At 37.9% G+C, this 56080-nt stretch overlaps 1 protein-coding gene across 1 annotated transcript; it reads left to right on the forward strand.

Annotated features, from left to right (window-relative positions):
* Positions 1-25993: 25993 nt before the first annotated feature.
* Positions 25994-55740, forward strand: TMEM170B (transmembrane protein 170B). Its single transcript, XM_034429137.3, has 3 exons — positions 25994-26685; positions 43313-43483; positions 47160-55740. The coding sequence occupies exons 1-3, from the start codon at positions 26415-26417 to the stop codon at positions 47288-47290; spliced, it is 573 nt and encodes a 190-aa protein (XP_034285028.1). The 5' UTR covers positions 25994-26414; the 3' UTR covers positions 47291-55740.
* The last annotated feature ends 340 nt before the right edge of the window (positions 55741-56080 follow it).

Raw genomic sequence — 56080 nt, forward strand, 5'->3', positions numbered from 1 at the left:
CCTATTACGATGGTTTTATTCCACCATAGCACAACATTTTGCATCCATGCTCTTCCTATGTCTCCCCATGGGAAAATAAAAAAGTCAGAGAGAAAGCAGGAACTTTTGCTGTAACATTTGTTCACTCTGCTTTTAAAAAACAAAGACTCACTAGATCAAAACAAGGATGATTTAATGCATCTGGTGACCTTAGTTCTCTGAATATAATATGAAACCAAACCAAACCAGTGGCATTGGTAAACAACGGACTTTGAAGAGGCCCAGTGCTTATGATGGACTAAATATTCTGAATGCCTGTATTAACAAAAATAGAAATCAACATTTGTGTGCAATGAAGTATTCTGGAAGAAAACCAGGAGATGAAAAGTATTTGTCCACAGAGGTTTGAAAGTACATGTAGTCCTTGATTTACAACAGTTCATTTAGTGACCATTTGAAGTTACAACATCACTGAAAAAGTGACTTATGACTGTTTTTCATACTTATGACCATTGCATTCCCATGATCAAAATTCAGACGGTTGGCAACTGCCTCATATTTGTGATGGTTGCAGTGTCCTGAGGTCATGTGATCACCTTTTGCAACCTTCTGACAAGCAGAGTCAATGGGGAAACCTGATTCATTTAACAACCATGTTACTAATTTAACAACTTCAGTGATTCACTTAACAACGGTGGCAGGAAAAGTCGTAAAATGGGGCAAAACTCACTTAACAAATGTCTTACTTAGTAACAGAAATGTTGGGCTCAATTATGTTTGTAAGTCAAGACTACCTGTAACCAGTGATGGGTTGCCCCCGGTTCAGACCGGTTCGCAAAAACCAGTAGTAAAACTGGCGGGAGGCCCTGCCCACCATCCCAAATGTCGTCATCGGCAATCTGCACATGCGCAGAAGCAAGGCGCGCGAGCAAAGTAAGCGCATGCGCGATCCCGTTGACAACCGGTAGTAAAGGTAAATAGAACCCACTCTTGCCTGTAACATCTCTCTCTCTCTCTCTCTCTCTCTCTCTCTCTCTATCTATCTATCTATCTATCTATCTATCTCTATTTCTGTCTATACATACATACATACATACATACATACATACATACATACATACATAGACTCTCTTGTGATAATCCTGGCTAAAAATACTGCATTTCATATATATCAGAGTTGCAGGTATATGGGCTATGTAATAAAAACAAGAAATCCATGGTCGTTCTCTTTTCTATTGCTTGTGGTCCCCGAATGCTTCAATCCAGTTTCACAATCATCAACATTTGTAATTTATAAAAACAATTAAACATTCCACCACTGGTGCAGTGGCCATTCAAAGTCACAGCGGCACTGAAAAGTGACTTACGACTGTTTTTCACACAACCATTGCAGCATCCCTGCGGTCACATGAACAAAATTCAGATGCTTGGCAACTGACTCATATTTATGACAGTTGTAGTATTCGGGAGTCATGTGATCATGTCTTGTGACCTTCTGACAAGCAAAGTCAATGGGGAAGCCAGATTCACTTAAATACCATGTTACTAACTTAACAACTGCAGTGATTCATTTAACAGTTGTGGCAAGCAAGGTCATAAAATGGGGCAAAACTCACTTAACAACTGTCTTGTTTGGCAATGGAAATTTTGGACTCAGTTGTCATAGATTGAGGACTACCTGTAGTTGCATTTTTCCCTTCACTGGATCAGAAATGAAAAAAAAAAAAAAAGAATCACAAGTTCTTTCCATCTTGATTTGGCAAATTCTTATGAAAAACAAATCAAACATGATGTTCACCAAAGCTTCATTTTCATCTGTTACCCAGTCTTTTCACTGGAAATGCTATGCTGGAATGTCATAATCTTCCTTCTAGCAGTTGGAAGATTATGACATTCCAGCCTAGCATTTCCAGTGAAAAGACTGGGTAACAGATGAAAATGAAGCTTTGGTGAACATCATGTTTCACTTCCAGCAGTTGATTTTTTTTCTTGATTTTTATTCATTTTGTATTTATTTATTAATTTAATTTATAGAGATTCAGCAGAGCTATGCCACATAAAAACACAATACAAAATAAGCATCAATAAACAACAGTATAAAAAGCCTATAATGGCAGCCGAGGGCAAAGCCCAAACAACAATGAAATGGCTTCAAGTATCCTCCCACTCTTCATCCCCAGGAATGTTTGGCTCAGGAATTCTGGGAGTTGAAGTTCACAGATTGTAAAAGGTCCATAGGTCTTCAATCCCTGCTTTGGAGGCAATAACAGTAACAGAGTTGGAAGGGACCTTGGAGGTCATCTAGTCCAACCCCCTGCTCATGCAGAAGACCTGTACTAGGGATTCGAACTGCCGACCTTTCTGCTCAACAAGCTCAGTGTCTTAGCCACCGAGCCACCTAATCAGGCACAGAACCTAAAGGCTCCTAGTTTAAGAATGATGTACATTCAATGTAGTTCAGCCATTGGTAAATAGCAACTTCCCCCCCTCCCAAAAGCTGATCTGATAAGAAAATAACATTTCAAGGTGACCTTTCTCTCATCAGCCTGTCACTTTGATAGGATGACAGACAGCACCATTGTACTTTCTAAACCATTTCATTTTGAAACAGAATTCCAATTTACCAGAATATTTTACTGTATTCTTCTTTTCCGTACTTCTCCAGCCCTTGAGTGGGGAATGGCAAAATGATAAAATATCTTGCCATTAAGACCAGTAAAATAAAACTATATTAGTAAATAAAATAGATCAAAAAACGCATAGAGACAAACCAACCCCATCTGAAATTGATCGCTTCAGCTGGCAGATGCCAAGGTGGGTAGGTAGGTACACCAGCAGCCTTCCAGCTGAGCTATTCTGCAGTCATTCCTGCAAACATCATATGAGCTATGCTGTCCACAACCCCTAAAGAAACATTCTTCTGCCATGTTTGATAGAGGGCTTTGTCTCATTGCCACTGATAATCAGTTGGCTCTTCAACTCACATATGTGGCATGTATGTAAGGGGATGGGTAATATCTTGATTTTAGCTTCTGGCAGCAAAATCTTTGGTACTCCACTTCTGTTTTAGTGATTTCTTTAGAAAATATATATGGTTGGCCATCTTAAGCAAATACCTCTGGGCAGTTAACAATAACAACAACAAAGTAATAAACACAGTATAAACAATCCAAGACCACTGATAATAGTTGAGACCAGTGGTGAAATCCAATTTTTTTTACTACCGGTTCTGTGGGTGTGGCTTGGGGGCGTGGTGTGGCTTGGTGGGCGTGGCTTGGTAGGCATGGCAGGGAACGGATATTGCAAAATCTCCATTCTCATCCCACTCTGGGGCCAGCCAGAGGTGGTATTTGCCGGTTCTCCGAACTGCTCAAAATTTCCACTACCGGTTTTCCAGAACCTGTGAGAACCTGCTGGATTTCACCCCTGGTTGAGACATCCTTAAAAATGGCACTAAAGTTAAAAGATGAAACACCCATACAGGCTCCATTAACAGTCCAGCCCATTGACTGGGAGAAGAACCTATTGAAAGTCTAATAGGACTCAGCATCTGAATCTTATTGGGTTGGGCAATGAACCCAGAGAGAAAGCCTGCTTCCTGGGTCTCACCAAGTGACATTGCTTCAGTTGAAGGCACCTGGAGCATGTCCATTTTGGTGAGACAGACCAAAACTAATGGAGTCAATATAAAATGCTTGGGTCTGTGTTTCTTCATGCACATCAAATGATTTTTCGACTTCACCAGTTTTGCACGCTGATCATTTATCCATAACTAGCTCTTTCTGTGTGGTCCTTCCATGGTGCTTGCAAAATAGCCATTCCCATCTTCTGTTTCTCTCAAACTGGATTTCTTTGGAGGGTCAGATGGTACAAACAAAAATCATCTGGTTTAGTTTATAGCTTTACTCTGAGAACGGATACATGCTTGCACTCAACAGCTTTTTTGGGGGAAAAAACTCTTGCCAACTTTTTTATATTATAATTTTCTATTGCATAAGGAAGACTTATAGACAAAGATCTAAAGCTCTAATATCTTCTGGCAGTATCCCTCAGTGTGAACATAAAAAAATAATCAGACTTTTTTTTTTCATAAGGGAATCTTTGGCATCTGCAAGACAGAAAACAGACTTATTTTTTATCAGGTGTGTGTTACCTGAAAATAGTGGAAATAATATGTTCTTGATTTAAAGATAAGCTTTGTTCAGTTATTCTTTTTTTGTGGAATAAATGTGTATATTAGAGGGGAAGAGAGAGAAGGAGACTATTTTTTGTATCATATGTCCATTCCATATGGTTTTACAGCAACATTTTTATAAAAAATGTAGCAGACAATCCACTGTGTGTCTGTCCATGTGTTTGTGTTGACTATAGATTTGATTTGGTTGCATACAATGATCTATAAAGCAATGCTTAAAAACATTTGGCAAAATCCCCTGTAATATCAAAACTGGTTGGAGTAAAAACTCTAATATATTTGCTCTCTATTTGTTGCTCCTGTTCCCTATTTCTCTGCCTTTTTTGCCTGTTCTTATTCCGCCAACCATTCATCATAAAATTTACAAATATCCGGACAATTATAAGATTAAGAATGTTTATGGAGATTCTCAGTCATCCAGGTCATGGTTGTCCCAAAGCTGCTTTGTCAAAAGGCAACTGGACTTTCTGGTTTTTCCTTGAAGATGTTTTGCTTCTTATCCAAGAAGCTTCTTCAGTTCTTGAAGAAGCTTCTTGGATGAGAAGCGAAATGTCTTCAAGGAAAAACAAAGTCCAGTTGCCTTTTGAAAAAAGCACCTTTGGCATAAAATTAAAAATACATTACGGCAGAAGGTTTTATCTCCAGGGATAAAACACCCAGACGCAAACTGAGCAACGTAGTATATGCAATGCGATGCAGGACATGTGCAGATCTGCACATTGGTGAAACAAAACAACCACTTCAAAAATGCATGGCACAGCACAGGAAAACCAACTCATCATGCAGATGGAATCTGCATCTGAAAGACAACGGTCACTCTTTTGAAGACAGCAAAGTCCATATTCTGGACAAAGAGGAACACAGATTTGAAAGAGGAGTCAAAGAGGCTCTCTATATTAAAATTGAACATCCCTCTCTCAACAGAGGGGGAGGGATATGACACCACCCAGTCTACAATGCTGTCCTTTCTGCAGTTCCAAGAAGGTTCCACACCCATTTGCACTCTGATTCAGGTGATCCTCAAGTGACCAGAATACTCTCAGAGAGCTAATGGTTGACTTTCACAGTGCTAACAATCAGATGATTGCTAAGGAATATAAATCCTTCCCATTCCCCACTATTCAGTCAGAACTAAAGAAGCTTCTTGGATAAGCAGAGAAATGTTTTCGAGGGGGAAAACCCCCCCAAGAAAGTCCAGTATCCTTTTGAAAAGCACCTTTGGGTAGAAGCAGTTCCTAAAACAGCAGGTGGGACAGAAAGAGAACCCAATTAATAATACAATGAAATTGCAAGTATATAATTTCTCCCTTCAAATACTTGAAACCCTGTGGGATGAGAGGACTGGAGAGCCCATCAGAAAGATCAATCTGCATATAGGGAAGGTCTACGCAAAAGGCTTAAAGTGTAATTGTCAAGGGGACATTCCCAGCTGCAGCCAGAAAAACATCTGTCCCAAAACCTAGCTGGTAAATGTGTACGGTTGTTTATCCCCAAGAGTGTACATAGTGTATTTAATATTTCTTCTTGGAGCTATAAGAAAGGAAGATGCATTTTTAAATATCATTTCAAAGGAAGATGAAAGTGCAAACGTTTATTAGGTTGACAGAACACGACAAAAGCTTGTATTAGCAGTTGGGCTGGGAACTTTCCATCCATTCCTCTAATTAGTGTTTGACAGGCCAAGCTGTTTTATGTGGTAAGAATTTATCAGGGATGGAAATAGTACACAGAAGTATATGGTTGTTGATATAACAACCGTTTTTCATCACGTCAGAAAAGAGAACAGGTGCTCCATTGAGGTCACAGCAAAGGTTTCTTTGAAGCAAGCAGTGATTGATGGCGCATGTTGTTCAGAAGAGCTACCCGATTGATTCTGTGTGTATTTTGATCCAGCTGATTACATACGTTTGTGGCTAGAGTGCAAGCAATCTCCCAGCTCTTGGCATTGTGGCATTGAAACCAGAATGCTAGAAGCTGATAATTTAAAAATAAACATTATAATCATGCCTTAATTCCCAATTAGATGAAACAAGCTCATGCCATGCTAAGGAACAACTTCGGACCAAAGCTCAGCTCTGTGTGGTTGATTGTGCCATCATGCTATCCCAGCGCAGGGGGTTAGGGGAAGTGCTGAATATAGTTTAGCACACTCAGCATAACCTCAAATTGGAAAATAGCATATCAATGGAAAAGAGTCATGAAGAACTGTCTAAAGTTGCAGCTTGAGACTAAGTTCTGTTGAACTTATGAAGTCTTAGCGACTCACATGATTCCATGGATGCTTTTTAAAAATAAAAAGAATTGGAGAGCTGGAGCTTCAGACTAAGCAGAGTTAGAGCAGCAGATTAAGACCCAGCAGAGGAATCAAAGTTTTAAACTTTTGCCTTTCACTACAATTCTTTTAGAATCACTTTGCTAATTACAAAGTGGTAATTGGTAAACACCTAATTACCACAATACTGTGTTATGTCTAAGGATATTTACCTATGTAGTATGGCTGTCTTACTATTATCCTTCTCATATTTTCTATTACCTTCACCTATTTGTATCTTATGATTATATTGTTTATTGTTTGTATGTACACTAAGGGCTTATGCACTGGAGACAAATTCCTTGTGTATCCAATCACTTGGCCAATAAAGTATTCCATTCCATTCCTAAATATTTCTTTTTTTACCCACCTGCTACTACTTGTATTTTGGGAAAAAGAAAGGTACAGAGAAAGTTTTTGCTAGATGGATAAGGATCTCACTTCCTAGATGTCCAGTCCTTGGGTAAATGAATATGGAATTTACATAAGATTTCATACTTCTTAGCATAGACTGTAAACAAGCATGAATTATTCAGCCACCAACAAAACACATTTTCTCCTTACTTTCTCCTCTGTACCATTCACTCCCTTTTTTGTTTTCCAACTCGGTTGCAAATATACTGTATAGTTATAGCAAAGAACATGTAGCATCATTTACAACAGCAACAATGAAATAATAGGTGTCTGAATAGGGAGGACCTCTGTTGAAGAAGTACATTAGTCACAATGGGCTACATTGGATGGTATATGCCTTCTTACACTGTTTTTTTTTATTATTATTAAACCAAGGATAGGATTGCTGAGCTCCATTTTCCTTTAATGGACTCTGTCTACCATCAATCATGACCTGCTGGCCATGCTGTTTTAAGTAATGGGTAATGGAATCCAATGCTATCTGGAAGATGAGAGATTACTGAACAGCAAAAATATGAAAAACCCAAGACTGCCTTGTCTATTGTTAAGTGTGGTTTTGATTATTTTGAAATCACAGGCAGGTTTTCTGATGATGTCACTTGAGAACAGTTGAGCTTCCTCCCTCTTTTTCCTTTACAGTATTGTAATTCAGTAAGCCTCAGTATGGTCTATAGTATTTTAAAGAAGACAAAGGCAGGAATTCAGAAAAAAAATTACTGCAACCTGAAGCTATTGACCGGAAAGGTTTACTCTTTGATGTCCCTGGAACACAATAGGTCTAGTGACACCTGCCCAGATCTTTAGTAAAACTGACCCAGGCTTTACAAAACTGCAGCTTTGTGATCTGCAGACAGCCTGTCTTTTAGTTGGGCTGCCTATAGGAAATACTATAGGCACTTCTACCATTGTACAACCTCGTTGCATTTTTAGCAAGTCCTGATCCAATTACTCAAGAGCTGACAGGAATCAGTCAAATGTCTGCCTCAAAAACCAAGCTGCTAACTTTAAAAGATTCTGAACTTCCTAGAGCAGTGATGACTAAACTTTTCCGGACCAAGTGCCCAAAGCGCGTGCCCGAAACCCCCCAAATGTAATGTGCGTGTGGCCCCCACGCATGCCCCCCACTCCCCATGCATGCACGTGTGACCCCATGCATGCCCCCTGTGCATGTGTGCCCTGCCCCCGTGCATGCCTGCATACCTTCCATGCATGCCTGCACCCTCCCACACCCCCTGCGCATGTGCAGCAGAGACCCGAAGACCAGCTGGCTGGTGAGAGGCCCGTGCGCATGCGCAGCAGAGCTGAACTGGTACGACGGCTTGTGTGCCCACAGAGAAGGTGCTGCGTGCCACCTCTGGCACCGGTGCCATAGGTTCGCCATCACAGCCCTAGAGTATATGAAGCCATATAGGACCAAAGGTATTTTGCAATCACTAGAGAAGGAACCAGGGTCTTGTTTCAGTTTTGCAGGAATGTACAGCAAGGAGAGGAAAACAAGCAAAATTAAAAGGGAAATACTTTTTTAAATTTTTTTGTGTGCAAAGGATATCAACATTCATCCTTTGCAGTCAATAAAATGTGATTGTTTACAGAATATATTCTCTGCCTCTGCATTTTCAACATAAGGATCTATTTACACAGGACTGTTTTAATTAATATGAAGCTGTTAACATTTTGCATCACAATCCCTTCCACACACCATAACTGTAAAATTATGTAGAATAAACTGATTGCAGGAAGATGATTTATAAAGAAATGCCCGAAATGCCAGTTTTATGCTTCTAATTGAGATGTAAATGTGACTCCAAACAGAGTAAGGCTGGGTATTTGTCATGCGCCAAATACCAAATACAACAGTGGATTTCCTGTGGAAACAGCACTATTTTTCTGTTTTTGTTTTTCTAAGGTATACATGCATCCTAGGAAAATGCACTGTATTCACACCTTGCTCCTCTGGTTTTGGTGGCTGTTCTCTGGTTATTTCCAGGATATTTTCTTTAAAAAGTCTGTAAAGTAAGTTTATCTTATGTGCACAATGAGACCTATTCTTTATGTTCCAAATTAAAGTTGGTAGAACTCTGATTTTGGGATGGGTGGGAGATAAAAGAGATTTGGCACATCTCAACTCCTTTATCTATTGCTTATAAACCCTTTTTTGCACCTCTGCTTGGTATTGTTTCAACAAGATGGGTCCAGGAACTATGAGAATGACAGAGTGGTAAAGAGAAAAGTCTTCATTATAAGATCAAGATTATATAGATCAAACGCCTCTTGTTACTTCCTCTAAAATAAAGAGATAATACATATGCCACTACATTTGTGGTTTACTCATTCCCTGATTAATGGATTAGTCCTCCCATGGTTAGTGGATATTACACTTTCCATGGTTAATTGAAAGGAAGAGGATTTTGCTTTATTCTTTTTGTTCTCACTTTTTCTATGAACATTACTGTACATCTCTTGTCTTTCTCTCTATAAACTGCCAAAAAGTGGGTGAAAAGTCAATTGTTCTCCATATATGACAATGAAGAGGGAGATAAATTTTAGATACTTGAAAATTTCTTAAGATATGTCATGTTCCCCAACAAATAAATAAGTACCATGTAGGAAACAAGAACATAGCTGAAGGGGAATTTGCAAGAAGTGTTGTATAAGCAAAGAGGGCTAAAACTTTCCTTAAGTTCTGGGGGGAGGGGAAGATAGTACAGGTAGTCCTCACTTACCAACTCCTAGTTCAGTGACCATCTGCAGTTCCAATGGCACTGAAAAAGGAGATTTACAACCTGTTCTTGAACCTGTAGACATCACAGCATCCTTCAGAACTGGCTTCCAACAAGCAAAGCCAACGGGGCAGCCAGCAAGAGGTTTACTCCCCAGAGAACTTTATTTGGAAGAAACATAAATACCACGTCATGAGGGCTATTTTCATTTGGCTTTTAGAAAGCAAGGTTCCCTTTTGTATACATATTAAGCACTTCCATTTACTTCTCTTTCTGATACATCTCACTAAGATGAACACAAAATGATTCCTTCAAATGTGGAAGCCCTTCAGGAAATCAGACATGATCTCGATCTCCCTCCCTCCCTCCCTCCCTCCCTCTCTTTCTCTTTCTCCTCTCTCTCCCCCCCCCCTCTGTGTACACAAAAACACACACACTTTTTGTTCTTCATTTATTTTATACTTTATTCTGACTGGTGTGCATACGTGACCAGGTATCTATTTGTCTGTATGAGGCTTTTGTATAGGGAAGCAGGGAAAGAAAAGAATAGAGGCTAGAACAGTGTTGGTGAATCTTTTTGGCACCGAGTGCGCATGCTGCATATGCCGGAAACCAGAAGAGCAGCCACCCAGTGCACATGCCAGCTGGTCTTCGCATGTGTATGCGGGCCAGAAACTGGAAGACCAAGTGGCCAGTGCACATGCGCATGCTGAAAACCGGAAGATTATCTTTCCGGCGCGCGCATGTGCACCAGACAGCTGCTCTTCCGGTTTCTGGAACTCCCACGCATGTGAAGACCAGCTGGCCGGCGTGCTGGAAACTGGAAGAGCAATGCCAACAGTTTGTGTGCCCGAGAGATGGCTCTGCGTGCCACTGCCAGTGCCATTCAGTAGGTTCGCCATCACGGGGCTAGAAGATGAGAAATTGGAATTGATGTTCTTTATGCATATATTTAAAAGTTCAGTTAAATGTTGACTCCACCCAGTTTTATCCTGCATTGCTCAAGGAGTAGTAATGAAACCGCCAATGAACAGTCCTAGCAAGATACACTGAAAACGCAATAAAAACTGTCTGACATCTCCAATCCTATATTTCAGGATTGGGGGGGGGGGGGTTAATGATAAAATAAAGTTGCTAAAGAAATAGTATTTGGGGTTGTTGAGTTCATGTATGCCAATCTTTCTCAACTAAGTACCCTCCAGATGTTTGCGGTTGATTCAAAGAATTCACTTGCTCTGCCATCAAGATCAGCAGTTTTGATTAGCAGTTTGAAAGTGATTTATAACTTGACAGCTCTCCAACTGTCAGCAAATCATTCTCTGTTGTTTCGGCTAAGGTGGTAAGTGGCACCACCTTCTCAGCTTTAGCACTTCCTCCGGAGTAATTAATACCAACACATTTCCAAACTTAATAGTTACTTCTTTTGTTCCAAGGTGTACAGAGTCTATACTACTAGTGTAGTCAAGCTTTCAGACTCTTTCACCAGGATGAACAGGAAAATAAATGTTAAAAAGTCTTGTGACTCCTTAAAGGTTAACTGATTTTATCACAGCCTGAATGAATCAGAACCTGAAGTAGCGTTTAATACGCTACAAGGCTCTTTCATGTCTGCCAATGCGGACTTAACGTTCCTGGCCCTCTGTAATTTAAAACAGCAAATTCAATATAGCTCTGGTTTTATTCAAGATAATGCTTACCTTCAGAATTTCTACTTAATTCTAAGGCTCTGCTCTGGGACATCACATCTGGAAAAGAAGAGAAATAGATCTTGCAGAGTGTCCACAACTCTGTGAAAGAAAATAGACCACTTGGCCACCATAGATATAGGTTACAGCCTTCCATCAAGCCTAATTAGCTCTTTGCCAGTGAAGGTAGAAGGTAGAAAGAACAGAACAGAACAGAACAGAAATACAGGTAGTCCTCAAGTCACACCATTAGTTTAGTGACCGTTCAAAGCTACAACAGCACTGAAAAAAGTGACTCTTCACATGACCGTCGCAGCATCCCCATGGTCATGTGATCAAAATTCGGGCACTTGGCAACTGGCATGAATTCATGATAGTTGAAGTGACCTGGGATCATGTGATCACCTTTTATGACTTTCTGACAGGCAAAGTCAATGGGGGAAGCCAGATTCCCTTAACAACCATATTACTAACTTAACAACTGCAGTGGTTCACTTAACAACTGTGGCAAGAAAGTTGTAAAAAGTTGGGACAAAATTCACTTAACAACTGTCTTGCTTAGCAATGGAAATGTTGGGTTGAATTGTGGTCGTACATCAAGGACTACCTATAATCAAGATTGCCTGTTGTTTATTAGACTAAACAGAGGACGACCAACTGCTTAATACAGTCTATGTTACAAAAACTCAATTGCGCTCTATGATCTTTTAATTATTCCCTAGGACAGTGATGGCTAACCTTTTGGCCATTGCGTGCCAAACGCGGGGGGTTGCCCTCGCGCGTGCCCACACCCATAATTCTATGCGCCCTACCCCCCGCACATGTGCGTATGACACCCCCCCCTGCTTTAGGCATGTGATGGTCCAGTAGGCCCGTTTTTTGCCCTCCCCAGGCTCCAGAGACTTTCTAGGAGCCTGAGGAGGGCGAAAATGGCCTTCCCAACCTCCTGGAGGTCCTCTGGAGGCTGGAAATGACCTGTTTCCCGACTTCCAGTGGGCCCAGAAGGCCTGAAAATCAGCTGGCGGAGCTGAGCTCGCGTGCCCAGCAATATGGCTCCACGTGCCACCTGTGGCACACGTGCCATAGGTTCGCCATCACGGCCCTAGGAACTTGATCTCTTCAAGATCAAGATGTGTGGCATGTACTACTAGAGTTCAATGATTTCCCCTCCCCCTTTGTTCTGTCAATTTAGTCTTTTTAGAGAAAGCCATAAAGATATTCCTTATCAAGAATATCTCTTATTCATTTCATATCTTATTAGCAGGACAAGCTTTGTAAGTAACTTCTGAACACCTGTTCTAAAATATGTCAACAAGTACTTTATATCTAAACTATAAACTGTGACCTGCCTGCCATAATAACGGCATTAAAATATTGGACAAAGTCATAATATGGGTCACGTGCAGTTTATAAACTATGCTTTGAGTTTTAGAACAATGTGCGGACAAAGCAAACCATAGCTTGGTCAATTCATCACAGTAAAATTTATCATAAATTAGAACAGTGCCTTTAGCTTTACTTATATTACCTCATGTTCCCCAAGTCCCTCAATGCAACCTGAGCTATTAATAAAAAGGTTGCGGATTGTATCTGGCAATTTTTTTTCTGAGTTATACTTGAAGTATTAATGACTCATATTATATTCCCACCTCACAGGATTGTTGTTTTGGGGAAAATAGGAGGAGGGAGGAATATTAGATACTTGGACTGCCTTAAATTCTACATAAAAAATAATAAAGGTGGGATATAAATTAGATATGCCATAGTAATTGGAATAGTAAATTCTCTGCACAAGCCTTTCTATATGAATTTCTAATGTAGTACATTTAATTCATTTTCCACAACAAAAACACCACGTGAATATTGAAAGCTTACACATTTATCAGATTAGGCTCTGTTCAATATACCAGTGGCAACTGTCATTAAACGCTACTGAGTGTTCACAGAGTTTTGTTATACTAAACCTCTCCACGGTAATGTAATTCATCTAAAATCCAAACATCCTTGATCTAGATTATTAAACGTGGTGTTAAAAATTCTGCTGGTCTTTTTTTTTTTTTTTAAAGGGATGTTCTTGTAATTCAGAGAAATCTAATCTCCCTGAAGCATCCCACCTGAGTTTGTGGCCGACATCACGTTTGAGTATTAACAGATTCATATGAACTAGGCATGATTAGAACTATGTAAATTTTACTAGTGCTTTTTGGAGACCAGTTAGAGGAAAGGCCACTGGAGATTAGAAGTGCAATTCTATACATGTTTATTCAGAAGTAAGACTCATTAGGCTTTGTGAGATTTACTTTCAGAGGAATGCTTTGCAGAGATGGACAGGATGAAGCCGCCAGATGTTTTGAATTATGATTTCCACAGTCCTTTTCCATTGGCCATACTTGCTGGGGCAGATGGAAGCTGAAATCCTAAGAACTTTGGGCATGGATTATAGTGTAAGCATTAACAGTCCTGTTCTTGCATCTTTATTGGTCATTGTGCATATATATATATATATATATATTATGATCCATTGTTAACATTTTTCTGGTCTTCCTATCCAAGGCTTTTATTTCTGCTTGTGTTCAGTCCACTATTCTAGCTGTGTATCTAATGACTGGAATTGCCTGTGTGTTAAGAGCTTTGATAGTATTCCTCCACCGAGTCTGAATTTTTATGATCTTTAGGGTTGCCAAGTCTTCCAAAAAATAGCAGACAACCGGGGGGAGGGGGGAGGGTTAAGTAGTAAAAAAATAAAAAAAATTTTTACAATTAAATTATATATTTTCTTACAAACATTTTAACACGTATTAAAATAATCACTTCAAAACTTTACTTAAAATTCAAAACATCAAATATATTATAATAATATGTAAAATATTAAATTACATTTTAATTTCATCATAAAACTTTTGAATAAAAAAAAGTCCACTATTTTGTGAAAAAAAATAGTGAACATAATGTGAAAAAAGCGGACTGTCTGCTCAAATAGTGGACACCTGGCAACCATAATCTTCTGTACTCTCATGATATATTCGCGCCTAAAGTCTTGATTTCAGTGCTTCATGTGGTCAGCCTGAGGATGATTTCTAGTGATCATCTTCATCCAGACCTGTTGTGGTCCGCCAGCAGCCTGCAGACCTGGCAGGGGAGTCAGACAGTGAGGAGGCTGGGGAGGACAATGGGCCAGTCCTGGAGTCAGGGAAAGGCCCGGACGAGGGCTCTGCATCAGAGGCAGAGATGGGGCCAGGGCCATCTGGGAGCGATGCGCGGACTCCAGAGCCTCCAGAGGCAGACAGCAGAGAGGCAGAGGAATAGGAGGAGCCTGTTCCTAGTGCACGCATGCGAAGAGCTGCCAGAAGGCAAGAGCAGCTGAAGCAAAAAAGGATGACTCGGGAGTAAGGCCAGAAGATGATTGGCCACTCCCATAAGGCTTTAAAAAGCAGCAACGAGCCGTTGGGTTCTTTGTAGAAAAGCATCGTTGATTCCAGTGCTTCTTGTCAACGTCTCTTGAACTTTGTGGGTTTTTTGCCAAGAAAAGCCTTTGGCAGGTTGCCAAAGACATCAAAGGTTGGTGATAAGGCTGACAGACTGGTTATAAAGAATTTGTTTTGGACTAAGCTGAGAATGAATTAATTCTCAGCTGTTTTAATAAAATAAGTTTGTTCAGGACTGAATTGTGCTTGGTAATCACTACGTGGGCCTAGGTCACAACAAGACCCTTGATGTTATTTCCATACAGCATCTTAATTCCTTCAGTTCTCATTATTTTCCCCCTGTTGATGATGGAGCACATTTGTCCAGTCCAAACTCTTGGCCATGTTGAGCAACTATTCTATTTCAGATGGCGTTTTTCCATACAATTTCAAATTGTCCACATAAAGGAAGTGGGATAGCCTGGAAGATGTTTTTGGATGTTTGATAGCCATGGCCTGATTTGTTCAGTATCGTTGACAGAGGAATCAATGCACTAACAAACAGTACAACACACTAACAAACTTGTTATTAACCTCTCCCAGTTTATCCCCATTGACCAGTAACTGTGGTCTTCCATGGTGCCATTGCTCTTTCCACAAAGTTTCTGATGTTTCTACTGATTAAAACTTGTATGCTCCATCTGCTGTCCACTGTCTACCCAGAATTCTACTTTACTTTGACCCTTCGCATGACATACATTAAAAATGGGGGGGGAGTGCAGTGGTGAAATCCAAATTTGTTTACTACCGGTTCTGTGGGCATGGCTTGGTGGGTGTGGTGTGGCTTGGTAGGCATGGCTTGGTGGGCGTGGCAGGGGAAGTATACTGCAAAATCTCCATTCCCACCCCACTCTGGGGCCAGCCAGAGGTGGTATTTGCCGGTTCTCCAAACTACTCAAAATTTCCGCTACTGGTTCTCCAGAACCTGTCAGAACCTGCTGGATTTCACCCCTGGGTGGGTGAATTTTTGATTGCACAGCTATGACTGCTCCCTTAACTTTTTTGCTCCCCTTCCTCAGTCACTCCAATTTTGTGGTGAAATAGTGCCAATTAGTCTTGCAGGCTTATTTGGAGGGAACCTTTTAGACTAAGTGAGTTTTCATAACTGCGACAGTTGTTATATTATTTCCATCAAACTCTATAGAGTCTCAGCTAGTGGATCTCAAAATGAAACGACACATTCAAAATAATGTTGGAAAAATCAGCTTTGTTGCCCAACAAACAGTACTGGGCAAAATTCTTATCCTCTGATGGTAATGATTGGGAAGGGAAATCCAAATAGCCAAATAAGGACATTGGTTTCTACTTCATGAATGGGGCCTGTGGAAAATCAGTAATTTCCTTCTCAGCTGCTGGGAGCATTTAGTGCCAAGGTGCTTGTCAGTGGCTTACATCAACAACATAAACAAACATTTTAACAAGGGCTGCCAAATTAGGCCTCATCCCCACGTCCCCTTCAATCACTTAATGGAAGAAGACAAAGGTCGGGAAGATTAGATCACACCTTCAAGGAAGGACAGAAATTGTAAGGAAGGAAAGGAATTTGAGAGCATGTTAAGGCTGCTTTAAAAATGCCAGGAATGCAAATTAAAACCATACAGAGGTCTGCAATCAATAAAATAAGTTAAGCACAGTTCCAAAAGGTTTTGTCCTATCAGTAAATTAAACCCCAGGCAAGAGCAGCAAAAACTGTGAGGCATTCAGCAAGAAGGAAACGATGGGGCAGCAACAATGGGAGAATTAAACTTTAATATTTCCCTTATCAAGGAATGGAAATAGCAAGATACAATGTGATCTCAAAAGCTGAGGAGCTACTGATGGTCTATTGATCCTTGGAGTGAAAATAGCCACAAAAGCTGTATAAAAAAAATCTGCTGTGGTAAATAAATTCAAAACCAGAATAAAATAAGATCGTTCATGTCACATTGTGTGAATTCAGTAGAAAGATCTCTGTGGAAATCCAGCCTAATGTGAGATTGCTCATTTTTAAAATATTTTTTTTTAAATTTGATTTATATGCCGCCCTTCTCTGGAGACTCAGGGCGGCTTACAATGCGCTAAGCAATATTGAAATTAATGAGACTTATCTCATTAATAAAACACAACAGCAATCAGATAAAGGGGCTACTAGATCTGGACTACAAAACTCTGCTTGGCCACAAGATGGCAGCAAAGATGGATGGAAAAAGCTTTGTTCAGATCCTACAGATTTTGCAGTCCCAATCTAGTAAGCCTGAAAAGCTATCAGAGTTTGTGTTCATCCTCCTAGGTGCCACCTTGCACATAGCTCATTCAGCTGGAAGCTGAGCGCCGGTTTCTCAGAACAGAGATGTCCGTTCTGTTAATAACAATCAATCATTTAATTCAGTGGCCCCCAACTTTTGGGCACCAGGGATCAGTTCTGTGGAGAGAGGGTTTTCCACGGACCGGAGGGGGTGTGGCTTTGCCTGCTGCCTGCATCCCATAAATGAGGTTTCACTTGTTTGCACGGCCCGGTTTCTGGCATACCCTGGCTTGGTGCTGGTCCATGGCCTAGGGGTTGGGGACCCCTGATCTAACTCCAACATTGAGAAGTACAAGACAAAAAGTCTGATAAGGCATGGGAAAAATGAAAAAGGCACTGGTGGAATAAAATTACAAGCGATATAAGGGGAGACCACACTGTAATACTGTCACATATTGATAGAGGATAAGTTGCTTTTTATGGTGGAAACATCCATCTAGGCAATAAAGCAATAAAAATTGAGTGGCAAGACTGGAAAGCTAAACCTAGAGAAGTCTGACATTAAAGTCTTCGCAAAAAAGCCCCCCCCCCACCAAAAAAACCCCATTGGCCATAATGAATTTTAAAACAAACTTTAGGCCACAGAATGGAGTCAAAAATTTTGAAACTATTGTTTTACCACCAACTTCTAGTGGTGCAATTACAGGTAGTCCTTGACAATTGAGCCCAAACTTTCTGTTGCTAAATGAAAAGAGTTTTGCCTCATTTTACAACCTTTCTTTCCACAGTTGTTAAGTGAATCACTGCAGATGTTAAGTCAGTAACATGGTTGTTAAGTGAATCTGGCTTCTCCCTTGACTTTGCTTGTCAGATGGTCGCAAAAGTTGATCACATGACCCCAAGACACTGCAACCATCTTAAATCTGAATCAGTTGCCAAGCGTCCAAATTTTGATCACCTATGGGGATGCTGCATCGGTCATAAGTGTGTAAACGGGTCATAAGTCACTTTTTTTGAGTGCAGTCCAATGAACTGTTGTAAGTCGAGGACCTACCAGTATTGATCCTGAGTTGTATGCAAATCACACCCCGTGTTTTCCATTCATCTTTGTTTGCACTAAGAGGTCTGTGAGTTTTAATCTAATAGTACGTGAAAGCTCCAAATCTGTCGGTGCAAATCTTGCATCAACTTGATGTCTGCATATTGCCATCACAATCTAGCACCTCCAGATGTGTGGAAGCTGAGGTTGCAGCTCCCAGAATGTTTCTGGAGGGACTACACTTGCCCACCTCAAAAAAAAAAAAAAGGGGAGATTGGGCTCCTCAGATATTGAGTGGCAAAGACTGGAGCATTTCAGCAGAATTTGTAGCTACTCTGATCCTTGACTTTTGGAGGGAAGGAAAGTTTTCCATTCATCACCCGGCATATTCAGAACACAGCTATGTAGCAGCAGGGAATGGGAAAAGAATTCCTTGTGCAAATAACTCTGAGCACATTTTGCCTCCCTCCTTTATCTCTGGGTCTTGACCCCACAGCCTGTCAAAGGTTAGACTTGGGTAAAAGATTTTTCTCCCTTGTTCCATTTCTTAAGTTTCAATCTCAGGACCCTTCTTTTAGCTAAAGTCAAGGTTTAACCGCATCCTTATATAGAATTAATATTACTATATTAAGATGCTTAGCACAATTATAAAAACAAAAAAACAAAAAAAAAAAGAGTCCCAATCCTTGGAGCAAAGCCTTGCCTGATTGAAAAATGGAAGGAAAAAGTGTTTTCTCGCTTAGATTTTCAATATAATGGTTACCAGAAGAAGGATTCTGACTGGGAGTCATAAAAGTGAGCTGTACAGTATTTACAAGAAAAATGCCCAGCACAAATTAGATGCATTGGTATGTAACTTTCATAGGATGTAAAATTCTGCCATCTGCTGGTATGTTTTGGCATTGCTCATCATAGTCGGAAACCTATTCAGCATGTTCCAATTCCTTCCTCATTTTATATGGCTTAAATAGCTTGTGTGCATGCGTGTGTAATATAATAAATATGTAATATAACTATGTTCCTTATTTTCTTGTTGATAATTATTTTGAACATTGGTGTTCAAAACCAAAGGAGTGCAGTCATCTTAATTCCATATATAGTCATATAATGAAACTGGACCTTAAACTGGAATTCCTTTAGGAAAGCAAATCAGAGTTAAAACAAATCCAAACAATATCTCAGCACTAACCAGGTAAAACCACATAAATTACAAATAATTTGAATTTGGATCACTACAATGATTTGAAACCAGCCTATAGTTTTCTCCCCAATTTGATACCCTACCAATTATTTGTTCTAAAATGCCCATTGTTCTTATTCAGCATGCCCACTCACCATGGTTTAAAACAGGGGTGTCAAACTTAAGGCCCATGGGCCAGATCCAGCCTGCGGGGTGCTTAAATCTGGCCCATGGGGTTGGCCTGGAAATATCAAAGGACCAGCACCTGGTGCTTCTGCCAGCTAAAACGGGCCACGTGGAGACCCCATGCAACCTCCACACGGCCCATTTTCAGCCTCCCCAGCCTCCAGCAGCAGTCTGCTGACCAAAAATAGGCTGCACAGGGCTTTTGCATTGCCCATTTTTAGCCCTCCGAGGTCAAACACAACCCTGATGCATCCTTCAATGAAATCAAGTTTGACACCCCTGGTTTAAAATGTCATGGGAGCTTGAAATACACACACACACCAATAGTGGGTTTCAATTTCGTTTGCTAACAGTTCGCTCACGGGCGAACCAGTAGCAATCCACCACTGACACACACAAACAATAATCACAGATGCTTCCTTCGCTGTGAATGCAATAGAAGTTGGAGATTGAATTAGGAGAAACACTGAAGGCACTGGATTAGCTGAATAGGACTCTCATTGAGAACGGATATGTTGATATGTGACCAATGGCTGTTTCTGCCTTGGTGTTTCCAATTTGATATATTTATATATAGGTAGTCCTTGGCCTGCAGCCAAAACTGAGTCTGGAATTTGGTTGTAAGCCATGCTGGTTCTTAAGCAGGTTTCCCGATGACCATGCCTGATTATATGACCTTATTTACAATGGTTGTTAAACAAATCCATTCTCCTCAATGGGCATTTTCTGCCTGAAAACAGAAGTAAATGCCAGTTTCCAGCAAAAAGAGAAAAGTCATAAATTGGCATAAATTGCCAATCAGATAACACTACAAATGGACATAAATGTGGGCCAATTGTCAAGCGACCAAGATGGGATCACATGACTGAGGTAGGGTGGCCATGAGAACTTTGAATTTGAGCTTTAAGTAGTCCTGGGGAGGTCTGTTGTAAGTTCCAACAGTCACTGAGCAACCAGTTGTAAGATGAGGACTACTGTATCTGAAAATAAATAGCCATAGTTATGCTGATACCAATACTTGCTAGTTAATCAAAGACCTGGTTGAAAAACTCAAGCAAAAAATGGGTTTATTCAGCAATCTAGTCAAGCATATTAGAAAATTTATATCAGGTGTGTCCAATCTTGCAGCCTGTGGGCTGCATGCAATCCTGGACAGCTAGTAATGCAGCCCCACAAGATCATAAAATTTTAACATGATTTGATTTATATAATTAACTGTATTATATATATGGAATTGTCTCATCTAAAGGAGAACCTTTGTCCCATCTGGGCAGGTCATTTGAGATGAGAGCTTTGATACTTTGAAAGTAAAAATAATAGTTTAGGGAATTACTTTTGCTATTGTGATTGCAGTGTAGAATAGAATAGAATAGAATTCTTTATTGGTCAAGTGTGATTGGATACACAAGAAATTTGTCTTGGTGCATATGCTCTCAGTGTACATAAAAGAAAAGATACATTTGTCAAGAATCATAAGGTACAACACTTAATGATAATCATAGGGTACAAATAAGCAATCAAATCATATTAGGAAACAATCAATATAAATCATAAGAATACAAGTAACAAGGTTACAGTCATAGAGTCATAAGTGGGAGGAGATGGATGATAGGAACAATGAGAAGATTAATATGTAATGCAAACTTAGTAAATAGTTTGAATGGCTGTTGAGTGTTGAGGGAATTATTTGTTTAGCAGAGTGATGGCGTTCGGGAAAAAACTGTTCTTGTGTCTAATTGTTCTGGTGTGCAGTGCTCTATAGCGTTGTTTTGAGGGTAGGAGTTGAAACAGTTTGTCCAGGATGTGAGGGGTCAGTAAATATTTTCACAACCCTCTTTTTGACTCATGCAGTATAGAGTTCCTCAATGGAAGGCAGGTTGGTAGTAATTGTTTTTTCTGCAGTTTTAATTATCCTCTGAAGTCTGTGTCTGTCTTGTTGGGTTGCAGAACCAAACCAGACAGTTATAGAGGTGCAGATGACAGGCTCAATAATTCCTCTGTAGAACTGCCTCAGTAGCTCCTTGGGCAGTTTGAGCTTTCTGAGTTGGCTCAGAAAGAATATTCTTTGTTGTGCTTTTTTGATGACATTTTTGATGTTAGGTGTCCGTATTAGATATGGTAGAACCTAGAAATTTGAAGGTCTCTACTGTTGATACTGTGTTGTCTAGTATTGTAAGAAGTGATAGTGTACCATGCAGTTGTGTGAAATTTACATGCATTTTTAAAGTAACAAGAAGCCAAGGAACGCATGGAACTAGAATCTTTTTACAATAATCAGAAAACATACTTTGTGTAAACAAATTCTGAACAGTGTTCATGTTATAGTTTCCAAATGCCATTAGCATATGTGTAGAGCACTAGAGTATGAAAATGTGTAAGAACAATCTTTCCTCTAACATTAGGTACAATTCTGTTCTGGGATGGGTTGTACTTACCTTTACTACCAGTTTGCAATGGGGCCGCACACACATGTTCGCTTCACTTGCGCAGAAGCGTTTTGGTGACATTGGGGTCGGTGGGCAGAGCCTCCTGCTGGTTTTACTACCGGTTCTATAGAACCGATGCGAACCGGGGGCAACCCACCACTGTTCTGTTCCCTATGGCAATAGTCAAAGTATTTGTGAAACTGAGCAGCTTTGTTCATAGGACTCCTTGAGCCATACCGATTTTATGAATATTTTAGTAAGTTCTGTTTCAGAACAGAAATCTTTTTAAAGGAATCTTTTTTTTAACTGAGTATATAATGTACCTTCAAAAAAAAAAAAAACAAAAAAAAAAACCCCAAAGTGTGATGCAACAGTTTTGTTACAGTCAAAACATTTTAACAACCTATTCCCAATTCTAATAATTAATGCAATTTACTTTCTCCCTGCTTTTGGTTTGGGAATTCTTTGTTTATTATTTGTGTCTCACTGGGACCATTAGCTACACAGCGCTGTCTTTCACAAACTCCTGATTACAGACCATCTTCAACTTACACAGACTGGTATTGCTATCAGAAGTTGGTATAGTTGTAAAGCGAGATGTGATGTGACTGCCTGAATTTATAATGGGAATTCTGGCCCTCACAATTTTAGTCTTTAACCAAGAATCATCATTAAGTAGCTATCCACCCCAATCTAAGCCATTCTGGGCTTGGTCTTTCCCAAGTCAGGTAAGGCATGGCCTACAACTCCCCCCCTCTGCCTATTGCCTCCCAATCTTTGTCCTTTGGCTACTCTACATCCTGCCTTGTGAGGCAACAAGCAACCTCAGAACCACACCCCAGAATACCTCACCCACCCCTTTAAGTATCAATCCACCCCAGCATGCATCAATAAGCATTCATTCACCCGTCTTCTCTCTCAGTTCCCCATATCAACCTTTCATGTTTTACACCCAACTGCCACAACCAGAGCAGAAGTGCTCTGATGCCTTTACTCTCTCCTTTTCGAACCCTTTGACACTATGTTACCCCAGGCACTTCAACTTCTCCAAGCCACAGTACCCATGAAGCCCCAGAAAGTGCCAGAAAACATTCCTTTGCTCAGCTACCTTCTCTCCCAAGTTGGTTGCCCACACCAACCTTTCACTTTTTGCATTTAGCCACCATGGCCAAAGCAGAAGCACCGCACTGCTTTGCTTTGCTTCAACCCAGCTGCTTCATTGAACATTTACTACAGTTGCCTCCCTGACCCGTGCTACTTTGGGAATGCTGTGCTGTGTTCAAAATGCTGAGCTATCTTGTAATACACAAGAGAGTGACCTAATTTCCCTAGCAACACAGCCATCTCACAGGCTTCAACTCTATGTCGCCAGATCTCCAGGCCAGACGGCAGAGCCACGTTTTCAGACCTTTCCAGAAGGCCAGCAGGATTGGATCCAGTCTGATCTCAGTGCAAATGATGTTCCAAAAGGTGGGTGCCACAGCAGAAAAGCTGACCTCATGCATCCCATCAGATAGCATTGCTTTGGGGGTGGGAAGTACAACACAGCCTTCTTGCTGTATCTGGAAGCAACATGCTGATTGTGAAATCATAGCTACCCATCCCATTGGCAGTCTCTCAAATAACCTAGCTCCATGCCATGTAAAACTTTATAGTCCATTTTACCAGCACCATCAGTCAGACTTAGAAGCAAACTGGTAGATTGGGAAGTAGAAGCGTAATGTGTGTTGATCTAGATGCACACATCACTGTCTGTGCTACTGAATTTTGTACCAGCTGAAGCTTCCAGACATTTTTCAGGAACAATTTCCTGAAAGCATGTTACAGTAATCCATACAGGTCATAATCAGGCCATAAATAACTGAATGTAGGTCTATGAATCAACACAAGTTTATTAATTTAGTAAACAAATTTATATAGCCATCCAGCTCACACCTAGGTGACTCCAGGCATCTTAAATTGCATAAAGATCCTCTATTCACACCTGCTACCTGCTCATTGCTCTCTAGGCTTCCCAGAATGACTATAAAAATGAATTTTGTAGTAACCTGCTTTACATTCCCTAGAATGTTAAAAGAATTTTGGACACTTTTGATATGTAAGAGTTTCAGTGCTATGCATTGTAAGACACTGAGCTGATACAAACCCAGCCTGGTACATGTTTTGTAACCATGGTTTATTTTGTTCAACTTTCATACTAAGCCATAATACAGTTTGGTTCAGCATGTTAGTATTCAGTCACTTCTTTGAATCAAAGGGGAAAACTTTTCTTGTCTAGCTAATCTACACATCACTGGGGAGAGCAACATACTTACATATAGATTTTCCAAATATTACCAATACTGACTATACACATGCAATGTACTGAAGAAAGTTAGCACCTACCCCCCCCCCCCAGAAGAATGAAATATTTTAGGAAATGTTGGAAAGGCAGCATATTATATTTCTCTGGCTGAGAAAGGGAGAAACATGTTTTAAAGACAAAGCAGCTCCCTGCCCCCCACTTCAGCTCCAGGGTGATGGGATTAAGACATGGCCCTTAAGACATGATATAATTAGCCCTCTACCCATTTAGCAACAGAACTCACTGCATGGCACCTGGGAAGATTACATCACGCAGCAAGATTCAACCAAGTTTGGGACTCAAGACACTACAAAGTTACCCCTGCTTGGCCCCATGGGAGTCTGACAACCAATCAGAATACATTTATTTCACAGGAACAGGAAGCTCCAAGGCGGGGCCCAAGAGAGGGTATAAATCTCTCTCTCCCATGTGTTCATTTTGCCCAGGACCTCAAACCACGTGGTCCTGTCCACCATTAAATCATCTTTCCAAGCAGTCTCCATGTTTCCGATGTCTTTCTTCCCACATGGAACTGAACCCAGATGGACATTTCTTCCAACGGTACTTATCTGCATTCAGGTTCCCCATACACAAGGTATTGGATATGAAGTGTGGCATAATTCTAGTTTTCAAATTTGGGCACAATCATAACTCCATAAAATGATAAACCTCACCCCACCTCTATTAATAAAACAACAGAGTTAACTGGAGTTAGGATTGAACAAGGAATAAACATGCCACGTAATCTGCACAATGTAGGACCTCTTAACTTTTCCAGTGCCACAATTCCCTATTTAAAATTTGATCTGGAAGCTGAGGAGTAAAGCCCAGAGTGAATTCAACATCACTCCTGCTTTGCCTGGACAATATAGTTATGACTTCTGTCAAAACTTACTCTTACTTTGCCTGGTATCTCTGCAGCTAGCCTGAATAGGCTTAGTGGAAAACAAAAATTTACAGTCCTTCTACTTTGCCTACATAGGCCTGTTATTTTTTTTAAAAAAACACCAATATTGTGGCCTTCCTCTAAGATGCTTGCAATCTACCAGTACCTGGAGAGGGCAAGACTACTAAGAGTTTGAAATCCTCTGCATAAGGCATAAGATAATGTGACCTTGTTGTCACATTATCCATGGTTTCCCCAAGCATCAACTGGCCTGCCTGCCTATATCTATTAATGTTTCCATTTCCCTCAGTTTGTTAAATTCTCTATGGGTGGACTAAAGTATTTTTGCTATTTGTTTTCAAGCACCCTCGGCCCCCCACGAACCAAAGAGCCATATCAGAGGAAACGGAAACAAAGCCGTACTGGGTGGGGGGGTCCTTGATGGTCTCTGAGCTCGGCAGTTTTCTTGCAGACGTTTCCTTACCCAAACTAGGTAACATCATCAGTGCTAGCGACATTACCTAGTTTGGGTAAGGAAACACCTGCAAGAAAACAACCAAGCTCAGGTAGCATTAAGCTTCCCCAATTTCAGCTCTGAGCCAGAAATACTCTTCTTTATATTAAAGCAATATTGGCAATTGTATAAGAGACGAACATGGCCTTTTCCCTGAAGTGGGAAAAACAAGACGCCGCATCAGAGCTCCGTCGCCTCATAACTGAAGTCTGAGGAAAAGCTTGGGTAAACGATTCTGTGCCCTACCGAACCCCCCACCACGCTGTCACCTCACGCTCCAGCTTTGCCTCGCGAACGAGCATCGACCTCCACGCGCCTTGTCGCCCCCCCAACTCCCTTACATAGAAAGAACCGCTGCAGGAGCGTCGCCTGTTTTATGGGTCGGGAGCGCGTGAGAGCTCCCCCGCCCGCCTCGTGTAGGGAGGTGACTGATTGGAGGTTGGGCCACGCGCGCAATCTTGCCAGGAGCAGCGGTTGGTCCGGCGGCTAGCCGGCCATAGCGGAGGGAAGGCGGTTGCTCGCCGGCCGCGTCTCGTGGGCGACTCCTCCTCTTCCTCCTGCTTTCCCCCCCCTCCACTTTCTTCGTTGTCGGCGCGAGCTGCTGAGTGGGGGGGCCATGAGGAGGCGGCGGCTTCGAAAGGGGGCGGTGATGGCCATAGCTGCCGCCGCGGCTGCCCGGCACCTACCTCCGCCTCCTTTCCCCTCCTCAGCCCCAGACCGCGGGGCTCTGTGCGCCGGCCAGCCTTAGGAGGGCCGCGGCGTCCATCCACCACCAGCAGCGGTGGGAGGCGGAGAGCGAGCTAGCGCCCCCGCCGCCGCCACCTTGTTTGTCCAGCTGCCGTCCTCGATGTCTCCCCCGCCGGGGGGAGCTCACCCCACCCGCGCCCCTTCGGCCCTTAGAGGCCTCGTGGGAGCCCGGCCTCAGCCTCCCGTTTCCCGAGGCTGCTGCCCAAACCAGACACGACTCCCGAGGCGGCGGCCCAGCAACGACAGAACCGGCCTGGTCGTCTCCCCCGCGGCGACCATGAAGGCGGAGGCGGGAGACCACATGATAAACCTGTCGGTCCAGCAGGTGCTGAGCCTATGGGCTCACGGCACATCGCTTCGGCATCTCACGGGTAAAGGACGGGGACGGCGGGTGCTCGGTGGCTTTAGCGGGACTGGGAGGGGGGTGGGCGGGAGGTGATAGAGGGTGATCGGTGGGCAGCCTTTGGAAAGGGAGAGGGGCTTCTTCTCAACTGTAGACAATGTGGCGCTGCCCAGATGTTTAGGATAAGTCCCTAGGGTGCCAGTGCCAGGGGATGATGGGATATGCGACCTAAAAAATGGGAGGAGAGAAGCAGTCACCCACCCGTGCCTACCCATATTCTCAATCTATATCTTCAATATAAATTGAATAAATAATAATAATAATCTGGCATGTAGCAGGTTTCAGGTTCCCTGGTGAAAAGGTGAGTAGAAGTGGCAGGTTGTGATTTAATAGCTGATACTAATTTCATTATGGTTGGTATAGAAGCATTTGTGTGGGTTGAGGTGGGATGATTTTTCTCCCTGCCTTCGGCTTCAGTCAGTCAATCTTCCGGAAATTAGAAGGACTAGGTGAAAATTTTCAGGACTGATGTACCATTGCATTCTTCCTTGAGTAAGAGAGTGACTGGTCCAAGGTCACCCAATTGTTTTCCACGCCTAGAGTAAAACTGGAAGTTAGATTCCTGTTCCTAGCCCACCACCTTAGCCACTAGACCAAACCTGGACTTAGTTGGGATGAAATGATACGATTCTTTATAGATCATCATATTCTGTAGGAATATAGACAGAAAATAAGATGCTTTTTTAAGCCAATGTATGTTCAAGAAAAGGAATTTTAAAGCTTAGATCTGTAAAATGTTTCTGATGCCTTTTTTTATGTAGACATAACATTTTGACAATGAATTTTGATTGTATTTTGGTTTTACAATGTGTCCTGTTTACTAAAATATCAAGAGGAAATTATCATATATGTCTTTTGTACATTGGGATGTGAGATCTAATTTTCTGTTTCTTTTAAGGCTAGTTAGTTAATAGTGCCTGTGGTATTCATAGCTGATCAGCAAATAGTTAGGAGAAAATAATGAGAAAAATAGCTAAAGTTATGTGAGAGTTCCTAAAAAGGAAGACCAGAAAATATCAATACAAATAATTTCAGTAAAAGAAAAAAAAATGAAAAACATAAAAAACCAGTGTGGTTACACAAAAAGAAAAAAGTGTAACAATGTGAGAAGGAAGAATGATGAAAGAAAAGCATGTGCAGGTAGTCTAGAACGATAAATTTAATATCAGGAAGCTAAAGCTCAGAATTAAATAAGATCATTAAAGGATACTAAGAGCAATGTCTAAGAGAAATACGTTCAAATACATTCAGATTACTAGTTGCTGAGTAAAAGTGGCGAAATTCTAACAAGTAACAAAGAAAAGACAAAGTTTCCCAGTTCTTTAATCCTCTCCACAAAGAATATATGTATGTATTGTATCCCATTAGGAAGTGGCGAAAAGCAAAACAATGGACAGAGTTAAAGCTTAGAGATTGATAGAATAATGGTCAGGAGCTATGTACTTTGAATGAGTTTAAATCTCCAGAGCTACTTAAATCGCATGCATGTTGGAAAATCATTGAATTGACATGACTGGTGATTGGCAAGTATTGTCTCTTATCTCCCAAATTGGGAAAGAGGCTAATCCAGGGAATTATCATTCATTCTCTTGTTGATATCTGAAAACATTTCTAGAGTTCTTTATTCTTTGCATACAGTTAAAACAAAAATACGTACCCTAGAAGCACAAAGATACGTGGAAAGCTTGAACGATATATTGCATCAAGTGATACAGTTTCATAATACAATATCAGGTTGCAGAGCTATACTAAGAGCCTCTGTTTTATAGTAATTGTATTAAATATTATAGTTAAAAATCTAAGAACCAGTACAAATTAAAAGAATAAAAATAACAAAAAGTATATGAAAGAAAAAGAAAGTACTTATCCTTTATAACAAGTATAAGTAACAGTGACAAATCACTTTCTCTTAAAATTCATCAAATAATCTGTTCTCTCATCTCTTTTCTAATGTCCTAAAATGTGGTGACTTCTCATTTTTTCCTTGTCCCTTCTCACAATATTCAAAACTGTAACAACTCTCTTATAAATCCAGTATAAGAAAGTTATGCAGGTCAGTCTTTTGATTTAGCAAGACATCAACCATTTGAATATCCTGTGTAGTATCTCCTTCCACAGCATTCCCATAACCCATCATCTTTAAATCCACTTTTAAATCAGACTCAGTCTCATAAAGTTTGCTCTTTTTCCATATAATCTTCCAAACACAATCTGTATATAATGGCAGACATTTTTAAAATTAACTTCCGGTTCCATTGTTCATTAAAGAAAGTATTTGCTTTGTTCTGTACTAATAAGTCAAATTTAGATGTTTTTCTCATTTAATTGTAATCTTTAATTCCTACTGGTTCCCTCTAGTGTCCAGTCTTCAAAATCCCATTTATATATATATTATTAAGTATTCAAAACAAACAGCATTTTCCCATGAGAAGGATTCTGATAATTAATTCCAGAATATTATTTCAAATCCATTTGGGCCCTTAGCTCCAATGCTCTAGAAACAGCAGAAGAGAAGAGAAAGAACTGGAGAAAATCACAAAATACAAAGACCTACAGATGGAATTAGGATGACTATGACAAAAAAAAAGCACAGATAATACGAATCATAATAGGCACCTTGGATGCCATCCCAAAACATCTGGAGCACCTCGTAAACACCATAGATATTGATAAAATCACCATCAGTCAATTGCAAAAGGCAGCTTTACTTGGAACAGCTTACATTGTGCAATGATACCTTTAGCACCGTTGAATAACAACATCTGCCTTTCCCAGGTCCTTGGAAAGAACTTAATAGAAAGATAAGAATGCCAAATCCAGTCTAATCATCTGGATGATTGTGGGACAAACCATATTTTTAAGTCCTTAAACTTGTATGAAACTTCTTTCATTAAAGATTGAAGATAACTCATGCAGTGTAGTAATACTTGCTTTCATTAAAGTACCTAATATTCAAAAAGTGGTTTACAAGCAATTTCTACTTTTTGAAGCTATTGAACCATGGTTTGGGTTAGGCTGCTTTATTGTTTTATTTATTACTATCCAAAGCAACTCTGAGTAGCAACTGTCTGAAGCACTTGGTCCTCTTCGTCCAGAGAGGAATAACAGAGTCTGTCCATTCACTGGCTTTTTATTCCACTACAATTGTCAGATCCACTCTCATGGAACTATCTTTAGTTTGCCATTTCTTCCTCAGAAGAGATGAACTATATGGTAAGAGCTTCTCAATAGTAATGACAGTGGAACAGAATTTGGTCTTAGGCACTGAATTTGACTAACTTAACAGCTGCCTGACATAGGATTTAGAAAATATTGGTCAGATAATGTAAACAGACCACTATTACAGGGATCTCTCGAAGCATCAAAATCAAAACGTTTTGTTTCAGCTTTGCTTTTCAACATTTTGCCTATTGAAAAAGCAGAAAACAATATAATATTTACCATTTGTCAGGCTGGAATGGTGAAGAACAAGTATGGCTAAACTAATCTCTATTGGGGAGAGGGAATAGGTTCCTTAATAGAATATGAGAATGCCATAAATATAAAATAACATGATTTTAGCAAAGCATTTGATAAATTCATTCCATTAGGCTTGACATTCTGATTACCAAATTGTTAATTGTGAGCTGGATGACAAATAGATATATACCTGGTTCAAAAATTATATTCAAAAAGTGCTCTTTTATAATTCACCATTAAACTGCAAAGAAATATCGGTCTGGGGCATTGTGCCCTTCGGGATTTTTTTTTTCTTGTAATGCTCTCGGTTATTTTGAAGAGGCAGAAGAGATGCTGATCAGATTTTCAGATCAGACAAAATTGAGAAGAATAGCTAAAAATTGAGAAGAGCGAACACAGAAATCAAAATCAAAATCAAAATGTGGTGATCCATTGGAGAAATAGGCTAAGAATACCCAAATAAAATGTTTATAGTGCTAAGTACAAAAAAAATTCTTGAGAAATTAAAATCAAATGCATATGCATAAAATTGGCTTGATAATCATACTTTAGGGGGAAAAATCTTGAAATAGTTGTTGATTACCCTTTCCCAGTGGTGGGATTTAGCCAGTTCACACCACTTTGGGAGAACCAGTTGTTAACTTTCTGAGCAGTTTGGCAAAGTGGTTGTTGGAAGAAATCATTAGGGCAGAGAACCGGTTGTTAGATTACTTGAATCCAACCACTGCCATTTCCTTTTGTTAATTCAACTTGCAATGTGGCAGATAGGCAAATGCAATTTTAGATGCATGAACTGAGATGTGTATCAGCTGTATTAAAAATATAGTTTTCAAATCATGGGAAGTAATATACCTTGCACTGGCTAACTGGTCAGGCCCCTGTTAGAGTACAGTTCTGTGCACCACTTAAGAAATATTAAGATAAATTGGAACATGTTCAGAGAAGAGCAAAAGTATGATTAGAAGACCAGAAATGATGTCTTGTGAAGAGACATTGAAAATGCTAGACATATTTAGCCTTTGTGATAGCAGTACCTGAAAGGATATCACACAAAAAAAAGATCAGAACCTGTTCTTTATTGCTCCAAAGTGCAAGAAAGATAACAATGGATTTTAATGGAAGTCAAATTCCAATCGATGTCAGAAAACATCTTAGACAAAAAGAGTAGTTTGAAATAAAACCAGTTATCCGATTGATAGTGGGCTTTCCTTCTCTGAATGTGAAAAGTTTTTGGGAGTAAATAAATAAAATAAATGTGTTCAGCAAAAAGTGGAAAACATCTATTTTTGCACTAAGCAAAAGGAGTTTCTTTTAGTGGAAGGAGCCATTTACCAACTCTATACTTTTATGACGTTTGGTATCAATTAAACATTTACCACGCCTGACAATGAGTTAGCAATCACTAATATTTTAATATAAAAACATTTTAAATTATAAAAATACATCTAAAAAGCACCATCTTAGAAAATGCATATCATTTCTATTGTTGTACAGTATGTCTGTCTGATGGATTGAAGTTTCATCAATAAAGCTGTTCTTCTCTTTAGAATGATTATTTTATACAAATAAAATGCAGAGATTTAATTTTTCAATAAGTAATTTGATGTATTAAATTTATTTAATTAAGAAGTGATTTAATAATTAAATAATAGAAATGCTATCGAAGTTTTGATTTACCTAAACAAAATTGCAAAGGAGTGTTTTGTAATGGATTCTGAAAGGGGGAAAATGTGGAAGTGGAAAGAATTTTACCTGTATTGCTTTGTCTTTCTAGCTGTTTTTGAATGAACTGTGCAGTACTAATATATTTCTTAGGATAAGTATTTCACTTGCTGCTCTGGCTCTCAGCAATAATACATTCTCAGCACTTTTCTCAGCAATATGGGTTCCGAATTTGATTGTTGCCATTAAAATCATACATGGCAAGACATAGAACTTTTCCCTTCCGTTAAATCATGTCCGATTCTCAAAGACTACATGGACAAGTCCCTGCATTTTTCTTGAGATGTGATTTGACATTGCCTTTTTCCTAGGGCTGAGAGAAAGTGAGTAGCCCAAGGTCAACCAGCTGGCTTTGTACCTAAACCAGGAGTAGAACCTAAAGTCTCCTCGTTTCTAACCTAATGGCTGCACCACTACACTAACCAAATCATACATTTCCTGATCAAATGGCCAAAGTGACATTGATGGATTTTCTTCATTGGTTTTCTAATTTGTTTTTCATTGATAATCATATTTTTGGTGGGTGAAGACAATTTAGTATACACTGGTTTTAAATAGTCATTGATTTCCTAAATTACTATTCTTTTGCTAGATGTACTGCCTCAAAAAATGGGAGAATTTTTCTGCTTTTTTTGTTTCTGGTTATTAATATTACATATTAATATGAATAAGAAGAAAGTTTGATATATGAATCTTGGTAGTTATTGTTAAGATAAATTAAGCTAACAAATTGTTTGGAAATACAATTATGTTTTTTTTATTCTAAAAATTTCATACATGAAGCCTATTTTTAAAAATTATGATCCTTGTAGAGAGGAGTGTTAAGATGACAATATGTGTCCTCTAGTTCTGATATATAATTATGTGACTATACTAAAAACAATAGGCTTTTTATTTGAGAAAATCCAGCAAATAGCATCCTGCATCCCTCACTTGAGACCACTTGGGTAGTCTCATAAATGTGTTTTTATGTCCTCCAATTAATATGTTCAAATTTGAAACTTTGAATATTTCTGACCATATAGAAACTTACTGCTTTAAAATATTGGGTGTGTATTTTTGTCTTTTTGGAAATACATTTTTGCCTAGTATTATCAGATTTTACATCTGACATAGATATAAAGTGTGCAGTCCAGGGATTGCATGGAGCCACAAATCTTCCTCATAAATGGGTGAAAAAGCTTAGCTTTTTCTTTTCTTTTCTTTAAAAAAAATACTTTGTGGAGGGCTATGAGCTGGAAGGAAGCTTGCATAAAGAGAGGCTGCAAAATGTGAAGCCTTTTTGTAAGTGTACATATCGGGAAAACTACAATTGTAATAGATTGAAAAAGTACAGGGAATTTTGCCCCCTTGTCTTCCTGGCCTAGTGTTTCATACCACCATCATTACTACTACTACTACTACTACTACTACTGTCATGTTAGGTGCACCAAAGCACTTCCAGATTGAAAGGATTAACCAGTGACATCACCATTGCTCAGGGGATGCCCAGTTAGGTGCTACTTTCATGTCCCTGTTAAGCTGCCCACCAATGTAGTACCCATCTCTCTACTCACAGTTGTCTGCTTTTGAACTGCTGGGTTGGCAGGAGCTGGAGCAAGTGACGGGAGCTCACCCCTCCTGCAGCATCAGCTGGGTCTCAAATGTGATCCTGTCAATTGCTAGCCCAGCATTCTAGCCACATGAGCCAGTGGTGTTGTAGTGTTTCATACAGAAGCCAAGCTTCTGGAGGATAGAACTTCTTCCCTCTTCTGTATATTCATAACTGTTCAAGCTCTTCACAAATGGCAGATCTCCTACAAGTGGTAAACTAAGAACATACTATGTAAAAAGAAATGGAAAGTAAAAGCAGATTACAGAAAAGGAAAAAAAAATCTACGGTATTTAATAGAGTATGAAGTAGGATGTCACATAAAAGCAGAAACCATATGTTAACAAACTATCATGAATAAATACAGTTATAAAAATTATCTGGAGCATATGCTTTATTTATTGATTGATTGATTGATTGATTGATTGATTGATTGATTGGTTCAATTTATATGCTGCCCCTTTCTGGAGACTCAGGGTGGCTAATTAAGTATTAGAGAAGCAATAAATCTTTACCTTAAGAAAATTTGAGCACTGTCATTGATTCCATGAAGCCTCAAATGGAAACCTTTATGAGTTCTGATCATCTGTTCTGCCTAGGTCAGATCCACCCAAAATGAATTTGTGACATTTCAGGTTGTAAGGCATTAACACCTAACAACCTCCTACTTAAGTTAATTTCTGGCCACTTTCACTTTTGGACTGAAGTCCTTGATATACTGTGCAAAGCCAGTGCCACTGTGGAATTGATGGGTTATGTAGTCTGAAAGGCTACAATGTTTAAAATTAAATTTTATGTATTTTACTGGGAAATAAATTCCATTTTGCACAGTAGGACTTCTTTTCCACTGTTTATAATTGTCAGCTAAAACTAATTCTAGGGGAGAAACTGGAAGCGTTGCGGCGAGACCGGCTGCAAAAATAGCAGGCTCTGACGAGCTCCATGAAAATCCAGCTGGACAAACCGCTGTCGGAGAGGTCTTTGGACCGGAACTGTCCTGTAGGGATGGTGAAGAAGGAGAGGTGCCTCAGATGACCAAGAGGAACAGGCAAGTTCCTCGAAAGATCAGAGGCTGCTCTTCTAACCAGCGGCAGGGGTGGCAGCCATTGAAAAATGACCGCTCTGGAGCTGGGGCAACCGGACTAAGTTTTTTGTGCAGGAGCGGTGTCTGAACGGAGTAATGGTACCGAGTGAGTGATTGGCCAACTCACAGGTAAAAAAGAAATTTTTTAATAACTTTAAAAGATGTCCCGGAGTGGAAATGAGTGGCTAATTGGCACTTGGGAAAGTTAATGGAGAGAGAAGAACAAAGAGGAGGTTAAAATACCAAAGCCCAAGAAAGAAAATTTTATAACTGGATTTAAAATTGGATCTGGAGAAGTTAAAAATAATAAAAGAAACCCGAGGGAAAGTACTTTTTATGTGGATTAAAAATATTTTAGATACCGCACCTGTAAATATTCAATATGACTACATGTTGCCGAACCGTAAAGTTTGAAATGTAATATATTCTTTATTCAATAAAATTTCATTTAAAAAAAAATATTTTTGATAGTTTGACATTTGAAGGAGAAGAACAAAGAGGAAGTTAAAATACCAAAGCCCAAGAAAGAAAATTTTATAACTGGATTTAAAATTGAATTTGGAGAAGCTAAAAATAATAAAAGAAAAAGAAACCTGAGGAACAGTATTCTTTATGTGAATTTAAAATATTTTTGACAGCTTTGTCCTCTGAGAATGTTGTGGATTTGAGAGAGACATCTCTTGGCGGAAATTGAGTACTGCAATAGTGATTGGAAGATAGAGAAAATAACATTTGTGACCTTGACCAATAAAAGATAATTCGGAAATGGAGAACTTTTAAGGAGTATCCGTTTTGCTGAACTGCTTGGTTTCGACTCTCAACAGTTGTGGAAGATAACAAAGCTTTAACTTGGAGTGGATTGGATAAATATTTGAATTGGATACTATTTGGAATTAAAAAGAGACTATATGGACTTTAAAATTTTAATTAAATATAAATTAAAAGTTTTAATAATTTTTAAAATTAATATGGAGCCTTGGATGTGTGAGAAATTAATTGAGATGTTTAAAAACGTGTGAATCACTAAAGGGTAATAAAAAGTCAGAAATTTTGCTGGAACACACAGAACAGAAAAAAGAGAGCATAAATGAGCAAGAAAATAATATTGAAGGAAAAGGAATTGAATGCAAAAAGCAGTTAAGATGATTTCACTGGGATTAACAGTGGCAAAAAAAGAGTGGATGGGGGGAACATTCCCCCCCAAAAAAATCAATCAAAGGGAAAAGAAGGAAATAGTGGAAAGAGATTAGGAGAAAGCTTGGGGAGAATTAATTGAGTAATATATTTAAAAGTGAGAAAAAGGATTCAGGAGAAAAGATATAATAAATACAAAAAGAAAAAAGTTAAAAGAATGGGATAAAAAGAGGAAATTATTAAGAAGTGGAATTTTGGAGAGACCAAGAGAAAATGGTTAAAGAGGGGAAAAATAGTGGAAAGGAGGAAGAAAAATAAGATATAGATTAGTACATTTAAGGGAACTGTATTAATATTATTAATTGTGGATGGTCAATTAAATTAAAGGGTTTTAATGTAAGAAGTGAATATGATAATGTATATTGCTAATAGCAAAACAGAATAGCAGATGAAATATGAAATGGCAATTGAGTTTAATTATGAAGTCAAGTTAAATTAGGAGACAAAACAAACGTTAAAAAGTGGGATGGGGATTTTGAAAAATATATGCTGTAAATCGGGTGAAATCCAGCAGGTTCTGGAGAACCAGTAGCGGAAATTTTGAGTTGTTCGGAGAACTGGCAAATACCACATCTGGCTGGCCCCAGAGTGGGGTGGGAATGGGGATTTTGCAGTGTCCTTCCCCTGCTACGCCCACCAAGCCACACCATGCCCACCAAGCCACGTCCACAGAACCTGTAGTAAAAAATTTGGATTTCATCACTGCTGTAAATGAAGAAATAAGATAATTGATGTTATTCTAAGAAATTAGGAATTAAGGGCGGATAGTGATACTGTTTATTATGTATTAAGAGATTAAGATAAGATGTGGATGGTTAATTAAGTTAAAGGGTTTCAATGTAAGAATTGAATATGATGAAGTATATTGTGTATAGTTAAAAAGTGGGATGGGGATTTTGAGAAATATATTCTGCAAATGGAGAAATATTATTGTAAGAAATTAGGAATTATTGGGTGGATAGTGATATTGTTTATTATGTATAAGAAGAGATTAAGATAAGATAAGATAAAGAAATATGGAAAAAGAATATTACGGCTGAAATTGGAAATATGTAAAATGTACTTGGGAGAAAAAAAGATGAAATAACAAGACATGGTGAAAAATGATGAATTTGTGATAAAGAATTATATAAAAGGGATGAATATGGAAAAAGTGGGAAGATTGGAATAGATTATAAAAATGAATAGATATATAAGATATATAAGATGTGACCCGGTCAACACTGTTCATAAAATATGTATGATGAAAGAAAAATTTTAATAAAACTTGTTTACAAAAAAAAATAAAACTAATTTAGGTGATTTGGATGGATGGATGGATGGATGGATGGATGGATGGATGGATGGATGGATGGGATAAGATAGATAGGCAGACAGGCAGACCCACTCAATACAATCTCTTGTCTCTGAGGGAAAATGTTAGAATTCAAAAAATATATGGGTTATGTAGAGAGATAGGTTTTTCTATTAAAGATCATAATAAATGTTTTGAAAAAGCATATGTAAAAAAGACAGATAGTCTTCTTACTGTTTCAGATAGTGATAATTCACGGTTTTGATAGTGATGAAAAAGTAACTTTGTGATCAATGCTGTCTTATATGACCTTCACAGCATCTCTCTCTTAGTCATATGTGTTGGATATTTATCCTACGGTTGGGTAGGTAATATATAGAAAATCTATGTTTGTGTCTTTAAATGACACAAATAGGAAGAATGATTGGCTGTGCTATTATCAGGCAGCCATAAAGAAAGACAGGAAGCCTGGGAGCTCCTGCTCCTGCTATTTTCCTGACTCGTTGCTCAGACAATCCTATAGTATGGGATCTAGCAGCGTGATTGGATGTACTGAGTGCCTATCATTTTTCCTCTGCAGTCCTAGTCCCGCCCTCTGGTTCCTCCTGTCAGTCTTTTTCACTCAATGGATTGGACCAGACCTGAGTGCTTTTTCTGGCTAATTTTCATTAGTTTTACTATATTTTATTTCTATTTTTTCTTTTCCTTTGTTCTCTTAGCAAGTAGTTTGTTTGGTGTTTCTGCAAAGCTGCGCTGTTAGGTTGGGCTTCTGCCTCCCAGGCGCTGGTTTTTTTTGTTTTTTTTTTTAGCCCCGACTAACAGCTGAGAGGCTCGTTTTAAAACATTTTTTTTTAAATTTCCTATTTTCTTCTTTAAAATTTGGAGAAATTCATTGTGGAGAGCTGCTTTTTGAAGGAAGCTAATTACAAGCAACGGCTTCGGGGTTTGACTTGAGTGAACCACCGAGCCGCAAGATCGCTTCATTTTGACAGCTGAGAGGCGCCTTTGGTTGCCCAGCTGAGAGGCGCGTTTTTTTCTTCTTTGCTTGTGCCGCAGGGTGGTGTAATTGGGGTCCTTTTTCAGCCGGGACAAATACCACCACCATCGCAGTCTCTCCTTTATTATTGCGGCTCCAGGGTCCCTGCCCGTCAGTGGCATACCTTGATGTGTGGATTCCGTTGGTGACGGTTGGCGACGGTTGAAGTTCCCGCCATTTTGCTTCGCCCACCATTTTAATGGCTGAGGCAGCAAAATTACACTGAAGTTTGTTTTTTTCACTAAGAATAAAAAATGTTTTTCTTTTTCACCGTTCAGAGTCTGTGAGTATCTGTGTGTTTAACCAGCAACGTATCTCTTTGCTGTCTGATCTGTTGCGTACTATGCAGAGGGAAGTTTTACCCTCAACAATATGTTCACCATTATAGTCAGTAGGCATTGTCCTGTGCTTGACCCTTTTTTTTTCTTTCCCCAATTAGAGAAATTGCCTAAACAACCTACCTCTTCCTATGCTGCTTTAATCTGGTTCTAAAAACTGCTAACCACAAGTTAACAATCTCAGCTCTTTGACCTAAATTAGTTGATTAGACTTCTATTGCTGGCTCACCTGTTACAGAATAGGTACAAGACCGTAATAAATTGCACACTGAAGGTTTTTTTTATTTCTAAACAATCTCTGCTACTCCATTTCTCTGGATATTCCCCAATAAGCAATAATAATAAATTGGTTTAAACAAAACACTGTTTATAACAAATTCTGATAAAGCAATTGGTGAATATTGGAAAATGATTGAGAGTGCAATGAAAAGCACAACATTTTGGAAAGAATTTGATGAAAAACAAAAGGAAGATGTAGTGAGAACAATAAAAATGATTCAGATGCAACTCAGAAATATATAGAAGTACCCTCCCAAAAGATTAACTGCATGGTTTTTGGCTCTAATCTTGACAAGCCTACACTCCAAGCTAGCAACATAACTGAATAATCTTCTGCAAACAACAATAAAATGAAGAATGAAAAAACATTTCTAGTACCAAAAGGCAAGGGGAAAGCAAAAGATAACTCTAGGCCACAGGTGTCAAACTTGATTGCGTCATGTGACATATTGTAATGGTTTTTTGCCTTTGTGGAGTTGGGGTGGGTGTGGTCTGCGTGTGACGCATCCAGCCTGTGGGCTGCCAGTTTGACAGGCCTGCTCTAGGCCTATAAATTGCTGGCTCACAACACTGAAATTGTTAAATAGGATTATGAAAAATCTACACAAGTTTATTTGAAATAAACAGTAGAACAAAAGAGGTTTCAAAAATACACGTAGCACAAAATACCAGCTACCAATTGATAAAATGATCCTTCAGTTGCCAAAAAAAGAGAGAGAAACTTGTATAGATTTTCTAAAAAGCATTAAAATCATTGCTCCTAGACCATATGATGGCTAACCTTTTTGCCATTGCGTGCCAGGAGGGGCACAACCTGTTTCCCTATTTCTGGTGGGCCCAGAAGGCCTGAAAATCGGCTGGCCGGCACACACATGTGCGCCAGAGCTGAGCTCGTTTGCCCACTGATATGGCTACGTGTGCCACCTGTGGCATACGTGCCATAGGTTCGCCATCACAGTCCTAGACATTGTAGGAAGAAAGCTATGTTACTGTATGGTAGCCAAAAATCAGGAGGAGATTGGTAGCAACTTTTCTGACTAATAAATTTTATTAAAAGACAAGCTTTTGTAAGCTGCAGCTCACTTTATCAGATGCATAGAGTGAAATACAGGAGTAAAATTTAGCCTGAAGAGATGTGCTAGTTTGGCACTTAATGAAGATAAGAATAGAAGATGGGTTACAGCTAATGAACGGAAATGCCATTAGACACATGGAACCTGAAGGATATCAATACTGACTATTAATGAAAACTTCTGATTTACTGCATGACTGAGATTTAAAAGTCTGCTAGTTTGCATTATACGAAAATAAATCCATTTGCTAAACTTAATATTTAGTTCTAATACTTTCCAAAATAAATAATGCCCACTAATATAGCATTTTATTCTATTTAGGTATTAGTATGCTGTCTCATAAATTCTCTGACTTATGATCAACAAAAATAATTTGATTAAAAATAGAATAGTATAAAATAAATAACATGAAATACGGTGGAACAAAACTCCAAGCCACATGCTGCATTAATTAATTTTAATTCCTGGTTGAACAGAAAGTCCTTCATCCTGATGAGCCAGTATCCAGCTTCTCCTTTTTAGGGAAAAAATGTGGTTGTGTAGCAGCTTCAGAGGAATTTGAATGAAACAGATTATCTGAATCCTTTTCAGTCAGATTTATATTTGAATATGGTATGGAAATGGCGATGGTCACACTTTTGGATGGTCTCTGATGTGGGCAGGATAGTTACGGTATGTCATCCTTGCATTAGTTGACATCTTGGTGGTTTTCAATGCCGTCAACTATGATAACCTTCTGGACTGACTCGGAGGATTGGGGTGGGTAGTATTGGCATGATCTTGTGCTGGTTCACCTCCTTTCTACTGGTCAGTTCCAGTTAGTGATGATTGGGGAAAAGAGATTTCAGCTTCTACTATGTGGAGTGCCACAGGGGCCATTACTCTTCCCTCTTTCATTTGCTTATCCTACTGGATCCAGCAGTGGGAGGCATGTTACAGATTCTGTTGCCTAGAGATCAATACTTAATAGGTCTTAAGCAGTGGCCTTTTATGCTGTGGAATCTTCTCTCTGCTGAAATGAGATTGTTTTTATTATTGTTGAGCTTCTAGAATAGGGGTGTCAAACTCAAGGCCCGGGGCCAGATCTGGCCTGCAGGGTGTTTAGATCTAGCCCACGGGACCGCCCTGGAAACAGCAAAGGACCAGCCTGGACCAGTGGTGCCTCTCCCAGGGAAAACGGAGCTCTGTTTTCGCTGGCAAAGGGTTGCAGGAGGCTGTCGCAGCCAAAAACGAAGCTCGGGGCGCCACAGGCGCCTGACACAAGTGATATCAACCTGGCACACCCACCCAGGCCTCCCGAGGCCAAACAATCCTGATGCAGCCCTCAATGAAACTGAGTTTGACACCCCTGTTCTAGAAGTCCCTCAAGAACTGGTTATGGTAACAGGTGAACTGTGAAGTGGCTCTGTTACTTTTAACATACCTTCGTCTATTATTCTTTATTTTATTTTGGTTTTTATACTTTTTAATGTATTTATTAACTGTTTTAGCTCCCCTGTAAACCACCCATTTACTGTTGTGAGATAAGTGGTTATATAAATGAGTTTAATACCGTAACCAGATCTTGAGGGCCTTATGAAAAATCAAGAGGGATGGGGCCAAACTAATTTCAGTGAAAGGATGTTCCATAAGGTAGGCACTACACAGTGAAGGCACGCTTCCTGGGATTCACCAGATGTAGATCCCTAGCCTATGATACCGGTATTACATTCTCTGCAAAATGTAATGGGGTAGACTGATACAACCAGGGAGGGACAGACCCTCAGATAGCATGGTGCCATGCCATGAAGCACTTTAAAAAAGATTTTAAAAGCACCTTGAATTGGACTTGGAAACAGATTGGCAACAAATGCAGCTCATGGAGCAGACTCTTAAGAGGATCCCCAGATTGTTCACTGGGTCTGTCTCAGGGAGTGCAATCCCATACAATATCAAAGATGGCATGGTATCCAGGCTCATTTGTACAGTGGCACCAAGTGACCAAAGTTGTTTGTATGATGGTCATAAAATGAGTCAACACAGACATTAAACAAATCACTTATTAAGTGAATCACATAGTCATTAAATAAAGTTAGCATATCCAACAGACATCTTTGTTCCATTTCCCACCAGAAAATGGGAAAATGTCACAAATTGTGCCAAGTGACCTTGGAATGCTGCAACTGCTCAGAAATGCAAGCTAGTTACCAAGAGCCCAAAATAGGATCACATGGGGGGGGGGCAATTTCAATTTTGACGATGGATTATAAATAGCTTTTGTAATGTCCATCAAAACTTTGAATGGTCAAACTATTGTAAATTGAGAACTTATATTGTTATTGGATTCTGGTTTAGTTGCATAGATTTTATATGATTCAATATATGTCTCTTTAAATGAAGGAATATTTTCAAATTAGTGATGAAAATTAAAATCAGTAAAGCATACTGTGGTATTGCACTGTAAAACAACAGTTTTTGGAAATGAATGTTTGTATGATAGAAGTATATTTTATTTAAGCACTATAACTAGTACGTGTGGTGAAATTCTATGGTTTTAAATATTATATTTTTGAATAGTCCTACATCTGCATACCAAGTTAATTCCATAAATATAAAGATTTGTTTTATTTATTTGAGTATTTAACATCTCTAAATAAACAGAATTTTAATATAACATAAAGCATTGAGCAATTCAAAAAATTAATATTCTGTTATTTTACATATCTCAGTCCTATGTAGCAGACATTCAGTCCTCAAATAATAAGAAACCTCAGTCTATAAACATCCAGAAGCAATGTATTGATAACTGAAATAATATTAGCTTCATTAGGGGGAAACCCATCATTTTGCATATTGCCCATTTAAGCTAAGCAAATACCTTCAATACTTTGAACAGTTAGTATTCTGTATTTTGGTTCCCTTAAATTACGTTCTTATTTTAGCTCTCAGAGTATTTTATAAATAGAGTGTGTGACTTTGTATGAGAGATATTTATATGCACACACACACATATATACAGTATGTACCCACATACATACAAACATAGATATCATAGACACATTAGCATAACTGAAGTTTGTTTTAATATTTAATTTTTCATATAATTGTTTTGCAACCTGTTAACAAAAAAAGTCTTCTTGGTAGCTTACAGAAAAGGAAAGGAAACAAAATCTAATACAGATGTATGCACAGTCCTATTGAAAATGGGTAATGGCAGAATAATAAAATGAACTGGTACTATTATGTGATTATGTTATTTCCATGACATAATATTTACTTTTTTATATAATTTGCATATTCCCCACTGACAAAAATTGTCCACTAGGTAGTTTGTAGGAAAAGGGGAAAAAAATAAAAACATTGAGGTGTACATAATATTTTTAAAAATGGATAGTGGACAAGATAATAAAATTAACTTGTAAGTGAGTTACTTTTGTGCATGCATTTATCTCTCTCTCAATTTTCAAATACTTTAGTATATATATATTTGTTGTAATCAGAAAGAAATAAGAAATATTAACCTGCTGTTTGATTACTTTTTTCCAGAAATGTGGTACTGGGTTTTCCTATGGGCTCTCTTCTCTTCTCTCTTTGTCCACGGTGCTGCAGGAGTGTTAATGTTTGTCATGCTGCAAAGGCATAGGCAAGGGAGAGTAATCTCTGTCATTGTGGTCAGCATTGGATTTCTGGGTTCTGTAACTGGAGCTATGATAACCAGTAAGTCTTACATGTTCAAATATAGTTGTGGTTCTTTTTGAAGATTATTACTAGCAATTGTAATAAATGTTCATGTATTGCTTCTGTTCATATTTTTGGAATTTTATATTGGCTTGCTATTTATTCTCTGAAAGAAAAAAAATCACGTAAGAGATTGTAGCTATTATATTATTATAATAATATCCTAGGCATAATTCTCTTCCAGTGCCATTATCTGATAAATGACTGCAGAGATAACCACAGTTCTTATTCTCAAGTTACATAATGGCTTTATATACATATTTTGTGAATTTCTGATAATATACTTGGATCATTTGTGTGCCAGGTCTATTCCTTAACCTGTCCTTTTATCCTAGTATGGTTTTAAAAACTCTGCATTTTGAAGTCTAAAGTAGGTGTGCCCATTTCCACGAGTCAAACTGATAATAAAAATCTGGATCTTTAAAAAAGGGGTTCTATATTATCTTCTTATTGCCATTCTGGCTTTGGTGAAAATAGCAATAGCTATTTTTTTAACCTTCCCTTATAAAAGATGTCTAGTGCAACTATGGCAATAAAGGATGGGAAATTATGACAATGCTTTGTAAAGCACTGAAAGATCATCTGTGATATACTGGAATTCTGGATAAATAATAATAGCATAACCTTCACATTGTATAGTAAGTTTTAAGTTGCCAGCAGAACAAATTTGCATGAATTGCTGGTCCACATTAATGCAATATTGCAGTGAAGCTTAGTAAATAGCAACTAAAACCTGACATTTTTATATGTTAATGCATGTTTCTTATTGTATTAAAGATAATGAAGGTTCTAAAGAACCATTTAATAACTTGACAATGAGACTTTGTCCAATAAAGATATTGTCTGTGTATTCTTAAGACAATTTTGCACTTTTGCAATTAAGACAATCTGTTGCACTTACATTCTCTTCAAGATTTTGCTACAATCTAAAGTACTTTAGGAGATAGCTACTGAAATAGTTATAACTAATAAGAATAGCTTCTCAAAAGAAAAAATGTTATCTGACCCTTTATAGAATAGGTGCACTATTTTGCTTATCATAGCAAATTAAGTTTATCTTATTTCAATTCAATTCAACTCAATTCAATTTTTTTATATATATATAAATGTCAGAAATATATATGTGTCACTCTGACCCAAAAAACCAAAAAAGCACAATTGCTTAATGAATGTGGAAGGTACTGTACTGTGGTTCTCTCCTGGGTCAAGTTAGACACTTGCTGCATCATTAGCTTCTTTCCATGACTTCCAGATTCCTAAAAGATATACTAATGGCATATGAAAAGGAGCATTGCTTGGAGTTGTCAACCTAGTGCTTAGTGATTACAGGAGATGCGCAGTCATCCCTCATAAAACAATTGGGATCTCATGAGTTTTTTACAATCATTTTTTGGGGAAAGCAATGCTTGGACCCATATATGAGAATGTATGATTTTGTGTGTGTCTGTACCTGTGTGGTAGATTTATATTCCCTATAGAAATTTTCATAAAGTTGTTAGGAGCAACAATCTATGGAATGCCTTTGTAACCATTTTGTACAGTATAACTTGCTGTATAGATATTGGCTTTATTAACTGTAGATGATAGAATTCTTTCATTATGATATAGTTATGATTTATTTAGTATTGGGTTTTCCCCTATGCACAAATTTTGATACATTCTTTGAGATATCCACAGAAATGTAAAAAATACTTTATAACATAACTTTAAGCAAGCTATTAATGTGCAGTCTTTTTGCTTTCGGGATTTTTGTCTTTACTGATTTGGAGTTGTGATATTTTGGTTTAATAAATTAAGCCATCAATTAGATTTGATATGAAATCAGTTCTGTCTTTGCAGTACAAAAGAATGATGCATTTAGTTTGTTATAGAAGTCATTTCATTAACCAAGATTTGTTCTTATTATTTTTATACTTGACTTGTATGGTTCTCTTACAAAAATTAGAATGATAAAAATGAACACATTTGATTTAATTAAATAATTATGTACACACACACACGGTAGCTTTAATATAAAGACTATCAGGTCTACACTACCTTATGAGGACCCATATATTATGATTAATGCTACTGCCAGCTGTTGTTTTAAATAGGAAGCGGTATCTGCTTTAAAAAAAAACGAGTACATACAGGATTTTATTTACATATAATAAACTTTCTATATTTTTAAAATCTTCATATCAAAAAATAAGCTTAAATCAGAACATAAACATCTTATAGAAAGAGTTAAGTAAGGTAGAGTAGAGAAAGATGGTAGATTAATTTTATGCTAATGATAGAATAATTTATGGAATAATTTATGGAAGTTTTCTGTAAGGAATTATCTGAAAACTATTTTTCAGATAATTGAACAATAACTATTAGAATGAACCCTATTTCTTTAAGAAAAAAAATCAATAAAATATTCATTTTTCTGTGGGGGGAAAATCAGTTTATTTCAAGTAGAATACAGCTAGTCCTCAATTTACAACTACAGTTGGGATTGGAGTTTCGGTTGCTTAGAAATGCAGTTGTTAAGTTAAATAAGTCATTATGTGACTGAACCTGATTTTCTGACCGTTTTTAAAACAATCATTAAGCGAATCACATGGTTGTTAAGCAAGTCGTGCGATTGTTAAGCAAATCCTGCTTCCCAGGTTGATGTTGTTTGTCAGAAACTGACTGGGAAGGTTGCAGATTGCAATCATGTGACTGCAGGAGGCTGCAATTAGTTGTAAATGTGAGCTAGTTGCCAAGTACCCAAATTGGATCATATGACCATGGTGTGTGTGTGTGTGTGCATCAATTGCAACTTTGAGGACAGTTATAAATCATTTTTTTCTGAGGCTGTTGTAAGTTTGAGCCATTATTAAATGAAATGTCATAAATCAGGAACTATCTATAGTTTGGTTACCAGCTTTGAACCAATCCAGTATATTAAACTACGGTCTAAAGTTGCTTTTGTGATTCTTCCTTGATTTAAAGTTTTTTTTCTGCTCAGTTGAAATAGGAAACTGATTAAATTGAAATACTTCTCACAGTTCCAACTCATTGCAAAAGGTGAGAGTAGAGGTCAGTGCATGCCCTGTTGAACTAAGCTGTAAGTGGAATAGGATTCAGTTGGAGCAGGTGGTTTACTTTGCCCCTGTTCTCTAGGCAGAATGCTTGATAAGGTTTAAACATTTGAAACAATTAGACAGTGGATCAAAATTCAAAGGAAATTGGTCTAGACTGTATATAAATAAAGAATTCTTAGAACAGTATCATTGCAGAATTGAGTTCTATTTTAGGATGTTTCATCAGCAGTCAACAATCAGAAATTAAACCTTTATATTATTTGATTACCGGTCTTGTGTAGGCTTTTAATTATTAGTTTCTTACATGGGTTGGGAACTTTTAAGTCTCACTGAATGGGGAATCTGAACACATATTTAGATCTCTCCCCAAATGAATGGGAAAGAAATGTTTGACTTTTGCTGGATCATTCCTTAAATATCCTTAAGAAGAGTGTCCATTTACATTTTAGTAAATTATAGAATTATACTGTACTTGCTATCCAGTGTGATAAGAGTGGTAAAATAAATTGTGTATGGAGCAAGGGAACATTACATATTGACTATGGTGATTTTTGAATAAAAATCTTTGGTTCTAATTATAGTTGTCTTGTCCCTTTCAGGTGCAGCAGTAGCTGGAATTTACAGAGTGGCTGGGAAAAGCATGGCTCCCATGGAAGCACTGGTGTTTGGAGTTGGGCAGACTGTACTGACAATAATTATTTCATTTTCAAGGATTCTTGCAACACTTTGAATCTTCTTGCTACACTTTGAATTTTTTACAAAAGTGCTGTGCATAAAAGGAAGCAGTCTGCAGTGAAGCTTTCCAGAAATGGCTTCAGTAGCTGATGGATTGGAATTACCAGGGAAATGCATGGTATGTGGACTGCAAACTAGAGGTTCTATCCATTTGGAAAATGCTTTCCTCTAGAGTCCAAAAATGACACCCTACTGCACTGTACCTAATGTGCCTCTGTCATAGGCAAGGTGTGACCCATTAAGGAGAAGCTTGAGATAAACCACCTTGTGAAGCTGCTAATCAGTCAAACAGTTGGTGTTGTGATCATTGTTTGTGATGGTATTGAACAAAATACAGGGGCATTTCTGAAGAATGAATAAATGTGCCAAATGTGAAATTGATTAAAAAAAAGATTTATAATGTGACCATTTAGATGTGTAGTAATTGAATGCTGCAGACATAGTTTTAAAAATTCAGCAGCTAGATATTTGCTTATTAATTGAATCCCATTCAGTACAGAATATTAGCATGGCCGTGGGAACAAAACAATTGTGAACTGATATTATATGTGAGCAGATTCAGTAGCTGAAGCAAAGCTCTAATAAGGATGTGAATGCTATTGATTCAAAATGAGAGCATTTTATGAAGGGTTTTATTAAGATGCATTGTATTCACTAAAGCCAGTTTCAGTTATTTATTTTTATACATTTCAGACCTTATAATTTATGGTACACGCTGTAGTCACACTACAGATTTTGAAAAGTTGTATAGGTCAAATAATACAAAATGAAATGTCTTTAATGAAATGATCCATTACAAAGCCAATTTTAATGTTCTCTAAAATTAAGGATTCGCTAATATCATTAAGACCAGTGGAAACCATAGGTTTTGAAAAACTCATGTTTACCAGATTATACTGTGACAGATACAAAGAAAAGAAAGAAAGAAAAACTTTTTTGTATGTGATTCAGAACAAAATTATTCTAGTAAACACTTATAATTTTTAAAACAGAACAGTTTAATTTCCTTTTCAATTTCCTAATTTTTATCCTAAAGGTGCTTTTCAAAAGGTATCTGGACTTTCTTGGGGTTTTCAAGGAAAAAAGAAACCCAAGAAAGTCCAGTTGCCTTATGAAAAGCACCTTCGGGACAGCCATGATCTGGATAATTGAGAATCTCCATAGAATTTTCCCAATTTTTAGATAGCTTGGGAGCAATTATATGTGACTTTTATCAGCTTAGCTTTGAATAGATACATTCTGTTTGTGTGCTTCAACAAAAGCAATAGTGGTGTGACTGCAGCTGTCTTTATTATAAAATGTTATGAAATGAATACCAAGAACAGAAAGTACCTTAATGGGCCAATGTGAGTATTAGGAAGAAGTGACTAAATTGTATTTTATCCTGACTCATAGGTCTCCTATGCAGTCAAGCGTGCACTGCATGTGCTGGTATTTCAAAAAACTTTTGGAAGCAAGTACAAGTAACAATATCTGAAAAATACACTGTTTTACCATAGAAGCTTAGGTACTTTCATTGCCCAACTGATTCATCATTCATTCATGCTCCTTCCTTAAAAAGTGGGATTTCTAGCTAGAAATTGGAACAAACAACCCTGATATATTAACAGTGGAAGTCTGTATGTGTGTGTTTTTCTCCATTAAGGAAGTACTGTGTGAATTTAATCTTAAAACTAAGATTAAAGTAGGTATTGTGCCTATATATAAATCTTTTTAAGAAAGATTAAAAGACAGCCACATTGTCATGATAATAGAATCATACCCACAGCAATAATAATTAGACAGTACAATTCTTTGCTCCAGAGCTTTTCTAAATGTTGTGGTAAAAATCTCAATTTATATTCATATGTATTAATATATTGATTATCAAGGTTTATCTTGCTCTAAAAGAATTTAAAAGAGATTTATTGTTTATCTTTTTGTCATTCTTATAATCGCAATGGTAGGCAGGTCCAGCAAGAATGAATCAATCTATATGGAACTACTTCGTCATTTGACAGCAGAGCTCTCTCCGCAGTAGCCACAAATATAAATTTTGTGCTCATCCTGCGCTCTGAATCAAGGTCATAAGGCAGTGGAAATAGCATTAATACTGAGAATTTAATAAAATATATTTTGTTGCAGCTAATTTAATGTTAAATACCAAGGTACATTTATTTATTTATTTATCTATTTATTTATTTATTTATGTATATATGTATTTATTTACTAAATAGACAGTAGTATAAAATGATTTCCGGGGCGGTAGTACCTTGAGTATATATTAGAACTAATTTTTTAGTTTCTCCCTTTTTCTGCTGTTCTGTGTCTATTGATGGATTACTGCTTGGAAATGTTGTAATGGATGTGGTAGGGAAGTTCCTATTAAAAAGACAATAACAAACACAATTGAAGAATATTACCCCAATTCAAGCCATGAGGATTTTTTAAAGAAAATTAGTTCAGTTTGAGAAAGATTATTTCTTCAATATTTTATCATAAGAATCCTGCATCTTAATTTCCATATTTTATTGAGCACCAAACATGGTATATGTAATGCTGTTGTGTTTATATGTAAACTGGTTTAATATTTAGTGTTACTGTACAAAACTAATGGTTTTACAAAACAAACGTTCTCAGGCCCCAGAACTAAAGACAGTTATATAGATTGTATTTGTAAATTACTAATTATAAAGATTTTAGGGCTATATGAAGAAAGATTGTTATGCTGGAAACTCAGATGCTTCTTATGTTTGTGATTGCCTCATCAGATGAAACTACCAACAGTTTTCACAAAACAAATTCTATTGGTATTAAAACTAGGCTGGGAATAATTTATATGATAGAAATGCACTTTTTGTTAAAATACTGCAATACATTTATTGTCCTCAGAATATGTTACATATTATTGTAACATTGCCATCTAAAAATGGATCTACTGAGAAAAACAAGCAAAATTACAACAGGAGGCAATCATAGATAACCCCTAGTAAGATTAAACTGATGAAGTGTTTTGTAGATAAATCACTGTATATGATTATTATTATTATTATTATTTTGTATAAAAGAATGGTGGATAGAACTTCTTACTGTTCTTGTTTAGTAATGGATATTTAAATACACATTTGAACAGACAATAGATACCATTTAGTGAAGACATCTCTGGCCTCCCATGCCTTTGAACAGAATACATCAAACTTGTATTTTAAAGTGACTGCAGTGATAGTTATTTATTGCTTTTAAAAATGGATTTATATATTAAAAACAGGAATGAAGTAACCAAGGAAGTGTGTTTTATAGCAATATTCTTTTATATTCAGTCTTGAAAATAATATATAAGGAAAATGCTTATATACTAGGACAAATTATCTTCTAAAAAGGTTGAGTGTGTATGAATTCATGTAAGTTTATTTTAGAGTGCTGTAGTTCAGGGTGAAATGTTTTTTGTATGAGCGGTATTATAATATTTCCAGCTGCTAAAATAAGTCAAAGAACTATCTTTGATGTTCTCCAAAAATGTCTTTGGACAATTGTTTCAACTTGGACCAAGCATTCTTAAGAAAAAAATGCAGTGTAACTTTTCAGCAGTACCAGTATTTGAACATGAACAGAGTTATTAACAACAATTGGAGAACAATTGAAAAATTCATAGAATTCAAAATAAAACTCTTCCAGGCCTTCCTTTTTTAAAGTAAATAACATAGCTTAAGTTTAAAGAAATAGTATCTAATGGCATTCTAGATATTCTCTTTAATATTCCTTAGATTAACAGGTTAAGTTGGTTTGTTTTATAAACATATGGACCAAAGAGGTGATTCAGTCTTTGTTGTATTTATTTGTAATATAGCATTTTAAATATATTTTTCTTGAGTAATTTGAGGAAAGCAGCAGTGTTTCCTCTTTAGTTTGCACTTTGCTATATTTTGTTCCAGTATGATAAACTTATTTCTACTTGAAGCTTGCATATTTTTGTTGTACTATAGTAAAACCAAGCAATCAGCTTTTGGTATAATTAAACGGATTTTTAAAATTAGTTATGGTTGAATTTTGTTATCCATTTAGGTGACTCCATGTCTGTTTTCCCTCCCCACAAATGGTTTAAAATTAACATTTTAAGACATTAATTTTGTATATGTTATCAGAATCTTGCATCATTGCATAAAATATCCAGAGGGACCAAGCTTGTTTACTTCCGTAAAGGTTTTTTTATCTCCATTTTCTGGTAAAGTAATGTGCCTCCAAGCCTCGCTTTTACTTTCAACTTGTGTTGCAAGGGTAAGGATTATATAGATTTCATGAATCCATAGCTGGATTTAATTTATGATTTTGTTAGAGACATGTGGGAGAGGAGTTTTTAAAGAGCAAAACAATTGTGTTAAAGCCCACAAAACCTTAATACAAATTTCGTTTCTACTTTTGGGAAAAGAAGGAAAGTTAGCAATTGCTCCTGAATTTTAACAACACAATTTGTGGCTGCTTTGGAGTAAGAAAACAGTATTAGAGATGACAATTCAGCTATGAATTGAACTATGAACTTCAGATGCAAATACAGTCATAGAAAATAAAAGTTGCTCAGTATTTTTTAAAAAATGTGTTTTTGTAGGGGGTCTGGCGAAAATGTTTTTCTTTTTCATTAAGAATTAACTGAAAAGAATAGGATTAACATATGGGAAGGAGCTGTTTCTCCTTTTATTATAAAATTTGGAGATTAAAATTGTAGAAACCATTGAAGATCCAGCAAATTTCCCTCTCACATACAATTCAAATTAGTACCTCATAGAATTACAGTAAATGAGAGCAGGGCCTCAGTGCTTACACAAATGTCTGGCCAGATGAGTGATATTTTGCTTTTGATTAATGCCATTTAAAGTTTAAGATCTTCAGTTAAAAAATTGAAAGTCAAAACCAGAAAATTATCCATGAGAAGGCTACAACATTAGAGTTTGCCTAGATGTTTTTAGATTTTTTTAAAAAAAAATCTGTTTTGAAGATGTTCTAGATTACACGGTTAGTCATTACAGAAATATTAATTTATTTCTCAGAAACATTCCTTTCTTTGTATAAGTGTAGGTACATTTTCCATTTTGTTTATTTGCACATTCATACAATGTACTCCTGGAAAAGATAAGAAAACCTTGTAACTTGTTTTTGAGAGACACAGATTATCTTAATAGCTTCAGAAGTTGTTGTTTGTGCACTATAATTTCTGCCACCTTTATGTTTACATAACTGCTTGTACAGTTTCTTAAAGCACAAATAATGGAAGATTCTCTAGCCAACTGCAAGTTCTTTATAGTGTATGATAGTATGAAGAAAATCTGTGATCTGAATTGTAACCTGGAAGATTCCTGTTGGTATTGCATGGGAATGATAGTCCTCAACCCCTATTATATAGGGTACTCTCTCCAGTCCTATTTAACTCTACATAAAGTGGTTGGGTGAGATAATCTGTTGCCGTAATACGTACTCAGTTGTATATCTCCACCCTAAGCAATGTACTAAGCATTGCTGTTGATGTTCTGTCTTGATGCTTGGAGATCGTGGGTCTGGATGGGGAACAACAGACATTAACTGAACCCTGGCAATACTGACCAGTTTTGAGTCTTGGGGTTTTCCAAATCTGGAGATTTACCATCTTTGGGGCACTGCCTCAGACAGACCCCGGGCACAATGTCAGGGTCCTCCTGGATTCACAATTCCTGCCCAAAGAGCATGTGGCAGTCATGGCTAAGAGACCCTTTGTGCAACTTTGTATTGTGTGCTAGTTGCAGCAGTTCCTTGATCAGGAGGTTCCACTGTCAGTTACTCATGGCATGGTCACCTCCAGGAACAGTATCTGAAAGCTTCAGCTTGTACAAAATACAATGGTGTGGCAGTTATGTCTGCTCCTAGAATGCTACACATTACATTTCTTGTCTGCATTAGCTGCCAATCTGTTTCCGGGTTCAACTCAAGATTAAAACCCTATATGGCATATGGCTGGGTTCTGTATACCTGTCCCATCAAGGGCAGCAGGACCTAGGGATCAAGCTTCTCCGCTGTGGGACCAAGCCTTTGGAACATCATTTCCTCTGAAGCTTCAGTTCTATTGACCTTCCAGAAATCCCTTGAAACCTGTTTTTGTCAGCAGACTTGGGGATCCCAGGGAAATAGGAGTCCTGCAAAATGGCTACATTGTTTGTAAGTTCTTGAATATGGTCTCCCATTGTTTATATTTAATGGTTTTTATTGTGTATGTTGCCCAGAGTTGTGTGTGAAATGGGAAGCTATATAAATTTTATTAGGAAACAAATAAATCATACATACATTCATTCATTCAACTTGGGTGCTGTCCAGAGCCAATTGACTCCAGGTAATTCATAACATAAAAACAAAGCAACAACATACAGAATACAGTACAATACACAATACAGATAGTCCTTGAGTTACAACAGTGATGGAGTCATAAAGCACAACACGATGTCATTTCATCATTTAACAACAGCAATCCTGGGAGTCCTCATTGCCTTCATTAACCAAATTCCACTGGTCGTTTTCACTACATGTCTAGACTTGGTGAGCATCATGAGAACTTTGTGGAGAGATGTAAAAACTGGAATGAAATTAAAAATGATTCATATAATTGAATAGAGAATGTGATGGTAAAATAGGACAGTATCAAGATAGTATGAGCATAGTTCAGGGCATTGATAGATCTAGCCCTCAGAGTGATCTATTTAATCGTGATTATAACTTATGATAGAGAACCAGTTTGGTGTAGTGTTGAAGGTATCAGGCTAAAAACTGGGAGACTGAATTCTGGTCCTGCCTTGAGCACAAAGCCAGCCAGATGGCCTTGGGCTAGAGCTAGACACTCAGCGCTAGAAAAGAGGCAATGGCAAACCACCTCTGGAAAACTGCAAGGACATGTCCAGGCAGTCTCCAAGAATCAGACACAATTGAACAGAAGGGGAAAAAATAGTTTAAGTTACATTTCCTTTCTTTACAAAAGTTTAGAACCCATTCATTATTACACAGATTAGATCAGATCCATATGTGTTTAAGGGAATCCCCCCCCCCCCGCTCAAGTATCAGCCAAAGAGAGTGGTTCCATGCAGAAACCTGGGCAATCCTCTCAAACATGGAAAGGTAGGGTTAGGGATAGTAGAGAGTGGGAGGATAATAATAATAACTTTATTGTCACTGTACGTATATACACAATATAATCATACAACAAAATTCACTTAACATCCAAAGACCAGGTCCAACACACATAACAATCCCCAAACACACCCCCACCCATCACAAATTCCCCACCCCTAAACCAGGATAGTTGCAGTGGCAGCAACTCTCTCCGAAAGTCCTAAAAGCCCTATTAAGGGAGACTGGATAGAACCATGCCCACTATCTCCTAATCAATGCTTCTGAAATTATTTGTAAATTGTCTTGTGGCCTAAATTTGTGTATTATGTAAAAATGTTCTTTTCTTAACTGTCAGTGATCCAATGACTCTGTAGCACAATCATATTGTGTTCAAAGAACAAATCTCGACAAAGGACCTGATAATCCAATCCCAAACCCCACTATCTGTTAGATGTATTCTTGTTTTAAATGTTCTTCATCAGTGAGGAATATCTTTGGTACAGAGGTAGATTGCGAGTTCAATTTTAATATATCAGATAATCAACATTATGACTGCAGGATATCTGTTTAGGAACAGTTCATCGTTTTTTATACACAAAGACCAAGTATAAAGCGAAGTCCTTTCCATTTTGTGTGTGTGTGTGTGTGTGTATGTGTTAAGTTACACTGTATCTTATGCACTGATGCAATATGCATTTTCCTTCAGGAAAGTGATTTTTGTTTTTTAATGTGAAGAAGTTGTGTACAAAAAGCTTTAAATGGAGATTGTCCGTTACTAATACTTTAATGTAAGGTGTTTCCATTATCTGTTCCAGCTAAAAGAATTAATGAAGTTAAATTAATCTCTTTTGCTTCTTCTGTTAATGCTATAAAGTGGATAATAAAAGGTAGTGTGTACTATTTAGAAATATTTTAGTTTGTTTTTTCAACCCAGTTTTGTTGGGGGGTTTTCACCTTTGCTTAAAAGGTATTTGATCCATTTCAGTGGAAAGAGTAGTATTAAAAGTTTAAATATTGCAGTTGCCAATGCAAACATGCAACTATGAACAAGATAATTTTTCTATATAAACTGACTTGATTATTCAAGAGTCCTGTGGTCAGTGGGAATATTTATGCTCTATATTGAGCAAAGTTAATGTGCTTATTAAGCTCTATGTTACTTAATGCATTATACTGCATGTTTTATTAATTAATTTAGATTGGAGGGGAAAGATAAGACATTTGTATATAATATGTAAATAATGTGTACCATTTTCATTTTATATAAATTGCTTTACAGTTTCTCAAATTATGTACAAAACCCACTGTAAATTACTTGTACAATAAATGTTTTCATTGAAATAATTGATTTTTCAAATCAGGGGAGCAGCTTTTATATATTTTTCCATAGTGCTGCATTTCAACTGCAATCCTATATATAATTCACTGGACACCTAATTCATTTCATTGGAATATTAATTTGCATTGTTACGTGTATTTGTCCTGAAAGTCTCTGCATGAAAGTTGATTCAGAAGCTCAGCATCCTTTCAAAGTTAACTTTATTGGCAATATAAATCTGACTACTACTCCTCTTCATCCTTACCCTGAGGAGTGTGTAACAGCCTATTATTTATTGCAGGGATCATTTTAGTAGCCTCCCCAAGGCTTTCCAGAACAACTAAGTCTTAGCAACTGTCCTAAATG

The sequence above is a fragment of the Pantherophis guttatus genome, chromosome 3, assembly GCF_059756535.1.
Source record: "Pantherophis guttatus breed Tessera chromosome 3, ASM5975653v1, whole genome shotgun sequence".
Lineage (NCBI taxonomy): Eukaryota > Metazoa > Chordata > Lepidosauria > Squamata > Colubridae > Pantherophis > Pantherophis guttatus.

Coding starts and splice junctions, on each gene's coding strand:
- TMEM170B (XM_034429137.3), top strand. CDS start 26,415: ATGTCTCCCCCGCCGGGGGGAGCTCACCCCACCCGCGCCCCTTCGGCC. Junction 26,686..43,312: donor ATCGCTTCGGCATCTCACGG/GTAAAGGACGGG, acceptor ACTTTTTTCCAG/AAATGTGGTACTGGGTTTTC. Junction 43,484..47,159: donor AACTGGAGCTATGATAACCA/GTAAGTCTTACA, acceptor TGTCCCTTTCAG/GTGCAGCAGTAGCTGGAATT.